Here is a 71,372-nt window from a genome sequence, read left to right on the forward strand (position 1 = left end):
TCATAATCAAAATCAAAAAATCTTTCTAAAGAAATTGTGGTTTAGATTACTACTTACACGCTGCGTCAGTGCTATCACGCAAACGGTTGAAGATCCTTCAGTTTGCAGCAAAGCGTGAGCCTTTTCGAGAACTCTTGCTGTATCGATACAACCCTTAGGCTCTTCTCGAATTGCAGCAACACATCGAAACATTACTTCTCGGGCAAATTCCCCAGAATCGACCCCAAAGTTCTCCCAGTCCTCGACTCCATCAGCTACACCGATGGCATGTTCGTCATGACAGATAAAGTGGGCATCGTCCCCACCTGTTTCCTCTTTATTAGGATTGGGTATGTAACACGAACCCGATACTATTTTGAGTTTCATAGGTGGGGAGGATGATACCGAAGAAGGAATGGAAAAAGGGTTTGTCTGAGAATTGTCGTATACAGGAATTGTCTCAGGCTGGGATGGGAAAATTGTCATTTCTGACAATAAACGGTTAAATGTTGGAATAGAAACTGTGGTGGGAATTGCTCCATCAAGGGTCATGTTCATCCAGAGAACATTTGATGGAGTAGCATAGAGGGTTTCAGGTGGTGATGGCATTGGTGATGGCAGCGATGATGGCAGCGGTGATGGCGGAGGTGATGGCGGAGGTGACGGTGGTGGTTGTTCAAAAATTTCGGGCACGACTTCTGCATCGAATAATTATATCAAAAATATGTAAGTGCTTTTTGTTTAAGGCGTTATATTTTTGTTTTTCAAATAATCATAGTTACCGGAGATAGAGTTACGTCTAGAGCGAAGAGCATAAGAAGTCTGCGGGTGCGGGTGCTGCTGCCTCTGCCTTTGCCTCCTTTGCGGCGGCGGTGGCTGCGGCTGCATTTGCGTCTGTCTCTGTCTCTGTCTCCTCTGCCTTTGCGGCGGCGGCGACGATGACGACGACGGAGGTAGCGACGGAGTGCGGGGAGAAGAAGAAGAAGATGATCCATTGCAGATCGTGATGTGGGCCTTTAAATCGGACTCCACTGCGTATTTCTTGAGGCATTTTGGACACTTCCATTTCTTCTCTAGGCCGTGTTTTCTGGCGTAATGCTTCTTTATTGCCGTGATATCGCCCAAAGCTTGTTTCGGGTCGTGATGTTTGCAACTGCGCTCAGGACAAACGTACACTTTTGCCTCACGTCCTCTCCCCCTGAACAACGTCTCCTGGAGCTCCGGCAACGGCACGTTATGTTTTCGCATGTGAAAGTGCAGATTCTGTATCCGTTTGTAATCTGTATTACACACACTGCAAACATAATTCTGAGCTTCTACCAGATCTTCAGGTAACAAAGCAATCACCTCAGCATCTGGATCATAAAAAAAAACACAAATCAAGAAACAAACTATAAAACTTTGAATCGTAAACAGCACTTAATTAGGAATTCTCACCATGCATACCAGGACGGTTTCTTCTCCTCCTTACTGGCGCATTACCCAGATCAGGCTGATCTTCCCCACCCATAGAATTCGACATCAATGGAAGAAATTTGAGAATCCCCTGTTTCAAACTGATATTGATGAATAGAGACGAAGAAGATATTGATGGTAAGAACTAAGAACTTGTATTTATTTATAGGAAGAAAAATGCTGAGGCTGGCATTAGTTTATTTGACTTCTTTACCATCTTTAAGGCCTTGTTTGATGTATATTATATTATTTGAGATTCATTTTTAGTAATAATTAATAAATAAATCTAAAATAAGAAAGAGATTTTATGTTATTACTTATTACAAATATATTTAATTATTATCAAATATAAAAAAGGTAATCTTATTTTAGATTCCCAATCTTTAAAAATTAATGCAAATCAATATTATATTTGTATAATAATGTGAAAATTTGTACATATCAATCTTTAAAGTTAAAAGGAAATATATTATAATGTGTAATCTATATTAGATTACAGTGACATATCTATACTTTTAATTATTTTAATATATATCTAAAATCAAAAGAAGAATAAAAAGTAAAATATAGTTGAAAAAAATATTCTAGTGACAAATTAAAGACAAAGATAAGACAAATATGATATTGATCAATTAAGATTTTTGATCCCCTTCATCAATTTATGGAGACATTTCTTTCATGTATATATAGGATGATCCTATATTATTTGGCTTATGGGAACAACAACGATATAGGATAAAATAGAGTTTTTTCATTACTTTTTTCAAATGACAAAAATGTCATTCCAAAGTCATAAGACAATTAAACTTCTTAAACCAGTAATTGACATACTTATCATCAAGTTAGACTCTCTTTCTCGAAAACATTTACGTTACATCATACTTAGAAATTAATTTTTTATTAAAAATGCTACAATTACAATATCCCAAAACTCATATTTTATATCTTTTTAATAAAAAAATATGTATTGACAACTATATCCACAAATATATATGAGTTCATTATTTATTATTTTTAACTGAGTGTGTTATTCTTGAAAATAAGAAAATTTAGGTGTAAGTTTTTATGAATTTTTTCTATTTTTTTCCATAATGATTAGTAGTATAGACAAAACAAATAATGTTTCATCTTTTTGTTTAAATAATATATAATTAACTTTTATTATAATTTAATATTTTAAAGTAAAATTTATTTTAAAAATAATAAGATTATAATAATAATAAAAAAAATAATATATTATTCAACATTCATATAAAATTTTATAATTACTTTAAAATTTAATTTTTGTGATATTTTAATATTTTCTAAAAGTATATATGAAAATTACAACCATTAAATCATTATAAATGGTTGAATTATATTTATAATTGTGTATATAAATAAATTTAATATATATATATATATGAAAGTGTTAAAAGTTTTAAAAATATATTATTTATCTTATAACCTAACAGTAATATCTAAATATATATTTATAATTTGTCGTTAACTTCTTTATTTATTTATAAATTTTGTCCTTAACTTCTTTATTTATTTATAAATTTTGTCGTTAACTTCTTTATTTATTTATAAATTTTGTCGTTAACTTATTTATTTAATTAAATATTTTTTGATAAATTATTTATTTATTTAAATATTTTGTTGTTTATTTATATATAACTATTTTAGTGTAATCTTAGGGAAAATGAATAAATTAAATATATAAATTTATATATTTTAAAATATATATCATATTAAATTTTGTTAGAATAATTATAGGGAGAATGAATAAATCAAATAAAACATTATTGAAACTTAATTGCATTTATTTTAGTTTATCCTTCAAATTATAATTATTAGACAATTTTAAAGTTTATATATATACTTAATTTTTATTTTAACAAGTTTATTGGAAAATAAAAGGTGAGGAGAGAGAAGAGAGGGAAATTTTATTATTTTTTTGGCTAATCAAATTGTGCCACATCATTCCCTCCCTCGTTCTCTCTCAAATTCAGTTCAAATTTAAAAAAGTAATTTAATAAAGTCTATAAATAAGATAATAAAAATAATTAAATATGCTAATAAAAATTAAAATGTGTCGGATTTATCCTTAGCTTTTTAAGATAATTTTGCATAATTTATTTCTCATATAAATTGTTATAATTTCTTTAAAATTTATTTTTTTGTGATATTTTAATCATTAAGTCTCTACAAATGGTTGAATTATATTTTAAATTGTGCATATAAATAAATTAAAAATTATATATATGAAAATGTTAAGATTTTAAAAATATAGACTATTATTTATCTTTTAACCTAATAGTAATCTGTAAATATATATTTATATTTTGTTGTATATTTTGTCGTTAGTTTATTTATTTATTAATTTAAATATTTTGTCGTATATTTATTTATACCTATTTTAAAATAATAAGAGGGAAAATGAATAAATCAAGTAATATATATATATATATATATATATATATTACTTTATAGTAGGGAGAATGAATAAATCAAATAAAATATCATTCAAATAATTTGTTCAAACAATATAATTATATTTTGAAGAGAAAAAATGAAATAAACAAGTTATTTGAATTTTATAATGCTATTAATAATTGATTATGGTATTCTATTAATATTAAGAGACAATTTAAAGTGTGTACGGTAACACTATATTGAAATTGTTGAAGACAAATTAAAATGGTTGATGTTTTGTAATGTTCCAATAATAAAAATAAAGGACAAAAAAATGTTTGTTTTTTCATGTTTCATTAGTAAAAAATAAAAGGACTATTTTGATTTGAAGTAGAAGAGATTATGTTTTAATCAATTATATTTAGTATTAAATTATATTATTTTTATTATAAATTATATTATCGTTTATAACTTGTCTTGTATGTAGATACAAAGTTTGCATGTCAAATGTCTTATCTATAAAAACTAATGAAAACTTCTATGAGATGATTAATAACAATTTGCCATTATATTATTTTATTTTATTTTATAAAAATAGTATTTAGATGATACATTTTTTTAATAATATTTGAATGTATAATTTTTTAGTAAATGTATAATTTATTTGTACTCTTTAATTAGATTCTATTAAACTAAAATAGAACATAAATGATTGAATGTTTTAATTAAGTATAATATAACTATTTATTATTTATTTTAATTTGAATCATTTTTATTATTAAAAATCATTTTTTTAATAAATAAGATAATAAATTATTGAGCACAATAAGAAATAAATAATTAAAAAATAATATTTTTCCATTTTTTTATATGGATATTAAATTAAAAATTTATATATATTCATTTAAAATTATAAAAAAGTTATATATATAAATAAAAAATTTAATATATAATAAAAAATTTATATATGTAACAAATATATATATATATATATATATATTTATAAATATATAAATATATCATTTTCAAAATATATTAATAATTTTCAAAAGTTATTTATAATAATTTAATAATAATAAATTGAAGAGAAATAAAATGATTTATTTATTAATAATAAAAATTAATAATAAAAATAATATATTATTCAACATTCATATAAAATTTTATAATTACTTTAAAATTTAATTTTTGTGATATTTTAATATTTTCTAAAAGTTTATATGACAAAAATTATAACCATTAAATCATTATAAATTGTTGAATTATATATATGAAAGTGTTAAAAGCTTTAAAAATAGATTATTCATCTTATAACCTAACATTAATATCTAAATACATATTTATATTTTGTCGTTAACTTCTTTATTTATTTATAAATTTTGTCGTTAACTTCTTTATTTAATTAAATATTTTTCTATAAATTATTTATTTATTTAAATATTTTGTTGTTTATTTATATATAACTATTTTAGTGTCATATTAGGGAAAATGAATAAATGAAATATATAAATTTATATATTTTAAAATATATATCATATTATATTTTGTTAGAATAATTATAGGGAGAATGAATAAATCAAATAAAAAATTATTGAAACTTAATTGCATTTATTTTAGTTTATCTTTCCAATTATAATTCTTAGACAATTTTAAAGTTTATATATATACTAACACTTTATTGAAATGGTTCATAACTTAATTTTCATTCTAACAAATTTATATATTTTCTCTCTTTATTAAATTTTGTATTTTTGTGATATTTTAATATTATTTAAAAGTATATATAAAAATTGCAACCTTTAATTTTCTATATACATGAAAGTGTTAAGATTTTAAAAATAAATTATTATTATCTTTTAACCTAATATTAATTTGAAAATATATATTTATATTTTGTCGTTAACTTATTTATTTAAGATGAAATAATAATGTTTTCTTTTTATTTTAGTCAACATATTTTATTTTAATAATATATAATTAACTTTTATTATAATTTAATAATTTTAAATAAATGTATTTAAACAAATAATACGATTATAATAACAAAAGAAATAATAATATATTATTCAAACCAAATATAAACTAACAACAACCTTTGTTTATTATAATTTGAGATTTAGTTCAAATTTAAAAAAGTAATCTAATAAAGTCTATAAATAAGATAGTAAAAATGATTAATGATAAAAGGAGCAAAAGATTTGCAACAAAACTGATGTGGAAGATGTTGACTCAACATTTTAAATTTTATTTATCTCTCCGGTTCATTAATAATTTCTCTCTCTTCTCTTTATTAATCATTTATTTTTATCTCTTCTTCCATCTTTATTAATAATTTATTTTAATAGTTAATTTGTAAATATATATTTATATATTTTATTATTTAACTTTTTATTTATAAGAAATTTAGAATAATTAATAATAGAGACAATAACCAATTAAATAAATATATATATATATATATTATATTTGATAAATTAAGATAATAAAAAATTAAATATAAAAATTCTTAATTTTTTAAATTAATTATTTATCTACTCTCCCTATATATAATTTATATATTTATTTGTTTTTAAAACGAGTTATAATAGGGAAAATAAATAAATTAAATGTATAAATATATAATTTTTAAAATTATATATATTTTTTTACTTAAACTTTTTAGTAGTTGTTTTTGCCTTTTTTTCTCTCTTTGATTTTTTTAATATTTTATTTTCTTGTAAATTGTATTATAAACTTAATTAATTAATTCAAAATGTTATATATTCTCTCTTTTTATATTATATCATAGTTTAAGTTATATTTATTTTGAATATTAGTATATTTGATTTAAGTTAGTTTATCTTGACAAATTTTTATTTTCTATTATAACTCATTTTAAAAACTAATAAATAAATTATTAATATATATATATATATATATATATATATATATATATATATATATATATATTAATAGAGAGAGAAATAATTAATTAAAAAATTAAGAATTTTTATATTTAATTTTTTATAATATTTATCAAATATAATATATATTTGAAAATATATATTTTGTTATTTTTTATTTAATTTTTATTGTCTCTATTATTATTTTAATTTTATAAATAAGTTAAATAATAAATGTATAAATATATATTTACAAATTAATAATATAAATTATTTATTAATAAAGATTAAAGAGATAAAAATAAATGATTAATAAAGAGAAGATAGAGAAATAAATTAAATATACGTAGAAAAAATTAAAATGGGTGGGATTTATCCCTAAAAATTATATCACTTCTTTTAGCCTTTATAAGATAATTTTGCATAATTTATCTCTCATATAAATTGTTGTAATTTCTTTTAATTTATTTTTTGTGATATTTTAATCATTAAATCTCTACGAATGGTTGAATTATAATTTAAATTGTGCATATAAATAAATTAAAAATTATATATATGAAAGTGTTAAGGTTTTAAAAATATAGACTATTATTTATCTTTTAACCTAATAGTAATATGTAAATTTATATTTATATTTTGTTGTTAACTTATTTATATATTTTGTCGTTAGTTTATTTATTTATTAAATAATTTATTTATTTAAATATTTTGTCTCGTATATTTATTTATACCTATTTTAAAATAATAGGAGGGAAAATGAATAAATCAAATCATATATATAATCAATTAATACTATTTTGAAGTAGAAGAGATTATGTCTTGTAATGTCTCACTAGGTTTTATTTATTATGTTTTAATCAATCATATTTAATATTAAATTATATTATTTTTATTATAAATTATATTATAGTTTATGAATTGTCTTGTAGATACAAAGTTTGGTATGTCAAATGTGTTATCTATAAAAACTAATGAAAAACTAGTATGAGTGATGATTAATATATAACAATTTGTCATTATATTATCTTATTTGATTTTATACAAATAGTATTTAGATGATATATTTTTTAATAATATTTGAATGTATGATTTTTTAGTAAATGTATAATTTATTTTTACTCTTTAATTAGATTCTATTAAACTAAGATAGAACATAAATGATTGAATGTTTTAATTAAGTATAATATAATTAACTATTATTTATTTTAATTTGAATCATTTTTATTATTAAAAATCATTTTTTTAATAAATAAGATAATAAATTATTGAGCACAATAAGAAATAAATAATTAAAAAATAATATTTTTCCATTTTTTATATGGATATTAAATTAAAAAATTATATATATTCATTTAAAATTATAAAAAAGTTATATATATAAATAAAAAACTTAATATATAATAATAAATTTATATATGTAACAAATATATATATATATATATAAATATATAATTTTCAAAATTTATTTATAATAATTTAATAATAATAAATTGAAGAGAAATAAAATGATTAAATATCAATCTAAAATTGAAGTTAGAAAAAAATGTTAAGTTGTGTATAATGTAACATCTTGACTCTATTATTAACATAAATATAAAAAAAAAATTGTGATATTTCCCATTTATTAGTTTTTGCTTAATTTGTATTTTATATTTTTAATTTTAATAATTTTTATAATAATAATTTTTAAGAGAAAACAACTATTCTATTAAAAAATATTAAGAAATGTTAATTCAAGAAGAAACCAAATAATATTTCTCATAGTTGATTAACATATATTATTTAAGAAAAAACATCTTAAAAAGAACGACAAGATAACCCTCCCCCACTAAGGTATAGGATTGCAACGGTTCGGTTTCTCTTTTCCGACCACTGGCGCCAAAATGTGGATTCTCGGGTGATATCGAAGGTTTTGTTCATGTTTGAAAAACACGTTGCACTCTCATAGCAAATGAAATTGGCTTAAAACAAATTTAAAAGTTAAAACGTGCAATGAAATTGAATCAATAAATTATGAAATCTCACCGGACCTTTCAAGAAGGTTTTTTTGGTTTTTTCTCCTCATTGATCTTTCCCACATCTAGTATTCGCTGTTAAATAAAGAAATAACCTATATTTAAAGGGTAAAATATGCCTAGTTTAATTTTGAGTAATAATTAAATAAATAAATCTCAAATGAAGACCGCTTTTGTCTTAAAAAATATATAGTTTATTAATATAAAATGTAATCTATAACTAGATTATCAATATTTAAAATTTAATGAGATTTGATTGATTTATCCTTACTATACCATAAAGGCATTAAATTAAAAGAAAAATATTTTTAAGTAATTTAAAAAATATTACAAGAACACTTCTAATAGTAATGTAAATGAATATTTTTAATTTATTCAATGTAATCTTACATAGTAAAGTGCTAAATTAAATAGAGAAAAATATCAATTAAATATAAGCCTATAACACATCAATGGGTTGTTTGATGAGAAGTTATTTGGAATATAATTTGTTTGATTGGGATAAATTTCTTATACGAAGATTTGTGAGATCATTTTTCCGGATTTTTTATTGTTATCTATCAGGTCTCGGTTAATAATTTTTTTACAACCTTTTAATATTGTATAAATTATTTCAACACCGTTTTATATTAATTTGTTTGACTTCCTTTATTTCAATACTTATCGTTTAGAAATTCAAATGAATTCATTTTTTAAATAACCTTCAACAAATTGTATAATCGTTGAATCTTATACATGTAAAATATTTACACAATTTAACATCTATATCGTCAATTATTTTGATTTTATAAATAATTTATTATTATTTAATAATTATGTATTTTTTTTATTGAGATGTGAAAATATGAGGCATTCCATTATTGGATAAAATGATTAAAAAAATCATTTTTAAATGTAATAAAAGTAGATGAGAGGTATTCTAGTATTTTATTAAATAAACTATTGAATGATTAAATTGAGAATGATAAGAAGAGGATTAAATATAAATAAACTATTAAATAAACTATTGAATGATTAAATTGAGAATGATAAGAAGAGGATTAAATATAAATAACCTCATATCAATCAAATAAGCTCTTAGGCCTTATTATTTCAACTATGGGCTATTTGGATATCTTGCCATTATTTTTTAATAATATTTTTTGGTTTAAGTTATTAATAAAATTGGTTGGGTTAGATAAAAATTATACTAGAGGTATAAATATCATATAGTTTATTAAAAAAATTGATTAATAAATAATATAGAATTTTATTTGAGAATAATCCCAAAGTAATATGATTTATCTAACAATAACCCAAAAGTAATATGTCCAAAGTAGTTTTAGGTATATACTTATATTGCAAACAGGCTAGTTATTGGATTGATTTATTTACTTTTTTTAGAACATTTTTTTTAAACTTATTATTAACAATTTTGTTTGAATATTTTAGACCTTCATATTTTACACTTTCCGAATTTATAACTTTTAAAAATCAATCATAAGTCTATTTTAAAAATATATTTTTTAAAATTTATAAACGGACTCATTTTACGGAATTGAGAAAATAAATAAATAAATAATTTGAAGAGCGGAGTTGTATCGACTAATTTTCAAATGAATTAAAATCCAAATATTTTATAAATAAATCAAATTGACCAAAATAATTACAATTGGCTAGAAGATGATCATTGTTGTATTTTATTTTTGTAATTGTTTGCTTAGGGTTCTAGTTTGGATTCTAGAGAATAGGGTTAGGAATTTGATCAATGATTTACATCTTTACAATAATACAATACCACTACCAAATATTTATTACAGATACTTATTTTTATTTGCAAATAAAAATATAAAAACAAAATTTACCACAATCAAGAATAAATAACAAAAGAATATTTGAAAAAAAGACAAGTAACTAAGTGTCAAAGAAAGAATCCTGAATTGATAGATTATCCAATTTCGAAGAATGACTTTGTGAAAAGATTTTACAATTGTTAACCAAATTTTTATAGATAAATGAATCAGAAATGAAACATGGCTTTTTTTTTTTTTTTTTTTACAATTGTTACGATATTTGAACGCTTAACCATGACTATATCAACTTGAAAGAAAAAATTATTAAACTTGTTATTTTAATAGTTTAATTTTTAATATGAAATTATATACATACATAAATAATCAAAACACTGCATTTCTTATATTTTAATAAATTAAATCTTATAATTATTTTTTCAAAAAAATTCAAATAATATTTTCTCATAAAAATATATATAAATATATGAGATAAACTATCAATCTAATTTATATCTCTTTTTCAATTTGAAATTATATACATAAATAATCAAAACGCTACATCTTTTGTTTTTAACAAGTTAAAACTTATAACTAATTTCTCAAACTTAATTTTGTTAAGAGTGTAAGAAGTAATGATAATTCGAGGGCAACTTTATTATTTTATCTAAAAAGTATCAATGTTAAACTAAAAAGTAACGATAGTTTGAGGGCTCTTACAATTAAAAGTCAATCACTGTTAAAACCAAACAAGGCCTAATCTCAAACCCTATGCGCAAAGAAGCAACGAAGACGACGAAGAGGGAGGCGATGGCTCGGATGATCACATATGTGACAAGTTCTCAGCTTCTCTCCGTTAAACCTCGTCCAAATGTTGCTATAATTGATGTCAGGTACTTGTATCGAATTTGTTTTTAGGTTTTTTAAGGATTTCATGTCTGATTTGATTGCGATCTGGAGCAGGGACGATGAGCGAAGTTACGATGGTCATATATGTGGTTCTCTTCACTTTGCTAGTGATACTTTCACCGATAAGATCCCTAATCTTATTCAGACTGTCAAAGGGAAAGACACCCTTGTTTTCCATTGTGCTCTCAGCCAGGTTCTCTGAACTCTTTTACTTTATAGCTATTGATGATAAATATTCTTGATTGATATTAGAATTCAATTATTACTTTTGCTTGATCATGAATTGAGTTGCGAGAATACATGTTAGTGATAGTTATCAATGGTGATATTCGATCAATTGCATTATTTTGAAGGTTTAACATCACAGAAGCTCTTATTTATGGAAGTGTGTATATGGGTTCACTGCAATTGTTATGAACTTGTTGGTTATAACCTAGTTGTCGCCTTCTTACTACTCGTCTGTAAAGAATTGCACTAAATATGGCATTTTGCTGTAAATCTTTCATGTTTTACCTTCTTGTTTATTCATATTAGCATTTGCACTAGTCAACCCAACCCAACCCAACCCGGATCTTGATATTTCCTAGTTGTTGTGTTGCTTGTTATACTTGTTGAAAATTGTAAACTAGCTGAATTTTGAGTGAAAAATACAAATCGATCATGATTCAAGAATGAAGAATGTTACCCATTGAAGCTACTCTTACTGCATTTGAATGAAAGATTTGTACTAGCATTTCTATTTGTCACGTTGAATTGAGAAGGTTTCAATCATCATTTTACGTTTGATGTTGTTCTTTCAAGCTCTACATGGATTTTTGATAAACTTGTTGTATTAGAGTAATGAGTTCTTTATATACTACAAATGATCTTATTAGTAAAAAAGGCAAACTAAATGTTGAATTTGTTGCATATGGGTTGTGTAGGTTCGTGGACCAAAATGTGCAAGAAGATTAGCAGATTATCTTGGTAATGTGAAGGATGATGCTGGAATAAAGAACATAATGGTTCTGGAACGCGGTTATAATGGGTGGGAGGCTTCAGGTAAACCTGTTTGTAAATGTTCAGACAATCCGTGCAAGACTGCTGAATGCACATAAAAGACTATTGAGAGGAAAAGTGTCGATTTAATGATTGATGATGATAATCAAAGTAATTTTATATGTATTACATTATATGTGTAAAGATCTGATATTTTTTATCAATAAAAAGTGACTATGTTCTTATTATCATCAGCCATGTTATGTTGATGTGTTTTTTATTTCTGTATAAATGAAGATTAGGTTTTTCATCACAACTCACAAGTTTCCTTTTAAACCTATAACGTTTAAGATCTTTATTATACTTTTGATTGTCATGTTTCCTTTGTTGATGAACTTTCACATCAAGTTGGAAATGTAGTTATCATTATTTTTACACAATTAATGTCGCTATTGCTTGGAAGAATTCCGAACCAAATTAGTACAGTCCAATTTTGTTGTTCTAATTGACTGGCACGTTGACTTTCGTGTCGTTCTAATTGACTGACAGGTTGTCTCTCGTGGTGCTATGGGATGACACGCCGACTTTCGAATCTTCAGTTTCGTTTTAAATTTGTGTCTTCAACAAAATTATACTTAGACATATTGAGTGTTTAAATTTGTGAAAAATGGTTAGAAATAAAATGATTTGTAGACTTTTTTGAAAATAAAAATCTTGTTATTATAACATTAATTTTAGTTTTAAATAAAATCTTTAATTAATTGATTAATAATAAATAAATATGTAACTAAAAAAATATTCTCTTTAACCAATATTAATGACAATTAATTGTCTCGCTTAATAGAATAAAATAAAATATAAATTAGTTTTTAGGCAATAAAAGTGAATATAATTTTTTAAATCACTTATTTTATCCAACTAATTTATTATAAGAAAAATATTATATTTTGATTTTTTTTTTCTATTTTAGAATTGATAAAGAGGAGAGCAGACCGTCCATTCGAATCAAACCGACAACTAATATAAGAAGAGTATATGAGATTTGAGAAATGAAAAAAAGGCAAGACTTTTAAGAATTCTAACCCCCAAATACATATATTTATACACTTTTATATATATAAATAAAGGTGAATTCATGTTTTATTTTAATTTTTAGTGTATAATAAAAATATAATATTTTAGAAAAACATGTTAATTTAAAAATAAGTTATTTAGATTGAAAATTATTAATACTTTAAAAACCAATTTATTATTTTATTCAAGTGTATAATTCAAAAATATAAAGAATTGATAAACACAACACAAACACAATACAAATGTCTTGTATGTGTCGTGTGATAACTAAACATATGTATCATGTGATAATTAAACACGACACAAATAACTAACGTCGTGTCATACCTGAGCATGACTTAAATAATAAGTATGTTTGTAACATATGCCCAATCTCGCCTAAAAAAACTTATAATAATGTTCATAATGTATTGTTTCTATAGTCTAAAAGCCCGATACAACATTTAAATTTTCTATTTTAAATTATTTTAAATTATTTTATGAAAAAAGACTAATAACATTATCAACAATTTTGTTTCCTCTATTATGTTTAGTATCATAAATTTTCTAATTTCTTATAATTTATAATTCAGTTTGTGTATATGATAAAAAAAAAATTCAAACATTAAAAATGAAGATTTTGGAAACATTAAATAAACTTTTATATATTTAGAAATAATTTTTTATTTTATTTTGGGGAATAACTAATATAAATTTATTCTTAAATTTCTTTTCTCATTCATATTAATTAATTTAAGTAACTTGTTATCTTTAATTCCAACACTCTCCTCTTAATGTCGAATTTAATTTTATTCTTAAGTTTTAAAAAAATTATAGCCTATATATGAGATTATTTACTATATAATATCATTAATATAACACTAAATCCATCCTTTAATGAGAATGAAATATGAAAAACTTTAATCTTTAAATCAATTTTTTTAAAGTTATAATAATAGTGTTAAAAATTAAACAATTGAAAAATTAGGTCGGTTCTCCATTTGGTGGTTAACATGGTTTAATAAAGAGTTTTATTGTGGTTTCGAAAAATACTTCAAAGTTAAAGACCTATTTTGTTATTTTGACATTTGCTTGAGAAATGATAAACCATTGAAAACCTAGATGAGTCTAATTGCAGATCATTCATCATCAATTGATTAAAACTGGGTCAACGATTTAAGAGAGATCTAGAGAGAAGACATCATCCCTAATCGGATTTTGATTTTGATTTGAAGACGACAACCAAAGATGGTACCTTGTAATCAGAGCTCTGTTAATCTGTGTAATTTCATCAAATCTGTTTGATTTTCACTCAATTTCTCAATCCATGTCTATCTGTATGCATTTAGGTTTGTTTGGTTTGCCTTGTGCCCCTTTTCCTCATCCCGATCGTGAACATACTCCCCCTGCTATTCGATTACTTGTTGGTAAGAACAATTTTTAGTCTTATTTCCCTTATTTAAATCTATGTTCTTGGATTTGTTCTGTTTCATTAGGTTAATCTTTCCAATTGACAGGCTAAAGTGTATGGAATTTTCGGTTGGGAATATCGAAAACCGAATAGGGTACCAGCAGCATGCCCATATAAGCCAGCAGCAGCAGCAAACAAGGTCATTAAGTTAGCTGCAGTGTTATTTAAAGATTAGGGTTCTAACTTTCAACCATTTTTAAAGCTTTGTTTGTTGTTGTGTGGATAGGTTGAAGCAGAATCTGATCAGAAAGGCCTAGAAACTAATACAGATGTTCTTGAACCTTTAATTCAGAAAGTCGCAGAATCTGATAAGGATGCTTGAAGAAGAACATTGGATTGAATTGGATTGTTCAAACAATATGGATCTTCTGTAATGGCAATAAAGTAAATCGACAACTATTATCTGTTTGTGAGACTTCTGAAATAGTATAGTTATAAGAACTGTAATACTTTGATTATGTCTTGTTTAAATTTTATCAAGTTACTTAATACATCATCTGTTTTTCTACCTTGAACAACATAATCTGAACATCTTTCAATTAGAAGATATCTGGAAATCTCTCAATTAGAAGATTGAATCTTTATTGAGATCTAATCAATGGGTTTTTATCCTTGCATTCAAAGATCTCAATATGAATCAGTTGTTGATTGTTTAGTTGTGTGATTGGCTTTGAAATTCTGAATTTATTATATGATATATCAAATTGAAGAACTAGTAGAGGTCTTAGAACTAGTAGAAAACGGCTTAAAGGAAAAAGTATAAATATGAGAATAATAAGGGTATCTATTATTACCATAATTGATCCTTTAGTTTTAGTTGTTTTGGAAAATTAAAATTCAGCTATATTAGATATTGAATTGTTTTTCTTTTTACCAAAGCTCGGTAGAAAATATTTGTATTTGGACCAAGGTGCTCGTGTCTTTTGATTGTTAGTGCGAGAGCCACCAAACAGCCCGGCTATAGGCAAGGTGCTCACCACCAAACAGCCCCGGCTATGAATTAGCACATCTGCCTGATTTTGAAGGGATAGGCATCAGATTTTGATTAAAAAAAAAAATTGGATATTTATGTTTTGAGTGTTTTGTAATTAATGTAAAAAAAAAATTAATACATGTCTAAGAGAGATTTAAATGCAGCTCATGACTATGAATACTATTAAATAAAATAAAATAAAAAACAAAGTTGTAGTTAAATTTTAACAAAATCTATATATATATATATAATAATGCTTAATTTTTTGAGTGTCCAGATTGTCGGGTCGAGAACTGTGGTTAATTTGAATATATATGTGAGAATAATGAATACTTGGGTCGGATTGTGGATTGACCCGCCCATAAATTTAAAACAGTTAAAAATAAAATTTAAAATGTTATAGGTATGATTTGAACTTGCAACCTAACAAAACATGTACAAATTTTTAACCAACTGGGCTAATAACACTTTATATTTTAAATTTAACACGAAATTTGATGAACGCGGGACATTTTAGTAATATAAGTTCAACTTCTAACTAATTAATTTATATATATAATAATGCTTAATTTTTAAAATTTCCGGATTGCCGGGTCGAGAGCTGTGGTTAATTTGGATACATGTGAGAGTAAATAGATATTTGGGTTGGATTGTGGGTTGACCCGCCCATAAACTTAAAACGGTTAAAAATAAAATTTAAAGTGCTATAGGTATGGTTCGAACATGCAACCTAACAAAATAAGTACAACATTTTAACCAACTAAACTAATAATACTTTATATTTTAAATTCAACATCAAATTTGATAAACGCGAGACATTTTAACAATATAAGTTCAATTTTTTAACTAATATATATGTATATATAATGATGCTTAATTTTTAAAATGTCCGGATTGCCGAATCAAGAGCTGTGGTTAATTTGGATATATATGTGAGAGTAAATGGATACTTGAGTCGAATTATGTGTTGACCCACCCATAAATTTAAAACGGTTAAAAATAAAATTAAAAATGCTATAGGTATGATTCGAACTTGCAATCAAACAAAACAAGTATAACATTTTAACAGACTAACTAATAACACTTTATATTTTAAATTTAACATCAAATTTGATAAACGCGGAACATTTTAAAAATATAAGTTCAACTTTTTAACTAATATATATATATAACTTGAAATCTAATTAAACAAGTACCATCTTTTAACCAATTAGGCTAATAACACTTTATATTTTAAATTCAACACAAAATTTGATGAACGCAGAACATTTGTAATAATATAAGTTCAACTTTTTAACTAATTAATCTATATATATATATATATAATTATGCTTAATTTTTAAAGTGTCTGGATTGAATTGCCGGGTCGAGTGCTATGGTTTATTTGGATATATGTGAAAGTAAATAAATATTTGGGTCGGATTTTGGGTTGACCCGCCCATAAACATTTTTACCGTAATATTTTTTTCACGGTTTTTTTATATTATTACTCGTGCATTTGCAAATGGACGAAATACATACTAGTTAATTATAAAAACACAACTCAATAACAATTTTACACATTTTTTTTTATTAAAGTTGAAACTTCTGGTCAAAATAATTTGTTGCAAGACCAAATAAAATAAAATGAAGTTAGTATATTTGTAAAATGTAATAATATATTTTTTAATTTATTGATTAAATTATTGAAATAGTCTAAATGAAATAGTCTAAATGAAATAGTCCATATAGTATAAAATATTTAATAGTTTATTTAAAATTTCAATTTTATGTAAAAGAAAAGAAAAAAAAGGAAATTAAAAAAAATAAATTTATAAATACTAGAAATTGGGATACAACGCCCTCATTTCTAAATTTAGGGTTTCTGTTTCAAGTTTCAACCCTGCGCAGTTGGCTAGGTTTGAGAAAAAAACTGTAAGCTTATCTTTTCTTTCCGTTTATTATCTTTCTTCTAAATCGTTCGTTTCATTAATGATCCTTCTTTGGATTCATAGATGTCTGGAAGAGATGATTATCGTATCTTTGTGGGAGGTCTTACTTGGAGTACCTCAGAGAGGATTCTTGAGGATGCTTTCAGCCGATACGGGAAGATCATTGAATCGTTGGTAATTATACATAACTAAACGATATCTGTTCATAGATTTCTTTTAATCTAGGGCTTTTTAACTGATGAATTTGTTATTTATGTTCTTATATTGTGTTTGAAACTTATGAATTTATTCATTTTTTTTTTTTTTAATATTTTGTTTCTTTGTTGGATATGAACTTTGATGAAAACTTGTGGGTTGTCTTTCTTTTCCTTCTTTTGGAATTATTTTGCTGTTTCTCATCTAATTAGACAGTAGTGGAGATGATTATTGGTTTTCTTTATATTAGATTCAGACTCTTAACTAGATGGGATATGTAAAATATGTTTTGGTTTATGTTTATTGTACATACTTGAAATTTCAATGACATGTTTTATCTACCGCTCTCTGTCCAGGAGTAGTTATTGAACAACTGATATGCAAATATATGAGACTCAAGAAAGCTACTGCATTCTGATGTGATGTTGTCTGATTACAGATTATATCAACTGGTTGAATCGAATAAGATATTGAAGTCTTATATTGTGTTTAGTCAATTTTCTTAAAGTTGTGAAGCTTTTAAGTCATCTCCTTTGGTTGAAGTTGTCACAGCAGCATGAGACAAAACTAAAATAGTTTGGAAAGTGAGTTCTTTAGTAAAGAGATAAGAGGGTCAGAACTTGCCAAATACATAAACCTAGCACCTTGAATTTCCATATAGTAAGACATGTTAACGAATATTACCTGAATAATTGAGGACAATTCAAAGAGCATACATGTTTGGGTACTTTTCACAGGCACTGATAGTGTTGAATGATATAAATCAATGAGAGTATGAATCAGATTGTACCACCTTCTATGCTTGTTCAAAGAGTTCACAGTCAGTGGTTTCATACACATGTCTCATCTTTGTTTTCTTCTAATCTTTTCAGTCCTTGAGTTCAGAAATTTAGTTATCATATTAGAGATCAGATCTCATTTTGAAGAGTTCTTTCCGACATGATTGATGAGGGCATTGGCCAGCACCTTATGACCCGTTGAGTATAGTTTGTGGCCCTTGCAAGCCTTGTGATACCAAAACATCCATAGCGCATCCTGTGTTTTTAGTTCAATGCCAAAGTTATGGAGTTCTAGATGATTAGATGTGATGTATTCTTGGTCAATTGCTGGGTGCCAAGATTCCAGTTATTTGAGACAGTAATTTGTTTCTTCCAGTTGAAACGTCTTGAGCTCTGATGGAGAAAGTTGAATCTTAAATTGATCGGTTATGTCTGTTGCTGTCAGCTTGAGGTCATTGAGGTTTCCTTTCTAGGAGTCATGATTATGTGGTTATGTCTACCAGGCTAACGGAGCATGCTTAATGACAAGGACAATCTGTAGTGTGGTAATTTGGATGAAGCCATTTGTTGTATGATATCTGTCCGCCCTCCTCAAAACTGGTCGCTATCCTTTCATTGTTTTCAATATTGAAACAATGTTTATTTAACATGTACTTCTAATTAGGCTTATTTTATGGTGTAGAATGTTTTATTTAATTCTTTTGCTAGCATATTGACCCCGAGTCCTTCAATTATATGCTTATGATTCTTATCATCTTGGGTCAGCTTGTTTTGCCCTCAATTTTTTTTCCTCCTAGGATTTTATTTGGTCAATAGATATCATTGATAACTATGTGCTCTTTTGTGGTTCTTAAAGCTTAGTTTACATATACTTGTTAGAAAACTTATTTATATGATTATACATCTTTTTTGAAAACTGAAATATTGTTTCTCCACATGAACTTCCTGTTTTCCTTAGCATTAAGCATCCATTTCTTAACTAATTTATCCCAAATAATTTGGGCAGTGTTTCTGATACAACAGCAATCAATTCCACTTCATGCAACCCTTACAGATAGTATTTGAACAATATTCCTGGGCCTTTTCCTAGTTCAAGTTGAGTTTATTAAGACCTCTGATTGTTTAAATGGAGATAGTAAATAACTGCTGCATGAATTATAGACTGGCAATCAGTTTGTCACTTGTTTTGTCCATAAACTAGGATGATGTTATTTTAATGTTTCCAATATATATATGTCAAAATCATTTTTAACTGGTTAGAGTTGGATAAATTTGTGGTTATTGTTTCTTGTTTAGAAGTTGCTGCTGGAGTTGGATTTAATGTATGCTATTAATACTAGTGTGCCAGGTCTGAGCAATTTGTGTTTGGTTTCTTTTGTCTGCATGCTTTCTGTGAAGCGCTACTTTGTAAGCATATCTTATATTGAATAAAGATTTCTGTGGTTGAGCAAGAATCACACATTTTGAGGTGTTAGTGTTCCTCTGCTAGTGTTGGGATTGCGGGAGCTGTTAAAAGGGCAGTTGCAGTTTGAGATAGTTATTGTTTTATTTACCACCTGATAGACATAGTTAATATCCTTTATAGTAAGAAAATGTCTAATCCTTGATGATATTAATGCATTATGTTCCTAATCGAGAAGAAAGTTTGGGGAACTGTGCAATTCATGCTGACTTATTCCCCTTCCTGCTAGTTGGCACCAAGTTTGTTATTGTGAATTACTGCTGTATCAATAGTTTCTGTTTGGAGAACAAAGTTTTTGAACTGAAAGAATGGTTAAACCTCGCCATCAAACAACATTTCTGCTCAGTGTGAAGTGGACTGATATGCCTTAGACAAAGGGGAAGACATGATCTAGCATCGACTCTTCTGATTAATGGCTCCTTGTTGAGCTTGATTTCTTATCTCTCCTCCTTGCTTCATCTGCTCTGAAGTAGTTAGTGTCTAAAGTATATCCGAGAACTATATACTTGCTCATGTGGTACCCAAGATTGATTATTTGGCTTTTTCTCCACTCTTCTTTAGTCTTGCATACACCTTTGAATTCTGGAACAATACGATGCTCTGTTTTGTGGAGATAGTGCAGTTTGATTGGGAAAAGATGGGCAGTTTAAGGATGTAGCTTGTGGGTACACCATTGGCTTCTTCCTATGCAGATGTTAATGTGTTATGGGGGGCAAATTTAAGAATGGTTTCTATAGAATAGTATGATTCTTTGTTTGTTATAAATGTTATTGCAGTAAGTTCAGAAATGGATAATTGGAGTTTGGACAAGGTTCACATGACATGACAAGGAGGATAATTGGAGTTTCCAATTCTTGAATCATTTTGGCTAATGTATTGTGAATTGGTTGTAGGTGATGGTGGAAAGAGATACAGGTCGTCCCCGTGGATTTGGGTTTATAACATTTGCAGATCGACGAGGAATGGATGATGCTATCAGGGAAATGCACGGCAGGGAATTAGACGGTCAAGTCATAACTGTCAACAGGGCTCAGCCGAAAAGGTCAGGCGACGACTCTAACTATGGGGGTTTTAACGGAAGCAGGGAAGATGGAAGAGATGGTCAGAGAGGAGGTGGCAGTTTCAGAGACAGTTACAGAGGTGGAGACAACAAACCTCTTTCTGGGAATACTGATTGTTTCAAGTGCGGACGCCCCGGTCATTTTGCTCGTGAATGCCCTACCGCAGGTGGAGGTGCGGGTGGTGGTAGAGATAGATTCTCGAGGTTTGGTGGGGACCGCTTTGAAGATCGGTTTGATGGAGGAGGAAGGTATGGCGATCGGGAGCGAGTTGATGTTAGGGAGAGTAGGTATGGAAGTCGGGACAGGTATGTGAATAACGATAGGTATCCTCTTCCAGCTGTTGGAGAGAGGTTTGGTGCTGGCGATCGTTATTTGGACAGGGAGACTTCAAATGGATATGGTAAGGAGAGGGAGTATGTTCGAGACTTGCCAAGAGGAGGAGGAGGCGGTGATCGGTATGGAAGTGGTGGTCCGGCTCGATATGAAAGGGGAAGTTATCGTGAAAGATCTGGGCCTTATGATCGTGCTGGAAGGGGAGGAGGAGGTGGAGGAAGAGGAGGCGGTAGGCCGGGTGCGTATGACCGATACTGATAGTGGTGGCATGGCTGCTTATTTATGTTTTGATCCTCTTAAACTAGATGTTTTTGTTTGTTTGTTTGCTTGTGTTTCATTTTAGATATAGAGATGCCCAAGTTATCTTTAAGATGATGATCTTTGTTTCATGCATATTTATGTTGTTTAACTGCAAACCCCGTCCCCAATGAAGCATGAACTTGTTATTTTTAGATATTTGCTATGGATTGTTTTATGTTTTGAATTCTACGTTTTCATGATTTGTTGCCCTATACCTGAATTTTATTTTGTTTGGTCTGTTCTTCATCTGGTTCTAAAAAATAAAGTGTGTATATTTCTTGAGGTTTGATTTCTTTATATGATTATAGGAAGAATATAGAGAATTTCAAATGGAAGTTGATTATGGATTATGACGTCATGGTAACAAATTAACAATGTCAATACATGATTCTTGTTTAATAATATCATAGATGGAAAGAATCACATGATTCTTGTTTGATAATCATAGATTGAAATGATTCACATGATTCTTGTTTGATAATCATGGATCAAAATGATTCACATGATTCTTGTTTGATAATCATACATCGAAATGTTTCTTGTTTGGATGAAGAGACTACTAGTGTTTGAAAACAAAAATAAAAAAATTTATTTATTTAAAAAATATTTTATTTTATATTTGATTGGGATATTAGTTTCAATGAAATAATGTTAAGAAATATAATATATTTATGTACATGTCAATGAACTTAATATTTTTAATATTTTTAATAAAATATTTATAAATATCATGAAGCATGATACCTCACCATTATTATCTTTAGTTAAGAGTAGTTGTTAATATTATGATATATTAATTTTATTTCAAATTATTTGTCACTTTTAAATTTGTAATTTATAAAATATTAATTATATATTATTATTAGTATTAAATTATGAAGAAAGTTCGTTTCCAAGCCTACCACTACAATACCAAGGTCGTCTAAAACCTCGTTTTCGGCTCATTTAGTAGACAACGAACAACCAGCAGAGGAAGCGAGCCTCAATCAAGGAAGCTATTGCACACCTCTTGTATAAGGTTCCATTTTAAAATGTCCGGGAGCAAAGCTCACTTCGACGTTTCTAATTTTCTACAGAATTTTTGGCCTTTGCAGCAATCTTTTGTCGTATCCTTTTATAATTAAAAATTATTATTAGTATTATTATTTATATATAATTAGGTCTAAATTAATTTAAAAACAATAGAAAAACAAATAATTATAAAAGAAAATTAATAATATAAATTTATTTATTTAAATAAATAATAACTTAATTTTGAATTTATAAATATAAATTTAAATAATCATGAACTTGTAAAATAGTACATTTTTAATTTTAATTGTTATATAGTAAAATTTTAAAAATAGACTTAAATTTTTAAAAACACTTTCATATAATGATACTTAAAATCAATAAGACGCCACAATAATTCACGTCATCAACTCTATTTTTAGTTAAAATGTTCAAATCTCATTCTTAAAAATATGATTTTAATCCTAAAACACGTAAATTTAAATTTTAAAAAATGCATTCACTATAAATATTTTATCTTATATTTTTTATTTTGCTAATTATATTCTCACTAATCATATAATATAATATAATATATATATATATATATTAAATATAATTACCTTATATATATTATATTATTTTTCATCATTAATTTTATATAAATACGTTTCATCTTTATATATATATATATAAAATATTTTCTTTATTAGTATAAATATATTTTTGGTTAATAAAAAATTAACTAATTGATAATAATAAATATTAAATACAATATATATATATATATATATAAATACACAAAATAATAAAATTATTTCAACAATCTCATGTTCTAATGGTTAAAATGTTCACATTTAATGCTTAACACTAAGGTTTGATTTCCAAAACATGCAAATTTAGATTTTTAAAATGTATTATTGATTATAATATATGGTGACGCAACTTTTAAAAAATAAATACAAGACATCTGAAAAAGTGAGGTCGGAAATAGTTGTTGGTTTGACGATTATTTGAAAGTGTGAGGTCACGAGATTGAGGTCGGGTGGTGGATGGTTTGTCGAGTGTGAGGTTGTAATTAGTGATTTGTTTAACAAGTATTTGAAAGTGTGAGGTCACTAGATGGAGGTCGGGTGATGAGTGGTTTGTCGAGTGTAAGGTCGGAATTAGTGGTTGGTTTGACAAGCATTTAAAAGTGTGAGGTCACGAGAGGAAAGTCGAGTGGTGGTTAGTGGTTGGTTTGACGTTGGATAAGATGTTTGTGATCAATTGAGATTGATTGTTGATTTGCTGAAGTGGGAGTAAAAGAGAAGCCGACTAACATTGGTGAGTATTTTGTCGAAGAATAAAGATACATATGAAAAAGTGTGAGTCACAAAATGATGGTCAATTGTGGAGTAGTGGTTAAGTTTTACGAGAGATAAGAGATATGTCTCAGCTGAGATCGATTAAGATTGGTTGATAGTTTGTCGAAGAGATAAGAAAAAACATATGAAAAAATGTAAGTTACAAGATGATGGTCAATTGAGTAGTAAAGTGGGGTGTCAAGAGAATAAAATATATGTTAAAATATTAAGTTTAAAATTAAACTTAATTTTTACAAATAAAAATTAATTTTAAATTAATTAAATTTAAATAATATTAATTTTATCTAAAATATTTATAAATAAATAATATATTTTTGCACGGGATTGTACTAGTTTTTTAATAGTTAAGAACATTTCATGAATAATTTATAAGATAGTATAAAAATTATTATATATTAAAAATAAAGACTTTTATTAGATAATACTGTGAGTTGAATAATTGATGACTAACAAATTGTAAATTGCAATTACGCGGTATCTCTCCGTCAATTTGTGGATATCATCATATCACTTCTTTCGCCGCCGGCGAAAATTCCCTAACCGACCGGCGACTTGCCGATCGAATTACTCCTTCATTAACAGTTAACTAGACGGTACACTTTCCTTTATGATCCTCGTACAGTAAAGATAGATAGATTGCTGCTGCTCAGATCTGTGTTGATCTTCGTTTTTAAGCTAGATAGAACTAGCATTTCTTTAATTGGAAAATTTCTGATGTTTTTTCAACTATTCTAAGTTCGAAATTCTGGTAAATTCTTTATTTTGGGTTTAGGGTTAGGGTTCATTCGTTTTACAGATGTTTAACAAGATCATCAAACGTGGGCAACGTAAAGTTACTAAATCAGATGGAAACGAATTGGGTTATGCACCGCCAGCTAGCGGGAATTCTGGGTCAATTTCGACTTCGACTGTTGTCCTAAACCCTGCCTCTGTAGCTGCTGCAGTTCCTATGGCTTCCATAGAGACCCTCCCCATGTTTAAGGACGTTCCAACCTCTGAGCGTCAGAACTTGTTTTTCAAGAAATTGCAAATATGTTGTTTTAAATTTGATTTCAGGGATGCATCAAAGATGATTAAAGAGAAGGAAATCAAAACACAGACTTTTGTAGAACTTATTGATTTTATGCAGTCGGGTTCTGGTAAAATTACAGAAAGTAACCAAGAAGAAATGGTTAAGATGATTTCTCTTAATATATTCAGATGCTTTCCACCTTCTCCAAATGGAAATACAGGTTCAGAAAATATGGATCCAGAAGAAGACGAACCGTATCTTGATCCCTCGTGGCAGCATTTGCATCTGGTGTATGAGTTACTGCTGAGATACGTCCTCTCGTCCGACACAGATGCGAAAATTGCTAAGCGATACATCAATCATTCGTTCGTTTTGAAACTACTTGATTTGTTTGATTCTGAAGATCCTAGAGAAAGGGAATATTTGAAAACCATCCTTCATCGGATTTATGGGAAGTTTATGGTGCATCGCCCGTTTATTAGAAAATCCATCAATAATATATTCTATCGCTTCATATATGAGACTGAAAGGTATAATGGCATCGCTGAGTTTTTGGAGATTCTTGGCAGCATAATTAACGGGTTTGCCTTGCCAATGAAAGAAGAGCATAAATTGTTCCTTGTTCGAGCACTCATTCCACTTCATAAGCCAAAGTCAGTTGCTTTGTATCATCAACAACTCTCATACTGCATTATTCAGTTTGTTGAGAAGGATTGCAAGCTAGCTGACACTGTTATTAGGGGTTTGTTGAAATATTGGCCTGTCACTAATTGCCCCAAAGAAGTCCTTTTTCTTGGAGAACTAGAGGAAGTATTGGAGGCTACACAATCAGCCGAATTCCAACGCTGCATGGTTCCACTTTCCAGACAGATTGCCCGCTGTCTAAATAGCTCTCATTTCCAGGTTCGAGATGAAAAAAAACTATTGTTATATTTAGAAAGAAAAAAAAAACAGAAATTGATTTCCCAATGCCCTTAAAAGTTTTGGCTCAATTCTGGCATGATTTCGTCGTAGGTTGCTGAACGGGCTCTCCTTATATGGAACAATGAGCATATAATTAGTTTGATGGCACAAAACAGAAGTGTGGTTTTTCCTATCATTTTCGAGGCAATGGAGAAGAATTTGAAATCACACTGGAATCAGGCAGTCCATGGACTGACTGCTAATGTTCGAAAAATGTTGTCAGAATTGGACATTGAGTTGTTTGAAGAGTGTCAGAGACAATATGAAGAAAAGGAGGCCAAAGCAAAGGAATTGGAAGAGCGACGCCAACTCACTTGGCAGAGATTGGCTGCAGCCGGTTCCAGAGTAGGAGGGTAAATGACACTCAGAAACATTCTTTACCTTTCTTGTATTGTATTTAAATTGTATTATTTTGTAATATGGTGCAGATTAAGTATTATTTATGATTGTATTATAACTTGTACCATAACCCTTTTGACATTGGAGATATGTTTATGTTACTTTGTCGGATTAGATAGTTCATGCATGCAAAGTTTTTCGTTTTGTTTTTGTTCTTGTTGTTGACCAGGATTTCCAGGCCAGCTTACTTCAGTCAATGTGTTTTCAATCATAGTCGAATTTCAAGATCGTAATCCCCTTAATCCAAGCCTAAGGTATGTATGCATTTTAGTCAATATGTTTTCAATCTGGATCGAACCTTACGCTAGTAAACCCTTTATTTATGCTAACTTCTAAATATCTAATCTTCCCCTTAAAAGCCTAAGGTACATATGCACTTTAGTCAATATGTTTTCAATTAGAATTGAATTTTAGGCGGGTAAACTCTTTGTTTGTGCTGACTTCCCAAGGTCTAATCTTCTTTCATTTGTTTTTTGTTTGTTTGAAAAATTAGTTTTTTCACTCGAAAAAGCTAACATACATGATTGATTTCCCACTTCAATCAGACCTTCCACTTCAATCATCAATCATGATGTTATTAGTGGGAATCCAAAGGTCTAATCTTCTCTCATTTTTTTTTTTTAAATTAGAGTTGTTCAACGAAGAAAACTAACATAATCTCCCACAATAATTGGAATCCAAAGGTCTAATCTTCTCTCATTTGTTTTGTTTTGTTTGAAAAATTAGAGAAAAAAAGTTTACATGATCTCTCACAACTATGATCCTCCACTTCAATCAGGAAGTTCTTAGTGTGAATTAAATTTGTGACATTTGTTTTTTTAAGTAGGATTTTTCCATTTAAGCTATCCGGTTGGGTTCTCTCCTTTGTGTTTGTTTAATATAGGATAAAATAAACATTTGTAAGTGGTACCAGAATTGATGATGATGTTAAAAGGGGACATGGAACTATATTTATCTTTATCCAATGTCCAATAAAAAACATTCTTATTGACCAATTAGATATCAAATATTAGCCATCAGCCCATCACCTTATTAGTGTTTTCCACCTATAATGCCTTCCTTCTTTAAAGGGCTTTGGTTTCCACTTCTCCGTACCTCCCTTTTTCATGTATAAAAAATGGTAGGCCTCTTTGAGATTTTTGATTATGCTGAAAGTGACTGACTGTTAACCAGCCATGCACGAAGAAGATAGATTACGGAAAGGGCCTTGGCTCGAGGAGGAAGATGAGCTTCTCATAACCATAGTCTCCCATATGGGAGAACGACGATGGGATTCCTTAGCCGAGGCATCAGGTACATTAATTCCTAAGTTATATATTATGAGGTTTTATGATCGATTTTAACAGTAAATGTTTTATTTATTCGTAGGGCTTAGGAGGAGCGGTAAGAGCTGCAGGATGAGGTGGCTGAACTATCTTCATCCAAATCTGAAACGAGGGCGGATAACTGCTGAAGAAGGGCAAACCATTATTCTGCTGCATGAGCAGTGGGGAAATAAGTAAATGCAAATTTGATTAATGGTAGTTAAGAAGCTTTTATTGAATAAATTTCTGAATTTAATTAAACTTGTTTAGATGGTCAAAGATTGCTCAAAGAATGCCTGGAAGAACAGATAACGAGATCAAGAATTACTGGAGATGTCATGTGAGGAAGAAGGGACAAGCAGAGGAAGAAGAAGAACACAAGGATCAGGGTTTATCTGCAAATTGTTCATCCTCCTCGGGTACAATAGAGCAATCAAACTATTCGTTTTCAACTCCTTCTCCTTATGAAACCCAACTGTCGGATTGGATATCGAGTTGGACCGATGATCAATCTTTCGCGAACAATGATAGGGTGTTTTCTGATCAATCTAAAGAAATTGATGAGGCTAGCTTATGGGGTTGGAATTCTTCTGTCTCTCTTTGGGTTTGGGATACAAATTAATTAATGATTTAATAATAATAAAAAACTTTAATTTTATTCTTAAGATGTGTTCATATAGTATTCTGGTTTCTTGAGACCATTTCTTGTTAAATATTTCTTTAATGGTCCCTTTAAATGTGTATAAATGAAAATAAGTGCAAGTTTTCATTTTTGTTTGTTTGAGAAATGATTATTTTTCATTTGAACCAAAACAAAAATTTATTTTGAAATCATGTATTAACCTAATTTTCTGTTAAATGTGAAAAAAAAACATATTCAAAACTCAAAATAACTAGAGTTCATAGAGCAAGTAATTATATAAGTTCTCATAAGTTTAATATATAGAAATACATTAATTTCTATTTGTGAGAATTGAATTTATAAAATAAAATTTCTCAATACTTATTGACTCGTGCACGGGTAGAAAAGGACAAAAATCTACCATCCCTAATTGGAAATACTTTTTAAATTTTGTTTGAGAGTGACACATAAATACAAATTTTAATCTATTTTTAGCTAATTAAGTTAAATTTATAACTATATTATATTTAAATAATTGAAAATATTTTACAAAACATAAATACAATTTTGAATCTATTTTTGGCTGTTATTTTTTTTTTTAAATTTAGCTAATCATAAATATAATTTTTTTATAATAACAAAACTTTTTTCAACTAATTATTTTAAATGAGAAGATTATTTATTTAAGAGATCAAAAGTTACCGTTGAATACCATTCAATGCTTATAATTTTATATTAGTTTTAAAATAAAAAATAAAAAATCCCATTTTACACACTATAAATGGACTATTTTCATTAGGATAGGTTAGAATAAAAATGAATGAAACTGTCCGGTCAAAGTTCGACTTGAGTTTGACTTTAAACAAATTGAGTTGAGCTCGACTCGACTCGTTTAATATTCGAGTCGAGCTCGAACTCATATAATATTTGCTCGACCCTCGATGACTTGTTGAACTTTTTTGAGCTTGATAATAACTAATACATTTTATTTATTTATTTTAATATTAAAACCTAAAATTTAAAACAAATATTTTTTTTCTTTACAAATATTTGAAAATTTAATTTTAGTTCAAGTTTTTCAAATCGAGCCGAGCGGTAAGTAATAGTTGAGTCGAGCTAAAAAATATTTAATCAAGAAGACGAGGTCAGCTTGACTCGTTTGCAGACAGGTCACAGTTCAATTTCCACTCAAAATCTGTTAAATGAAGTGAAAGTCGTGCCTACAAGATATCACGTTAGTTTTCCACATTAAAAAAATAATAATAAAAAATAAAATATCTCCATTATAAAAAGCCTATAATATTTAATAAAAAAAAATATCTTCATTTTGATAAGCCTATAATATTTTCCTTAGTCAAAACTCAAAAGTGTCACTAAGAGCCTAGGATAATATTTTCATTAATCAACTACTAAACAAACATTAAACAACAAATGTCTCTGTCTCCATAATCAAACATATCTGAAAATTATTATGGTTGATCCGGGTCGAGTTAATTTGTTATCTAGCTAAACATATATTTGTCCATATTCATTGATTTATGCTCTAAATCGAAAGATTTGATGAATCAATATATATTCAATTTATCATTTTTTATTATTATTTATAAACGGAATGAATTGATCAAAATGTAATCAACTTAAACACAAGCAATCTAAATTGCCAAAATTTTAAAATGTAAGTAACACCCACATTGAACAATAAGTCATCACTTCTAGGGAAATCTTGGGCTAAATTTTAATTGAACAAATATAACTATTTTAATAGACAACATAGTTATATAAAACTTCAAAATGAACGTGCTAATAAATAATAACTCAAATAACTAATTAAAGGGTTCTAATTGACCAAATATATGATTTCAATTAAACACAATAAAATCCTTTCCAAATAATAAAAAAGCAACAAATAAAATCTAGGCCTATATATAGTCTACACTAACAACAACAATTTTAAATAAAGTATTCGAAAATACAATATAAAACTATACTCAATTTTTATCATTTTAAAAGTTCATACAAATATATATATATATATATATATATATATATATATATATATATATATATATATATATATATATATATATATATATATAAATAAACTACTAATTAATGTTATATCAATTACGAGTTCAATTTTCAATAAAAACATTTTTAATGGATGTGAGAGACATTTCTGCGGAATGTCATATTAGTTCTGCTTAATTCAAAAAAAAATTATATCAATTCGATTTAATTCGATCCGTGCATTTTTCATATATAAAAACCAGCCCATTTTGAACACAAATAAAGAATTCAACAAATAGCTCTTTTTTTTCTTTTTTTTTCCCCACAATTTTGTCCCTTACTGTTAAAAGAATTAATAAAAAGCCAATGTGAGGCCTTTCCATTTTCTTCTATATAATTTTTAAAGGATGAACTTTTTCCTTTCTTCTATATATTGAGGTTTTCTTTGTCACATTTTTATTGGCTGTGGATTGCAGTCTCAATTTCTATTTGCTCCTAGGTTAATTAAGATTGAAATCAATAGATTTAAAACAAAGATTTTTAAAGATCCAAAATATCTTCAAACATATATTAACAAATATTTTTAAAGATCAAGGATGGACTCAAAGAGAAACAAATAAAACTTTGAGAATAACTCTATTAACAAGAATGATAATTCATTACCACATCCGAGGCGGGATCAGATGACCTAGGTTAGGGTCGACACTAGGGTAAGCCTAGATTGTCGAATCCTCCTAGCCGACATTGCCTTCATTAGATTTCCAAATCCCAACGGATATCCATGTCACTTAATGTGAAATTGAGCCTAAGGTTTTTGAAGTCCACATTGGTGTGCCTCAATGTTAGATACAAAAGGGAAAAGAAAATATGTGTGATTATTTGTTGGATTCAGAAAGACATGAAATCACATATTGGTGAAAATGTCAATTAAATCATATTATTATGGAAATGTCAACTAAATCGCCAAAAGATCATATTATGGTGGAGATGTCAAAAATATCACATGATCTTTACCCTAATTATGAATTCTAAAAGTATATATATATATATATTTATTGTAAACGAGAGAGAGTGTGAGACTAAAAATTAGAACAAACAGAGAGAGTTAATTTGAGTTTGTAATCCCTATTATAACCTTATTGAATCGATTCTCCGAAAGCAGAACATAGGAAATTGTTGGTCCGAACCTGTATAAGATTCTTGTGTCATTATTTTGTTATTTCTTACTTTTACGTTATTGTTCTGTATTCTATCACGGTTGCTATTATTCCGTTTTCATTTTTAGAGTGATAGTTTTCACCACACTTACTTATTGTCTTACCATTATTTTTGGGTATTTGTTTCTTTTCATGATGTGCTCTTTTTTTTTTTTTTTTTTTTTTTTTTTTTTTTTTGCTAAAACTATCTTTTATTAAATAATCTTTGTTATGAAATGGAAAAAAATAGGGCACCATGTTTTGTAAAGCCATCAGACCATTTTGAATACAAATAAAAAATTCAAGCATTTACACAACCAAACAAATCTAAAAGTTCACTCTAGTGTAAAAAAGGGATTAATAAAAAAATCAATGAGGCCTTTTCCTTTTTCTTCTAAATATATTGAGGCTTTGCTTTGTCAAATTTCTGTTGGCCTTGGATTTCAACCTCAATTTCTATTTGCTCCAAGGCTAAGATTGAAATCAATAAAGAGATAAAGCAAACGATATTTGTACATATCCTAATCAACTTTACAGCAAATATTTAATGAAATAAAGAACACTTAGATTACAACCCATGTTTAAAATTAACTTAATCTGTAATTAAGTACATATATAATTAGTGGTCGGTTAGAAAACAACAATATTTTTTTATATTTTGATGTAAATAATAATAAAATAGTCTATCTAATAGATTATTGAATTAAGGTAGTTGTGTAAGCATTAAAGATACAAGATAAAAACAAATAAACTAATGAGCAAGGTGAACCTCCTAAAAGTTAATAGAATTCCCAGTTGTATATCTAGGTTTCTTGTATTAGAACTCCGAAAACAGAATGATAATAGCATCGTGGATGATCTGCATCGGCCGACTGCAGTTATGAAAAATTCTACAGTTTCTCTCTAGCCTCTAGCCAAGAATATATCCGTGAAAAATTAATGTCCGCCAATCTAGTTGCCTCAGAACATACCTTCCAACATCCGTCAACAAATTTTGGCATAACCCACTAGATCCCAGTGAAGCCCTCAAACTAAAACGAGGTTCCAACCCATGATCCTATAACAACTCCTATAATAAGTTTATGGTCTTTATATTTATGTTTTTATATATATAGTTGTAAGAAAAATAATATTATCAAATTTGGTGGCCTAACTTGTAGGTCTTAATTGATAGACTAGACGTTGTTTGAGACATCATATTCGTTGTCTAATGTTTCGAGGACATTATTTTCATTAGAAATTCTGTTAATTTATTTTCATAATCCGAAATATTTTATATTTGATATGAAAATGCTATTATAAGAATTTTGTTTTTGTTTTTGATAATCTTATACAAAATTTATTTTGTATATAAGTTTTAATAAAAGTTCTGTTAAATTATTTTGATAATCTCATAATTTTTTATTTGATATATATGTGAAATATATTTTCTCGTTAAAATTATAATTATAAATTTATTTAAATGAATTAGTTATCATTAATTCAAATAAGAATTTACATATATAAAATTTTATTGTAAAATAATATAACACAATCAAAACAATTAAAAATTTATAGAAGAATGATACTGGAAGAGAATTTGAGATAGAGAACTAAAGTTTATGCAATATTTTTTCTTTTCAATATCATTTTTCATCTTTCACTATCTAGAATGAAGAAGAAGAACAGCTGGATCTTATTCATCTCTCTTATTTTCCTCTTTCTCTTCTCCCATGTCGCATCAAATACAGGTACAATGATGACCCATTTGATTTATATTATCAATCGAACAAGGTATTACATTGACCTATTTGAAGGATTGAATAATAGATCATATATTTGTGAAGTAATTTTAAAATATATAATTAAACAAATTAAATCAATTAGTTAAATACACTACCATACTAATAATTTCAAGCAAATTGTGTAATTAAAATAAATGGGTTGTTTGAATTCGAATTTTTTAAATAACTTGTTTTTTTTTAAATAATGATCGATAAGATTTTGAGGATTTTTGATTTTTTTTTATAAGAAGATTAAAATATATTAATATATAATGATAAATTAAATATAATAATTAAATTATATAATATTTTAATTAATAAATTGAATAATTTGATTATTACGAGGATGGTGAGATAATATTGAATTAAATTATTTAAATAACATCAACCCCCAAGTCTAAAAAAAAATAGTTACATATATCTTTATCATTTTCAATATATCATAACTTTAATTAATATATAGAGTGAATAAATTATCAATCCCAAAGATTGTTAAGTCCCATTTGATTGATTGGAGGTCTCTACCAGATTGGTCATGCAGATAATTTTCTCTTTCAGGCTTGTTAAATATTTTCATCAATTCTCTTAATTATATATTGTTTATTCTAACTAATTGAAATATGATATTGATATTTGTATGTGGTTGGTTTCAGTTGATGAAGAATATATCAAACATATCAGATAAGAAGGTGGAGAATTTCATTGGTTTAGTTAACCCAAAATGGATTCTTAAGCTTAAGAGGAATACCAAATTTTATAGATATATGGGTTCTTTAACTGTCCCACCTTGTACTGAATGTGTCATTTGGGCCATCACAAAAAATGTAATCATTCATTTTATTATAACTAATCATTATACAAAGTTTATCATTCAATTATTTAAATAACAGTGACAAATATTTGCAGGTGAGAAGTGTTTCGACAGTTCAAGTTCAATTATTGCGAGAAGTTGTTCAAGATGTAAGTATCATTTTAGATTTGAAAATGGTCTAAACATAACGTAACTAAGCATGACATTCATGAAAACCGCTAAACAATTTATGTATATGGTTTGCAGCATGCCGAGAGGAATGCAAGACCAGTTCAACCACTAAACAATAGAAACATTTATTCATCTTCAAATTTGCATAATTTGTACACAAAGAATTGATCAAATTGAATGATTCTTTGGAATATGCTTATTTATTTATTTTTGGTTAGAAACTATAAAGTAAAAATAATAATAAACGTGTATTTTCATTATTTAAGTATCTTTTGAAACTATCTCTGGTAAATAAAATTTTTCAAGTCTCTTATTTAATGTCTAAGTTTTGTTTATATATATATATATATATATATATATATATATATATATATATATATATATATATATATATATATATAAATATATATAAATATAAAAGTTGTAATTGTGTCATTATTTCGTAAGGAAGAATTTCATTCAAGTTTGATTCTCTCTTTAAAATCTTTATTCACTTTTTTCATATATTTTTTTTCATGGTTCGATCATTATCGATGTCTTGATTTTAATTTCGTTACACTTCTATCTCATTTTACGAGTTAAGATATTTCACCTAAAATTATCTATTAAATAATTATTTAAAGTGTAAACTAATCATGATCTATCTGAAATTCTTTCCTTCAAAAATCTGACCAAACTTCCAATTTTGAGGAACAATAGGCTAAGAAGTTAGTTTTCTGTCGTCGCTAGTATGGATCTGAAAGGTCAATGATTCTACGGACAACACGGCGTTAGTGACCTATTTTTGACCCAAGTTTCTATCTAAGGAAATCCATTTTAATTTATTGTTTCCCTTCATCTGAACTCCGGTTTCATCTTCGGCTCCTCCAACATTCCAAATCATCACTATATTTTTTTTTGGAAAATAACTTAGTGTCATTTCATTAAAAAAACCTCAAAATATGGAGAAAAAAAAATACAAAAATTTAAGATTAGATCTAGACAATTTCTAGATTTGACAGTGAAACAAGAACTGAATTACAAATATCAACAACAACAATCAATTAACGCTTATATCGTTTTTTATATTGATTTTATTTGTGACTTTCTCAAACAAAATATCTCATATCTGGCAGAATTTTCTATTCTCTTCATTACTTTCGATTCCTCTCAATAATTGAATGCGTGAATTTCCATATGAAGTTATATCTCCCCAAATATCTTCAACAATTCTACTTCTTCCACTGTGAGTTCTTGAATTTCATTATTTCCAGATATTGTAGATTACTGCTCCAAAGTAGCATTTTAACATACTTACATAAAAGGATCTTCCTTTTGCTTTATTCTTGATCAACTCTTGGATTTCTTCCCATGTTACTAGAAAGTTGATGATGTTCATGTTTACAACATACCTCCTTTAGATTTGTATTACAAAAGAGCATTCCCCAAATATATGGTTTATGTTTTCCTCAACTCCCGAACATAGGACATAGTTGATATCAAGAATGTTTATGTATTTTCGAATTATATTTTTTGTTGTCAACATTTTCCTGTATACCAGCCAAAGAATAAATTAGTGACGAGAAATAATCTTTGGTGATCATACCACATTATGTGAATCTACATCATGTCCTCTTGTTCTAACCATTTCTCATGCCTTCCTGTAATGAAATTTTCGTCGCTTTCTGTTTTCCAGCATATTTCATCATTTCTTTCATTGGGTTGTTTCTGTCTCATTAGGTTTAGGATTCTATCACCTTTTGGAATACACCTTAAAAGTGAATCACATTTACCTTCATAGACGCCTCTAAATGAGTACTTGATGTATTCTCTTCTAACTCTGATTTCTTGCATTTCTTCTTTGAACATAATGAGAATATTATCCAGGTAAGGATCTGTTATGGTCTACGCATCAAGGCCTCGGTCCTAGAATATTTCTAGCACCCTTTTCTCGGTCCTATGGTGCACATGGGCCAGTTTATGTCTTTTGTTTAATAATTCTGTTTTGTTTCCCTCTTCTTATATTTTTCTCAAACCGAATTCTATTATTTTTACAAGTTGTTGTAACAAGTTTGTAACTAATTACTCTTGGGTAATTCAGCCTCTATAAATGCTGATGCCCACCCCACATTTTGGGCTATGAATTGAAGCTTGTGAAAGTTGTTACTCTAAGTTATTCTCTCGGCATTGAACCTCTTTCTTGGACTACTAAGTGTATTCTAGTAGTATTCTCTTCTCACCCCGGTTTCTTCTCTCTTTAACCTCGAATTCTCTTATCACATTATATCCGATGCGCTTTATTAAAGAATTCTATACTCGGTCCCATCAATCAAGAACACGTTTCTTGAAATCAAGAACTCGGAAAGTTAAGTTATAGTTTCAAGCTTAACAGGATCATATCAAAATAGTACCCCTCTTCCATTTTTAATTGTAGTTTGCACCATTTGAAAGGCATATTTTCTTATTTTTTGATCTTCTTCAATGACCATGTCATTATTTCATTGATGCTTCATGTCTGAATACTCTACTCTTCTTTCATAAATCTTGTATGCACCCATTTGACTCACAGGGAGTCTGTTTTCTACTCCAACGCCCATAAGTTCCTGATGGTGAGGGCTTTGTTCCATTCAACACAACTTTTTATTCCTAATCTGCCTTCTTCTATGGGAGTGCAAACATCCTCCTATTTAACATTTTTGCCTCCACTACCTTGTGATCCCCAGACATAATCTCTCATAATTCTATCCAGTTGAACCATTATTTTCTTTGGGATGACTATATGTTGTGCCCAATAGCTAATAATTCCAAAGATGACTTTTTTAACGAGCGAGATTCTACCTGCATAAGATAGTTTTTTTGTAGCCCAACCCAAGATAGAAATTCTAACATTTTCTATCAGTTGTCTGAAGTGATTATATCGAAGTTGTTTTGATGATAAGGGTACTCCAAGATATTTCACTAGTAGTTCACATTCCTTGATTCCTATAATATTGAATATGTTTTCATTCCTTTCTTCATTAACTCCTCCATAGAAAGCTTGACTTTTGTCCTCAATGATGTATAAACCTGTAATACTCGAAAAGATTGTTAGAGCTTCTTTGATTATACCAACAGATTCAACATCCGCATAAACCACAAAAAATTAGATCATCTGCAAAATATATATGGGTAATTGTTTTTTCTTTACGGTACGAATGAAATTTAAAATGATAACTTTTTAGAAGCATTTTAAAATAAGGGTTGCCTGTCATTATAAACTTTATTCCTCCTTTCTTTTAATATGGAACCATGCAATAACACAAATAATGAATGGTTTGTCACAATATCACATTGGCTATAAATAGAGTTTTGGAGCTCATTGTATTTGGTTTTTTTGGAAGTTCTTTCCTTGTATAATAGTTAAAGTTTTGGAGCTCATTGTATGTAGTTTTTTTAGAAGTTCTTTCCCTATATAATAGTTTGAGTTTTGGAGCTCATTTTATGTGGTTTTTTAGAAGTTGTTTCCTATCACATCACATCACATTGGGGACCTAGGAATTTCAGTTGGGGGTGGGTTTGAAATATTTATTTTAAATAGATTTAATATATTTTTGATAGATTGAATAAAATAAAGAGAAAATTATGAATAAAACGAGCAGATGAAAATGTGTTCAGCCTTTTTTTTAAATTTATGTATGAAGTAGTTAATAATAATTAAAAAAGTTAAAGAATTGTGTGACTTTTCTATAGTAAAAAAAATATATTTTTTGAGTTTATGGCCAATCTCATCTCTAACCTAAATTTGTCTGAAAGAAAGCCATTCTTTTATATATATATATATATTATAAAATAGAAATAAATTTATTAAAATAAAATTAGAACTAAAGACTATATAATTAAATATAATAAAAAATTCAAATTTAATTGTGACCCGTAAAATAATTAATAGTCCAATCAAATAAGTGAGGACGGCTATCAAGATTTAAGAAAGAATTATAACTAGTCATTTATTATTAATAACAATTGATTTTTTCTTTATGTTTTACAAGTTTACTTTAATTATTATATATTTTTATGGAATGCCAATTATCAGGTGGGTTATACGTACATATAATAATTAAAGTAAACTTGTAAAACATAAAGAAAAAATTTGGAATGAATTCAACAAAATAAAAGATGAAATTATATATTATTTATAAAAATTGTGAATGTAGCACTAGATAAATAATAATAATAATATTTTAAAATATTGGAATTTACTATTTTAATGTTAATTATTTAAAATTATTTTTTATTATAAAATATTATTTAAACATAAAGAAAATAAATAAATTTAAAAGATAAAAAAATACTTATATATTTTTAAAACATTAAAATGATTTATAAAAATCTTACAAATTAATTAAATCCAAATAATCATTATAATAAAATAAGAAATAAAATAAATATATTTTAACATCTTTTTCTCAAACAAAGGTTTAAAATCAACATATCTAACATCTTTTTCTTTCTCTCTCAAACAAAGTTGAAAACCTACCAAATTCCATCGTCAACAAACTACAACCCATTCTTTCCCTTCTTGCCAGATTGTATAGGTATAAAAAAATTATGTATGAGCTAGGGGTGGACTTAAGCCCACTTCATCCCTGAGCTTCATCCCTCCCTGGCATCAGACTATAATTCTAATTATTAATTCATTCATTTTTATTAACTAAAATATTTTTACTTTAAAAACTCTTACTTTTTTTTTTTTATCTATATTCAGAAATACCAATATTAAACCAGATCTTCGTGATCCGAATGAGTTTTGGTAAAAAAAAATGATTTGTTTAGGAAATTGTGTGACCTTTAGGTCTTAACCAGGTTTTCTAAATATTTCTCTAGTACCTATTCTAACCTAATTTTCAAAAAATAAAATAATAGTTTCCCCTCTATTCATGATTTTCTCTCACCCCGTTATCGTTATCCGTAAGTTTAGTCAAACTCAAATGTTACTCATAAAGGTAAGTATAATTTATATTAACCTTCACATAAAATAGTTATAATCTATATTAATCTTGATCTTATAAAGAGATTATATTTACCGTAATTTCTTGATGTATGATATCACAATAATTTAATGGTATCAGGGTTGTTACAGATGGTATCAAAACCAACTAAGTTGAGGAGATTGTGTGTCTCACATTGAAAAATCACAATAAATATGAACTCCTTACAAATGTGAGATTAATAAACTATAGATATCTTCATAGATAAAATTTGATTTTAATTTGTTGTAGTCGAGTGGTTTGCTCGGAGAATTTTGTAGTTATTTCTTCACGATAATATTACTCGGGTTGAGGGCATAACCAACTTATAGGAGTTTTATTTTTATTATTTTCCAATATGAGCATCACCATCCCAACTTAGACACACGAGATTCCATCCTGATCATGACATTGAAATGACTCAATCTAACACTTTCTTTCCACGGGATTTAAAAAAAAAATGGAAGGTAACATAACTATGATACCAAACAGGAACAATCCCATCCTTATACTCCGCGATATGGAGAAAAGTTGGTTGAAAAAGATCAAAATGTTCATGAGGAGGATTACACCAACCACCATTATCCGAAGTAAGAGCATAATTTGGAGGGCAATTATTGGTGGCAGTGACATTTATCATCGTTAAAACACATGATCTCATAACAAGCATTAGGATGTGACATGATACTTTAACTTTTTTTTAAGAAGATGTGGCATTTTCTTATGACTGAAATTATGTAAGTAATTGATCATTTTTATCGATTTCATCATTTGGTAAGAGTTGTCACTCTACTTTGATATGTTTCATTCGTAAAACTCAAGAAACTATTGATGTAAAGAATTTTAGGTCAATTAGTCTTGTTTCGTCATTCTATAAGATTGTCGCAAAATGTTTGACAACAAATTGCGAAGAGTGTTAGACACGGTCATATCTAATAATCAGTTGACGTTCATCAAAGGTCGTCAAATTTATGATGCCGTATTAATAGCCAATGAGTGCATTAACTCAGATAATTCAAGAGATGAAAATGTGATTTTGTCAAGTTAGACATAAAAAAAGTTTATGATCATGTCAATTGAGAGTTTTATTTGATTTATTGGACAAAATGAGAATATGTGCAAAATGGATTAGTTGTATTAGATTTTGCCTCTCAGCAGTTAATTTTTTTGTCATTGTTAATGGGAGTTCTTAAGGTTTTTCGAAAGCTCTAGAGGGATCAGATATGGTGATTCACTCTCTCATTTTTTGTTCATCATTATTATTATGGAAGCTCTCTAAAAAATGATGGCTTTCGTAGAAAACTCGGAACTCATCCGTGGAGTGAGTTGTGGGTCAAGAAGATATCCTTTTACCATATCACATTTACTTTTTGATGATGACACGATTTGCATAGTTCAAGCTACTTATATAAATTTTAAACACATTCAGGATATTTTATGGTTATTTAGTGCATGTTCCGGTTTTCGAGTTAATCTTAATAAGTCAGGCATCTTTTTTCAAATTATGTTTCGAATAGAAGAATGATGAGGTTGACAAATGTGTTGGGGTTTAGAATTGGTGGTCTTCCATCAACATATCTTGGTATGTCATTAGGTGCTAAATTATGACCAAGGTCTCTCAGGACCCGATTATTACTAAAATAGAATATAAATAGTATAGAAGGAAATATAAAATAATCTCGAAAGGGGGTTGACTAATCCTTATTAAGAGTGTATTCTCATGTATACCAACATATACGATGTCATTATTTATTCTCCCTAAGAGTGTGGTGGTGAGAGAATAATGTGTAAATTTTTATAGAGATCTTCTAACTCATTGTTTTATCACCTAGTTAGTTGAGATAAGGTTAAATATTTTAAAGATCAAGAATGTCTAGATATTCGAGATCTTATTTCTTTTAATAATACTCTTATATTAAAATGGTGTACTAGATTTGTAATGGAGCTTGAACATCGATAATCAGATTTAAGTAGGGTAATGATTGGTTTCGTTGATTCACCAAAATGCCTAATTATCTAGTAGAGTGTAACATTTGGAGGGGAATTTATTCTATCTGGAAAAGTTTTCGTGAGTAGTCTAGATTCATTGTTGGGATGGTTATTCAATTAAATTTGGGACGACATTTGGTGTAGTGTCAAAAGTCTAGCTACGATGTATCTTGAGCTTGCTTCCATTGTTATATGTAAAAATGCCACAATTAAGGACATGTTTGATCCTCGGTCTAGTGGTTCTGCTAGCCGAATTAGATATAGAAGGAGATTAAACATTATGGAGACTTCGTCCCATAATAGAGTTTTACTTTTGGTAAGACGCAATCAAGTGCCACTATCTAATGCATTGGCAATATATGGATAGTTTCCATGTGGGGCATTGCTATAATTTATTCGCTAAGATGATTTCATATAATTTTTATTTGGAAAAACTTTGGAAGTCTTTCATTCAAGATCTCATTCTTTGAATAGAGAAAAATGTGGGGCATGGTTGAATTCTAACGGATGATATGTGCATGAAAAAAATGTTGTATTATGGTTAGTCATATGTCACGAAGAAGTTGAATCGACAACTCACTTACTTTAGCATTGTCAATGGGTGACTAATATTTGAATTTTTTTGTGCAGTATTACTGATATTCATTGGGTGATGACCGAGTTTTTAGGTAGTTGCTGATAAGTTTTAATTGATGCGGCTAATATGGCAAACCTACATACTTGGGTTACCATCTCAATTATTTTTTGGTGGACTATCTAGTTGAAGAGAAATCGTCGAACTTTCAATGATCGTAGTCGTCCGATGCATATCATTCATAATATTATTATTATGACTCTTTCTAAGATTCGTTCAAGAAAGACAATAGAGTCTGTCGGGGAATTAATCGTTCTTCTCGAGGATTTTCGAGTTAGATAACTTATTTAGTACCATTTTTTCTTTATTTTTTTTTTATTTTTTTCATGTCATGCTTTGTCGTTGTTCTTAAACGATTTTTTTTTTATTTTTAACATATATAGACATTTTTTAAAAAACAAATTGAAAACTCAAGTGATGTGATTGTAACCCTCGAAAATACCCTTGTCCCGAAAAAAGCTCGAGGTTCGAGAAATTTCAACATTAAATTGCGTGTCAAGAATCTTTTTAATAATATATTATTTTTTAAAATTTTATGAAATATATCCTGACATTTGAAATTAATTATAATAATAATTAATTCTGATTAAATTTTAGATAATTTACTAGATTTAAAATAATCAAATTATTTATTTGATAAGAGTCGTTAATTGATTTTTTTAAATCAATAAATTATACATTTACAAACGTATTTTTGACCAGATTCTCTTTTTGGTTCGATGTTTGGTGATACTCGGAAAAAGGCTTTCGCGTTATATCATTTGTACCATTTAAAATAATCTATACTTTATAAAGTCTTGACTTTTGAAAAAATAGTTTTTTTACGTTTTATTTAACCAATTATTATTCAGGTTCTAGACATGCACAAATTTTGAGCATTTAAAATTGTAAAAACAATATTTAAATGTTGGTATCTCATGCTGATGTCGACGTTTACTGAGGAAAATACCTGAAAAATATCAAATTTAAAGTTTTAGGATCTAAAATTAAATCATAAACAAGTCCTTGTCAAATATTTTTTATGAAAATATTCTAAAACTATTTTTAAATCATTTTTTTATTTTTTTTCTAGATTTTAGAAAATGGTTTGGGATCCAAAATTATAAAAATAATTTTAAAATTTTAAAATCCAAACCAAACAGGCCCACTGGTCCTCTCGGTCCTAGGTCGAGGTCCCTCGGTCAAGGTGCGGGAACTCTCAGTCGAAGTGCTAGAGTTCTCGATTGAGGTGTGGGAATCCTCGGCTGGGGTGCTGGAGTCCTCAGTCGGGTGTAAGGATCCTCAGTCGAGTGTGAAATTCTTCTATCGGGGGTCAATGAATTCTTCGGTTTTGGGTTATCCCTGGATTAACCTTTCTCGGTCCTAGGTGCAAGATGTTGTCGATCTAGGGTTAGCCTTGGACTAACTTTCCTCGGTCCCAGGTACAAAGGACTCTCGTTCCCAAGTTAGACTTGGGCTAGAGTCCTTAAGAATATCAAGCTATAGGTTTGATGATTTTGATTGAGGCTTTGATCCTTTGACCCAAGAGTATGAGAAGCTTCATATGGTCCCAAAGATCATTTATAACATTATCCCGATGTGTCATTCGATCGGGATGATGTCTCATTCAACTCAAACTATTTTGAGGTAAAAAATGGGTTTTTGGTTTTTAGGCTTTATTGAAGCGTGAGAAGCTTGACAATAGCTTCCTTATGCTTTATATTATTGAATGAAGCTAAAACATGAACACTGACTATTCGTTTTAATCAATTCAAGAACTGAAATTTGTATTCTGAATTATAAAAAATATAGTTTTTGATTAAGCATCTAAATTGGCCTATCCTAAATTGGGTTTATTGGTTTATTTTGGTTAAAGTGACAAAAAAATCTGTATGAAATATGGATAAGATTATTTGGGTAGAATGGGTTTTGGGACATTTAAGTCCCCACTGTTGTTAAAAATTACGGAACGTGTCATTGGGTAATAGGGTTTAATAATTTAAAATTTAAAAAAATTTGGTAAGGGTAAAATGGTATTTTAAATAGAGGAATGAAGTGATTGAAAAGATTGAAATGATGGAAAAGAAGGGAGAGAAAAAACCAATTTAATCTAAAATAAATCAAATAGGACTGATCTAGATGGCTTAGAATCGGTTCAAATATGTTCCCAACATCCTTAGAAACATGTTGGGTAGTTTTCTGAGTTGCTATTCTTGAGCAATAAATCAATAACAGAAACCCGATATTGAAAATTTTTAAAATTAAATTTGGGGGTTTCTGATTTAAGTTGATAGATTCGGTTTTGTTTCAACAGAAAGCTTATAAATGATGATATGATCGTTCTCCAATCAAGAAATCAGATAATCATACAATATATGAAAGTAGCAAAACTGAGATTTAAAATTTTCAATTCCAACTAATAATTTGAATTATAGTGTGATTGGAAGTTTACTTGGAATTGGAGAATACTTCTTAACTCTTATGAAAACTTCCTGAATGCCTGAATTAGAACATTACATCCTTATGAAGTTTTCAAATTTTCAGAAAAGCTTGATGAACTTTAATGGAGGAGTTATGTTCAGGCTTAATTGAGAAGGGGAGAGTGGATCTTTTGCCTTCGGTTTGCGTGGTGGAGGCTATTTATAGCCTCCCAAGGTCGGTTCATCAACCAAGTGGATAGAATTAAGTCAAAAGGCCATTGATGGTCTTTTGTTTGATCTCCAATCAGTTACTGGTATAAGCCGCGATGATGCCTCAAGGGGTAGGGGAAATGATCACTAGAGTAGGGTGATCATTTTACCTTTTGATTGAAGTCAAAAGGTTGAGAAACGACAAAGTGTCATCTTTGAAAAATCAAAGATTGAAGCTTGTTTTTATCTGGTTCTTCATCGCGAGGAAGAAGACAAGCCAAGCGAAATGATGTTGTTTTGGGCAAAAAATTGAATGATTGATGCTCCATCCGCGTTTCGTTGGTGTTTGGGCGTTCCGTTGCATCCGGGCTAACGACGTTGAGGCATGCGTTAGTTGATTCGGTGCTTCGCGAGCGCGCATCATCTTGTTGTAGTGGGAGACGCGGATGTCTCTTGTGTGTTGGGCTTCCAACGCGCATCTAAGGGTTGTAGGGTCAGCTGCAATTAATCCTCATAATTTCGGTTGTAACATATCACACTCCATTTTTAGCCTAAGAGCTTATTTGAAATTGATTTTTCTTTATCTTTTTGGCTTTATTTTTTACCTACAAAATATTTTTAATAAATATGACATTTGTTTTGTCAATTTATTTTATTTATTTTTTATATTTTGGGGGTTTAATAAATAATTTATTTTGGATAAAATGGAAACAACATTTATCCTAAATTATTTATTTTAATGCCCTTTGATTTTTTTTAAAATTAATTTAGGATAGAATAAGTACAACATTTTTTCAATTTTTTTTTATTTTCGTTGACCATTTTTTTAATTAATTGGGATTTTAATTATTACAATAATTAATCTCACTTAATTATTTAATCATGTTTTGGCCTTCTTTTAATTATTTTGATTTTATTTATTCAAAATAATTATTTTAAAATTCTATAAATTGGGTAATTAAAATTTTAGTGCTCATAGAGTGCCTTTCTTGAATCGAGTTTGATTATAATAAACTGGTTTTTGAAAACGTTGATTCGAGTATGACATCTAACACTAAGTTTACTTGTTCAATTTATATCGTTGTGAGAAGGTATAGAAAAGATAGAACCTGGAGTGAGTATATGTTGGAGTGACCTTTGTAGCATTCGTAGAGGCTTTCCAAGCATCAGATTAGAGATTTCTTCTTGGTAACTATCCTAACAAGGATTATTTCTTGGATCATGTTTACAGATCTTAACAAAGTATTTGTAAAGTCTATGAGATGATGGTGTAGAGACGACCATAAGTATTTGAAAAATCAACTTTTATTAGACATGAATATCAACAGATTGTTCATGTTATATGCATTTTTTAACTATCGACTAATACTATTTGTTTAATGTTTGTTGAGATAGTCATATATGACTAGGGTTAATGTCATTTGATGAGACACAAAGGGGACATGAAAAGTTTCATAAAATTTTCATGTGGGTTACTAACAAGTAATATTTTAAAAGCGATCATATACAAATGATCGTGAGACTATCAACATATAAGTTTTCGTGAGAGTTGAAGAACTTACTCACGGGAGTTACTAAAAAGTAACATGTTAAAACGATCATGTATGAATGATCGTAGTACTATCAACAAATAGGTTTACATGAGAGTTTATAAATTTTCTCACGAGGGTTACTAACAGGTAACAAGTAACATGTTTAGAATGATCATGGTAAAAATGATCAATGCACTATTAACAAGTAGGTTTACGTGGGAGTTTATAACCTTTCTCACGAGGTTACTAACAAGTAACATGTTGAGAATGATCATGGTAAAAATGATCAATACATTATCAACGGATAAGTTTACATGAGAATTTATAGATTTTCTCACGAGGTTTACTAACAACTAACATGTTTAGAACAATTATGTATGAATGATCGTAAGTACCTATTGGCCAATAGGGTTTATTTTGTTGATTAAAAGTTTATCGTGGAAGTTGATAAACTTGTCATGGAAGTTACTAATAAGTATAATGCTGGGTCAATCATATTTAAATGATTGTGGTACTATCAATCAGATAGGTTTATCGTGGGAGTTGATAAACTTGTCACGGAAGTTATTTAACAAATAACACATTGGAGCGATCATATATAAATGATCGTGGAACTATTAATTAGATAGGTTTATCATGGGAGTTGATAAACTTGTCACGGAAGTTACTAACAAGTAACACATTGGAGCAATCATATATAAATGATCGTGGTACTTTCATCAGATAAGTTTATTGTGAGAGCTGATAAACTTGCCACAGAATTTACTACCAAGTAACATATTGGAGCAATCATATATATATATATATATAAAAATTACCGTGGTACTATCAATATACAAGTTTATCGTGGGAATTAATAAACTTGTCACAGAAGTTACTATTAAGTAACATATTGAAATGATCATATATAAATGATCGTGTTACCATAAAATATATATATATATATATATAAGTTTACCGTGAGAGATGAAAACATTTCATGTTTTTATAAGAATATGATCCAATCTAAATGAATAAAAATTAAGAGTACTGAAATAAACAGAAAAAAAAATTGGGAATAAAATATAAAAACAAAAAAACTTAAAAAAATAATTCTTTGTGGCTTGTAGCTGTTGGTGTGAACATATTAGCAACATATATTATAGATTATGTTATATTAAAAAATATATGTATGTTAGCAGTTGGCACGATTTGATTCTGGCTTGGCCCAGCCTGAGGCATGCAATTTTGGTTCCTAATTTATGCAATTTCTTTCTTTTCAATATCATTTCATCTTTCTCTATCTAGAATGAAGAACAGTTGGATCTTGTTCATCTCTCTAATTTTCCTGTTTCTCTTCTCCCGTGTCGCATCAAATACAGGTAGATTGATGACCCATTTGATTTAAATTATTATTATCATTGAGAAAGTGGGTGTTCAATTAGTTAATTGATAATTGATACAGAAGAAGGAGGAGGTTTAGAAGAAGAAGATGAAAAAGAATTTGATTATGATTGGAGGAGTAAGAAGGGTCCGAGCAGATGGGGTTTGTTGAAAAGAGAATGGAAAGCTTGCAACAATGGAGAAATGCAATCTCCTATTGATATGTCTGATCGTAAAGTCAAATTACTTCAAAAAGGAAGCACAGATTTCATTAGTAGAATTGATTATAAATCTGCTAATGCTACTCTCAAGAACAGAGGCCATGATATTTCTGTAATTCATTCATTCTAATTTCTTAAATTGTTCTTCATCTTCATCTTGATCTTCTTCTTAATGTTAATGGATTATTATTAATACTGTAGCTGCAATGGGTTATTGGAGAAGCAGGATCAATTGAAATCAATGGCACAAAATTCTTTCTTCATCAAGCTCATTGGCATTCTCCATCTGAGCACTCTATCAATGGCAGAAGGTGATCTTCATCTCAAATATATATCTATAATTTTTTTAGTTCACCTTATTATTAATTACCCTGTAGAAAGTATTGAGAATTGGATTTTTAAAGCATACAAATCTATTTCTATTTAATTTTATGAAGACTTACCCTATTTTTGAAGGATTGAATTAGATCATATATTTTTTTAAGTAATTTTAAAATAATTAAATAAATAAAATCAATTAGATAAATATAAAACCATAATAATTATTTCAAATAAATTGGTTTATTGAAAGAAAAAAAAATAGTTATATTACACTTTTTGTTTTTAATGGTGAAAACTATCATTTCCTTTACAATGATTATGATTTCAATTTAAGTAAAACGTTTTAAGTGAAGAATCATTATTACTTATTAATACATTATAACTTTAATTAATATAATTCAATTGCGGATTCAATTTGTTCGGTTATTTAAGTATAACCAATCTTATGCAATTGATAATAATCTAACTAGTATAGTGATTTTTAAAATAGGCGGATTCATCCTTCTAAAGTATTTTTTTTTCTTTTCTTGAATTATGTTCAATTTCTTTTAACCCACTAAAGTCAAAAGTTAAAAATGTTTCTTAAGAGATAAATATTACGAGTTCAATTCTCACTTAAACGTCTTATTAAAATTGAGGTAATGACTCTAAGACTTTAGAGTCATGAACATTAAAAAAAATATATATATCTTGAAACCCTTTTAACTCTAGTTTTCTAGTTTTCTGCTATGTTAATGTTATTATATGTTCTAATTGGTTACTCACCCCTAAATTATCATTCCCAAAGATTGTTGAGTCCGGTTTGATTCAGTTTATTCGCAATAGCTTAATGATTATTAATTACCCTGTAGAAAGTATTGAGAATTGGATTTTTAAAGCATACAAATCTATTTCTATTTAATTTTATGAAGACTTACCCTATTTTTGAAGGATTGAATTAGATCATATATTTTTTTAAGTAATTTTAAAATAATTAAATAAATAAAATCAATTAGATAAATATAAAACCATAATAATTATTTCAAATAAATTGGTTTATTGAAAGAAAAAAAAATAGTTATATTACACTTTTTGTTTTTAATGGTGAAAACTATCATTTCCTTTACAATGATTATGATTTCAATTTAAGTAAAACGTTTTAAGTGAAGAATCATTATTACTTATTAATACATTATAACTTTAATTAATATAATTCAATTGCGGATTCAATTTGTTCGGTTATTTAAGTATAACCAATCTTATGCAATTGATAATAATCTAACTAGTATAGTGATTTTTAAAATAGGCGGATTCATCCTTCTAAAGTATTTTTTTTTCTTTTCTTGAATTATGTTCAATTTCTTTTAACCCACTAAAGTCAAAAGTTAAAAATGTTTCTTAAGAGATAAATATTACGAGTTCAATTCTCACTTAAACGTCTTATTAAAATTGAGGTAATGACTCTAAGACTTTAGAGTCATGAACATTAAAAAAAAATATATATATCTTGAAACCCTTTTAACTCTAGTTTTCTAGTTTTCTGCTATGTTAATGTTATTATATGTTCTAATTGGTTACTCACCCCTAAATTATCATTCCCAAAGATTGTTGAGTCCGGTTTGATTCAGTTTATTCGCAATAGCTTAATGATTATTAATTACCCTGTAGAAAGTATTGAGAATTGGATTTTTAAAGCATACAAATCTATTTCTATTTAATTTTATGAAGACTTACCCTATTTTTGAAGGATTGAATTAGATCATATATTTTTTTAAGTAATTTTAAAATAATTAAATAAATAAAATCAATTAGATAAATATAAAACCATAATAATTATTTCAAATAAATTGGTTTATTGAAAGAAAAAAAAATAGTTATATTACACTTTTTGTTTTTAATGGTGAAAACTATCATTTCCTTTACAATGATTATGATTTCAATTTAAGTAAAACGTTTTAAGTGAAGAATCATTATTACTTATTAATACATTATAACTTTAATTAATATAATTCAATTGCGGATTCAATTTGTTCGGTTATTTAAGTATAACCAATCTTATGCAATTGATAATAATCTAACTAGTATAGTGATTTTTAAAATAGGCGGATTCATCCTTCTAAAGTATTTTTTTTTCTTTTCTTGAATTATGTTCAATTTCTTTTAACCCACTAAAGTCAAAAGTTAAAAATGTTTCTTAAGAGATAAATATTACGAGTTCAATTCTCACTTAAACGTCTTATTAAAATTGAGGTAATGACTCTAAGACTTTAGAGTCATGAACATTAAAAAAAAATATATATATCTTGAAACCCTTTTAACTCTAGTTTTCTAGTTTTCTGCTATGTTAATGTTATTATATGTTCTAATTGGTTACTCACCCCTAAATTATCATTCCCAAAGATTGTTGAGTCCGGTTTGATTCAGTTTATTCGCAATAGCTTAATGATTATTAATTACCCTGTAGAAAGTATTGAGAATTGGATTTTTAAAGCATACAAATCTATTTCTATTTAATTTTATGAAGACTTACATTGACCTATTTTTGATGGATTGAATAGATCATATATTTTTTTGAAGTAATTTTAAAATAATTAAATAAATAAAATCAATTAGTTAAATATAAAACCATAATAGTAATTTCAAATAAATTGGTTTATTGAAACAAAGAAAAAAATAGTTATATACACTTTCTTGTTTTTGAATGTCGAAAACTATCCCGATTCCTAATTATTATGATTTTCACCCAAATGTATGAAATTTTAAGTGAGAATTAAACATGTAACATTTGATCTCTTAGGAAACATTATTACTTATTAATACATCGTAACTTTAATTAATATATTTCGAGTGCAGATTCAATTTGCTCAATTATTTCATTAGAACAATATCAACTATGATTTTTAGTTTTGAATGGGTAACTATATGACTGAATTGAATGGGCTTAAGCATAGCCAAAAAGAAATATTATCTATTAAAATTTTGTGTATCCAAATCTTACACAATTGATAATAAACTGACTAGTATAGGGATTTTTAAAATAAGCATAATCCTTCTAAAGTATTTTTTTAAAACATTTCTTACATTAAGTTCTTTTTATTCTTACATCATGTTCAAATCCTTTTAACCCACTCAAGTAGTTCAAAAGTTAAAAAATATTTCTAAAAAATTAAATATCACAAATTTTCGCTCAAACGTTTTAAAATTAAAATGGGGATCATGATTATTGAGTTATGCTAGCTTCTAATATTAAAAAAAAAACTTCTAACCTTAACTCTAATTTTTTTTTTTGTTAATTAATGTTATTATATGTTCTAATAGGTTGCTCACCCATAAATTATCATTTCCAAAGATTGTAGAGTCCCATTTGATTAATTCAGCTTATTCGCAATAGCTTATTAATGATATAAGACTCGGCTTATTCGCAATAGCTTATTGATTATATAAGACGATGACAGGTACGATATGGAATTGCACATGGTTCATGTAAATACTAACATAACCTTCAACAAGAATAACCATATAGCTGTCATTGGAGTTCTCTACCAGATTGGTCATGCAGATCATTTTCTCTTTCAGGCTTGTTAAATAATTCCATCAATTCTCTTAATTATATATTGTTTGTTCTAACTAATTGAAATATAATATTGATATTTGTATGTGGTTGGTTTCAGTTGATGAAGAATATATCAAAAATATCAGATAAGAAGGTGGAGAATTTCATTGGTTTAGTTAACCCAAAAAGGATTCTTAAGCTTAAGAGGAATACCAAATTTTATAGATATATGGGTTCTTTAACTGTCCCACCTTGTACTGAAGGTGTCATTTGGACCATCACAAAAAATGTAATCATTCATTTTATTATAATTAATCATTATACAAACTTTATCATTCAATTATTTAAATAACAATGACAAATATTTGCAGGTGAGAAGTGTTTCGACAGCTCAAGTTCAATTATTGCGAGAAGCTGTTCAAGATGTAAGTATCATTTTAGATTTGAAAATGGTCTAAACATAACGTAACTAAGCATGACATTCATGAAAACCGCTAAACAATTTATGTATATTGTTTGCAGCATGCCGAGAGGAATGCAAGACCAGTTCAACCGTTAAACAATAGAAACATTTATTCATCTTCAAATTTGCATAATTTGTACACAAAGAATTGATCAAATTGAATGATTTGTGGGATTAATATACTATGTTTCTTTTGTATCATTTTCACAAGTTAAGATATATATCTGACTTTTACCTAAAATTATCTCTTAAATCATTATTTAAAGTGTAAGCTAATCATGATCACCTGAAATTCTTTCCTTCAAAAGTCTGACCAAACTGCCAATTTTGAGGAACAATATGCCAAGAAGTTAGTTTTCTACCATCGCTGGTTTGGATCCGAAAGGTCAAGGATTCGCCGGACAACATGGCGTTGGTGACCCATTTTTGGCCCCAGTTTCTATCCAAGGTAGTCCATTTCAATTTTTTGTTTCCCTTCACTTGTACACCGGTTACATCTCCGGCTCCTCCAACATTCCAAATCATAACCATGTTGAAATAAGGGTTGCCTGTTATTGTAAACTTTATTCCTCCCTTCTTTTGACATGGAACCCTACAATAGCACAAATTAATGAATGTTTTGTCACAATTACACATTGGCTATAGATAGAAAACCTTAGAACAAACAATTGAGTTACATTAACTAAGTCCCTTAAAGTTTGTATAGAAATAAATAATAGTTAGAGGTTTGGAGCTCATTTGATGTGGGTTTTTTATTATTCAGTTTTTTAAGGTTTTTTCAGTTTGATATCACATCAGCCTTTCTTGGGTTGAGTTATTTCAATAATTCAAATCAAAAACATCATTTCATTCTTTTTATCTCTTCACATCACTCAGTTCATTAACTAAAATAATAAAATATCATTTATTTTAAATTATTATATTTATTTTATTATTATATATTAATACTTTTTAAATCTTTAATTTTATCCAAGTATATTAACACCTTCTCAAAATCACCGCTAATAATTATTTTTTTAATAACTCTATATTTTTTTAAACTCTAATCTGAACCAAGCCTATAATTCTAATCATCAACTAAATACTTACTTTAAAAACTCAAATGAACCTTTTTATAAGAAACTTTTTTTGACAAAATTAAAATAATAATAATAATAATAATAATAATAATAATAATAAATCAAGATCAAACCAGCTCTTGGTGATCCAAATGGGTTTTGGCCAATGCCAGGTTCAATGCAACAACAAAAAACCATGATTTATTTAGGAAATTGTGTGACCCTTTAGGCCTTAATAATTAGGTTTTCTAAGTATTTCTCTAATACCTGTTTTTCATCAAATAAAATGATATTTTTCCCTCTTTTCATGATTTTCTCCAGTCCTAAATAAGAATGTTTCTTGTAGGTGGTTTTATTTATTTTACTTGTTATCGATTTATATAGGTAACTATATATTTTATACTTATACTAAAGGAGTTCGATTATGTGATTTCCTAATATGAATATCATCATCCCAAACTTAGACACACGACATTCCACCACTTTGAAATGATTTGTGACACTTTTTTTTACGAGATTTAAAAGGTAACCAATATTACACTTTGTTCTTATCAATGAGTAAAAATGAAGGTAACATACCTACGATACCGAACAGGAATAATCCCAGCCTTATACTCCGCAATCTGAAGAAAAGCAGGTTGAGAAAGATCAAAATGTTCGCGAGGAGGATTACACCAACCGCCATTATCCGAAGCAAGAGCATAATTTGGAGGGCAGTTATTAGTGGCGGTGACATGTAAAGATGGAGCACCTTTCTTACACCATTTATCATCATTGAAACACATGATCTCATAACAAGCACCACAAGTCCCTCCTTTGGTAAACAAGGTTTCGCTCAAAGCCGCAGTCTTTATCCCATAACCTTGTTTTACTACATCCTCATATCCACATGCTCCTTCTGCACAACCAAAATCAATTAACACACTTTTCATGTCAAATAATCATACAAAGGACCGGGCTATAATTACTTACGGAGAGTCTGAGAACCGTCAGGGCCACCATAGAAGGTGGCATGAGCGTTCTTCCATGGACCTGGTTTGAATCTAAGCTGTTTAGACGGCGCCTTACGTTTTCTTTTAGCTGTAATCTGATGATTGGCGTTTGAATAGATGAAGAATAAGTTGAGAAGAAGAAGGATGAGGAGTAGTGATGATGAAGATGAGTTCATGGTTTTCATTTTGAGGAAACTATAACATAAAACACATTATTGAGGATAATGTATTGCATTAAATTGTGTTTTTTCTTGACTGTTGGGAAAGATTTGTAAATTTCTCTGGCTGAATCTTTATATTGTTTGTGGGTGAAATTTGTCAGCCATGGATTTGGAAGGTTTGCAATGAATTGTTCTGTTAATATTAGCTATATTCATGCCATTTATCTCTCTATGATCACTAAAAACAAGGCGAAGATCTTGCACCTCTATGGTTGTAAAGGAAAAACGAATTATTTGAAAATTCGGGATTGATGCTCATAAACTTTTAACGACGGAAAATTTCTATTAGTAGATACATTTCTCAGAATCTTTAGCGGCGGAAGAACTTTCGTCAGTAAATCTTATAGACTAGATAAAATATATTATGTTTTTTTTTCACATAAGAGTGTTTAGGATAAACCCATTTATATGATAACATTCTTAATGGAAACTGAACATGAAAATTTTAATTTTATTTGACCGTGTTTAGGAGAATGAAAACCGTAAATGAAACTTTTAATAACAGTATAGTAACGCTTTCTTTGGTAGAAAAATTAATTTTCTTGATTATACGGTAAAACTTTGTTTGTCGAACTTAAGCCCAACTAGGTATTTTTACTAAAGAATTCATTCATCCATCCATCCATCCATCCGTCATAAAACAATTTAATTATTGAAAAATTAACAAATATATAATACAATAAACTAAAAATGAAAAATTAATTGATAACCATTCTAATTTATTTATGTAACATTGTTAATGAAAACCAAACATCATAAACCAATTTAATTATTGAAAAATTAACAAATATATAATACAATAAACTAAAAATGAAAAATTAATTGATAACCATTCTAATTTATGTAACATTGTTAATGAAAACCAAACATGAAACTTTTAATTTTCTTTAACCGTGTGTAGGAGAATAAAAACCGTACATTAAACTTTTAATAGGAGAATGAAAACCGTACATTAAACTTTTAATAACAGTATAGTAACAGAAGAATTCATTCATCCATCCATCAATTATAGATCAATTTAAAATTAAAAATTAATTAATAACCATTCTAATTTATGTAAGTTTAATTTTAAATCACTAAAATATAAAACAACTATTTAACTAAAATTAAATAAAAGTTAGAATATTAATTTAATCAAAATGAGTTCAAGCACAAAAACTATAACCAAACATTAAAGAAAAAGCATTCAATGATACATAAACAGGTGAAACAAAACATACAAATAGAGTTAAGGTTATACACATGAAACAAAACATACAATAAGTTTTCGAAAACAACTCATAAATGAAAGTCTATAAAAGTCTCAAGGTCGAGTTTCATTATCTTGACAGCCAAATCCTGCTAACTATGAAGATGACATAAGAACACACCATGAAATAAAACAAACTAGTACCGATGAATGAGTTGTTTGTAGGTATCACAATTTTGAGAATAATGTGCAATCTCTGCCTGCAAACCAAAGAATTTTTCTCAAAAACAACAATTACCAGCCACACATTATAATAACCTCTCAAAAAATTTCAAATTTGGATTAACATTCATTTCAGCTCTCAAAATTGATGTTAAACTCTTTGGTTTACTTTGTTTAACCTGTAACAAACTTATGTCATTCCTTGTATTGTATTGAGTTTCTCGTTATCATCGTGGATCAACAAAGAAGAGTCACTTTTTCAAAATAAATGATCAAATTAAGAGTATACCTTGCGTATTGCTTTGATCACAACCAAAAGCTTTGAACCGATCAAATCTTCCATGACAGCATCCTTATTAAGAGCTTCCAACGATTCTTCAAGTGACTCTGGTAACCTCTTCAGTTTCCCAACAAGGTTGTAAGGGTTTTCTTCTGCCATTAAAGAGAAAAAGTTCAATTTTTTAAACTAACTACAAGGTCTAGAAAGGAAATAGTGAATGAAGAAAGAATCTTACCAACGGGTTCAGGCAACAAAAGATGATTCCGCAAGCCATCAATTCCAGCAGCAATTATAGATGCTAATCCAAAGTATGGATTTGCACAACCATCAAAACATTTAATCTCGAAGTTGCTCACAAGGCCATGTTCAATTCCAGGTGGGCACGCGGTTCTTATTGGAGATTCTCTGTTTTCTTTACCCCAGCACTGGTATGCTCCGCTCCATGTATTTGGCTGTATGCGATCATAACTGAGCAATAACAATCAAAACAGAAAATTGATTACTTGAAGTGAATTTGTTTTTTCAAAAGTGATGAATGTAACTCGAAACCTGTTTGGAACTGGTGCTGTAAATGCCAAAATAGAAGGAAGGTGATGAAGAACCCCTGCCATGAACTCCTCGCCAATTTTCGACATTCCATTCTTAGAGTGTTTGTCAGATGCCTTGAACACATTTTTACCATTCTCCCACAAACTTAAGTGTACATGTGATCCAGACCCAATATCACCCAAATCATATCTGTAATGCAACCAACCGCAGGAAGGATATTCATCCATTAAAAATACCAAAAATAAGTATATTTGTTTTTAGAAAAGCATAAAAATCATACTTTGGAACAAAAGTAGCCAGCAATCCGTGTTTCCTTGCAATCGACCGAATTGCTTCACGAGTATAAATTAGATTATCTGCAGCCTTGGTGCAAGCAATGTAGCCAAGTGCCACCTCAAATTGACCTTTCCCAGCTTCAGCATGCAGCTTCAATAAATATTATATGTATAAAAGAGAGAACATACAACAAAGTCACATTGTGCAATAAGTGAGAATAATCTAGACGATTATCGAAATCATCATTTTACTGTCATAGGGAAAAAAGAATCTGATTGTTTTTCCTACCTGCTCAACTGGAATGTTTAAAGTCTGAAGAACAGTTATAACTTCATGTAATATAGGAGAAGCAGCATCAAATGACGAGGATGAGGAGTAGGGCGAAACATCAAATGGTACCCAATCCTCTTTCCCGTCCCTGTAGTTGGTTTACTCAATAAGGTCATAATAAAATAAAACACTAACATGATCTTGAAAAAAATGCGTAAAAAATAAGATAAAGGAAGAATGTGAAGATCCCGTTACCTTTTGACATTTTTCAATAAATAGAATTCATTCTCAAAACCTGCAATCATTTCCTGCACGAATACATTTTCATTAGACAATTATACAGAAAGAGAAATACGTATCCCTACAGCTACAAGTCTTACCAAGTTAAATTCATCCTTCAGAATTTTTGACACTTTACGAAGTGTCTCTCTTGGGCAGTATTCCCAAGGTTCCCCAGGAATCACATGCATGTCACCTAAAACCATTTCTTGGTCCTTTATCCTGTATGCAAATGTTTAATTTTAGTAAATATGCAAGGAAATAGAGCCAATTAAAACAAAACACAGAAACAATTTTATCAATACCATGAAGCTGAGATAGGTAAAAGATGTCATTCATAATTGGCCCATTTGGAAACTTTTTTCTTCGGTCAGATATCTCATATGGATGTACATTTAGATGGGATCACTTTTGAAAACAAAACTTAGTTTTACACAAATTCATAAATTTGTTAGTGGCTTCTAATCTGGACCAGAATCAGATCCATAAACAAGATTCACAAACAAAAAGTGTTTCCAAATGGGTCATATGAATAAAAGAACATGCATGTGAATCATTAACATTCCTTATAATTCAGACAGTACCATGGAATGGTCTGCCTGGTTGATAAATCAGGCATTAGTCTGACCTCGCCCACTCCACTTAAATTAGTCCCATCAGCAGGGCAATCAAGCAGTGAAGATATGGCCATACAAGCAACTGGTAACCCTACCCCGTTGATTTTAATAACATCATCAAACCGCTTTTCCGGAACCACCTGAAACGATATTATGGCGAGTAAAAATTGCAATCCTACACAACATACGTGGAGCATGACAAAACACATTTGATTGTAATTCTGTAACTTCATCTATTAATGTTTTTCACAAAAAATGTCTTGCATAGAATTTAAGTATTGAAAAACGTAAAGGTACTCACTCGGCATCTGTGCTGTCCAGAAGCATCTACCCAATATATGCGAACAAGTTTGACACCTTGTTGTGAGGTGTCAATTCCCCAACCAGGCGAGTTGTAAGATATGGCCCCATTTGAATAAGAGGAATTTACAGGTATGTGAAGTTTATAGAGTTTTATTGCATTTTCAGCAAGGATATCTTGAACTGCTTCAATAGCTTCGGGAATTGAAAGATCCCCATACATGCAAGTATCACGTAGGACAGAAAATAAAACTTCCCGCGCTCTCTTTGCACCTGAACAAAACAAGAACCAACAGGAACATTAAGAAACTTCATTTCAGCCACTTTTGTATTTATTTTGATTAATATTCTTTGGTTACTAGTCTCCATATATCATGTTCAAATTTAACAACTTATCTTACACAGATATATTATGAACCAAGACCACTTTTATCTCAATCAACTTTCTAAAAGATGTTTAAAGCCCATAATAACTATAACTCCTGTGTAAGCCATGTGTTCTTTGGGTTAGCCCATATGGAAGCATTGAAAGGTCTATCATTAAATGAAATCACAATGAAATGTCAGGACTTGGAAAATTTTCATTCTATTAATATCGTTAGTTTAAAGGGGAAAATGTACCAACAACCATACAAACCTAAGTAATATGTCTCAGGAAATGCATAGCCGTCAGTGCTGAACATGACCTGCATAATTATATTCAGCAACAAAATAAGAACTTAAAATCTTTGTCTATAATCATTGATAATGGAGTGTGCATTTTAGACAATAAAGCAACAAATGTAAGCCTTACAATTTCTTTTCTGGTTCCTACCGTAAAAGCCACACAATATTTAAAGTAGGTATAAATGCAATAACCATCATCAAAATATATATACCCTGCATATAGGCTGATATAGAATGATCTACAAGCCAAGGATTTATATAGCCTAAAGTCCATAGAAGAACACACTCATCTATGCTAGATTAGAGCTTACAGATCTTCATTTAAGTACACAGATTTTCACCTTCTTTAAGGGAGCTAGCTCCAGAAGTTCTTTCAATGAGGATATCATCCCATGGATACTGAGCTTAGGAACTGCCAATCCGAAATCTAGGTAGACCTTCATGCAAAAGTATGGCAATTATCAGGAGAGGTGAAATTAATAAAATATTTACACCAAATTATATTGTCTGACCTGAGGAAAAACAGAGGCCATGTATGATGCCTCTCTTGAAAAAGGATAGGATGCATGTAAAAGTACTATGTGACAGTTGGCAAATCTCTCTTCCTTAAGCAACGGAAACAAATGCAGGGGATTGGACAGCCTCAAATCCAAGTCTGTATCTCCAAAACTATAATAAGGAAACGAATTTGGAGGAATAAGTAAATAACAGAAAAACAGAAACAGAATAGACCCCTGGGTGAATGTGAAATCTTAAATGGGGTTGTATATTTTCTACATCCAGTACTTAATTCTCATCGTAAAAATTGAAAAACCATAAGCGTAGACTATTAGTAACTGTTAAATTCCCATCTCATTCTTACCCTGTGAGAATCTGCATGGGCAGGTCAAAGGACACCGCAAATTCCAAACTAAGCACAAAGAGATAGTCGATGAAAGTCTTGTTTGTAATCTGCACTGAAAGTCCATCTGCACAATATGTGAATAATGATTTCTGTGAATTTGTATACATGGAATCCGATTTGGAAACATGAGAGTTACCATGTAAAATATCATTAAGAGCATCCTCCGTTTTTGTCCTGCTAAAATGTGTATTAATTTGAAGACCACCTCGGAATGCAGCAATGCTTTTTAAGCCCACAATTTCATTGGAAGCTGTACCAACTACCAATAGCTTAGGAAACAACAGAAATGGATACAGCATGTTTTTACCTAGTTAAAGAGACATTGTAAATTAGAAAATACAGAAAGATGTTGATAAATTTGAAAGTGGATCTTTAAAAGACAGGGACAAAAGGGGAAATGAACTCAGAAGGAATCCTTTCTTTCTGGCCTTTTTTTTTGCTTGCATTATATTCCAATTAAGTGCATGAGAGAAAGAAGAGAGTTGCCTATTAGAAATGATCTAGATGTAACTTTCTTTAAGCTTCCACCAAACAAACAACAGATGACACATCAAAATAGAACATTAAGAGGGGAAAAGCATAGAAACAGAGCAATATCAGAAATCATAATTTAGACAAGGATATGACTTTAATTCACTCAAAAAAGTTTCAGTGAATATATCCAGTGTCCATTTATCATGATTCCCCTGAAAATTTGGAAAAGAATAAACAAGTCAGTAATGATTAATTAATAATACATCAAGAACAAAAGGAAGCTCAAAAGAGTAAGCCATATAAACAGATACTTATAAAAAATAAACAACTTAAAAGAAGAAGTATGTGTACCGAGTCCTCTTTCATGTATTCAACAAACTAGGATATGCATGCAACTTTGAACATCAATAACAACACTGATATGTTGGATATGCAAACATATGTAATAATGAAAAGTGAGCTATCTCACCTGATTTAGAATCGTCTCAGCCAGATGCTCTATTCTCAATATGCGCCCCACACATGGTACCAAGTTATTGTGCCACTTAATATCATGTTTCTTGTCAAGTTCAATGCCATCGTCAAGAAGTATGGCTGAAAGTTTTGCTGCTTTGAAGCATTTTGAACTGATTGACTGCAATCCCTGTTTGGTTCTATATGTTTGAATGCCATCCATGGTAGCTTCTGAACCATAGAGCTCAGCAATATCCCTTAGACTTCTCTGCAATTACAGTATCAACAAGCAGATAGATTAGCAATTTCCCAGCAGAACATAATATAACTGGCATTTTTTTTTCTAAAAATTGTCAATTTTATTAAAAATAAAACAATAAATAAAAAAACAAAGTAATAATTTTAAATTTCAATAATATCGAAAAATTATCATCCCCGTATGAGCCCATTTTTTCGGATTGAAGTGAACACGTATAACAAGAAAACTTGTGGTCCGGTCAATCGAAACATGGGTAAGATCGTCTATGAGTTTCAAAGTAAGGTGAAGATCGGTTGAGTAGTAAATGGAGCAACATATAATACCTTGAAGCTGAGAGTGTGAGGCGCGAATGATAAAGCATCTCCGTGGGCATCGGAGAAACATTTGATGAAAGGAAAATCGGAATCAATTTCAACGAGATTGTGTGCATGTGCATCAACTAGCTCCACAGATTCCACAGCTGCTCTCAGCTCTGCAAAATTCTCCATATGATCTTACACTCTTTCTCTCTGTTCTTCAGCTCTTTTTCTCCAGGCCGGTCGGTGTGATCTTTGACTTCATAAATGGGAATAAATTTCGTGTGATTTGGTGGCGCTAAACAAACTATATGACTGTAACTATATTGTCGTCGAGGACAAATTGTTCTTTATTTTTGTCTTATTCTTAGAGTTATTATTAATTTAATACTTTATTGAAAGAAAGAAAAAAAATAAGACTTTTATCAGATTTATTATTCTCTCACCAAATCAACGTGTCCCCACAAGTCATTTTAGTTACCTACTTAGGTTTGACAAAGGAACTAGGATACCCTTTTTTTTTCATTTTTCAGAGTTATGGATATTAGAAAAAAGAAAAAAAAAAAATCAATTTGAACTTATTTTTTTATATATATATTTTATATTTTTTAAAGATCATTTTTTTTTTTATTAAAGTAGTGCAAAATGAGAGAGGAAAAACAAAAAAACAAAAATATAATAATAATTTAAATGTCAATAAAATCAAAATTATCTGTATACCTCTTTTCGAATTGAAATGAACCACAATGCTAATATCATTTTTTTTAAACACATGTTAAAATAATAACTAACTTAATTAGTTAGTAACTGATTAGTTAGTTTCGTTAATTAGTTAGTATTGAACTCTTATATAAGGGAGATATGTAATTGTTTGAAACCAACTTTTCAATAATATAATTTCATTTTACCCTTCTTATGTTAGAATTATCCTAATTAGATCCTAATTTAATGTGTGAGAAATTAAAATCTGAATGCAGCGGAAGCGTACCTTAATTAATCGCATGAATAGTGAATCTTCTGTTTCCTTAAACTTTGCATGGATTGAATGATTCTTTCCTTAAACTTTCTTTATATGGAATGGTTCTTCCATTTGATGAGTAAATCAATAGATTTCTCTCTCTGTTGATGGGGACGCAAAGGAGAATTGACGTTACTTCAAATAGGGACCATTACCGTTACATATAACCAACAATAAGTTAGTTATTATAGTTAGGTAATTTCTAATTTAGCCCCTTCATAAAATTAGAAATCTCACTTAGGTATCCTCACTTTATATTAATGACAAATACAACCATAAGCCATAAACTTAATCACATTAGATCACATTATTTTGGCTTATATTATATATGACATTTGCACAATTATTTATTATACTAGTGACCCTAAAAATTCCAACATCTTATTCTTCAAGATTTTAACACATGTAATATTAATTTTTTTTACCACCCGGTCAATGACATTTATTGAAGTATTCCATGTTGCACCTGACTAGCAGTTGAAATTCCTTCATTTTCAAAATTCTTCCATATATAGTTTTCTAGAAAAATAACAAGATTTTTGTATTTTCTATTCCTTCTTTCAATTATTATAATATAACTGGTCTTGAAATTGGAATAATTTAGTAAAAAAACTTATAGTCGGTCTCCTGATAAATCAAAACTTAAAGAGCATCTACGAGGTGAGTCGTCTCCTATCTTCTCTGAAAAAAAGTTGTATGTTTAAGAGAATTCTCTAACGAATGTGATTATATATGAGATAAATTAAGAGGATTGATAGAGAGAAGGAATTTGGTAAGAGAATTTGGTGAGAGAATGACTTGGCATCACCTTCATTGGTTGGAAAATGTAAAAGTGGGAGGAAAAAGAGAAAATAGAGAAATTATTTGATTTTTTTAACGAATAAGATTATGCCAAGTCATTCTCTCACCAAATTCCCTCACCTAATCATTTCTCATAAATTAATCCGTCATTTTAACCTTCTTTTTACGAAAAATCTCAAAAAGCTCCCTAAAAGAGTATGACAATTTTCTGTTTGGGTGGCTCGAATAATTCCAGATAAATATATGGGAGGGTCTCTTGATTCGTGGATCGACCCACAAGTGTTTATACTATATAGCACGAGGCTGTTGAGCCTTTATGACAGCATTGCGTTGGAATTCAACTATGGAAATGACATAATTATATACTGCTTATAAGTCTTGCATGATCCAGATTACAGAACAGAGTAACTCATGTTGCATCTGATAAAAAATTTATAATTTCTTTGATTATCATTCAGATTAGAGCTTAAGAGTTAAAACTTCGCTTCATTTTTTATGCAGAAACGATTATCATTATATCATAGTGGTTGCGCAAAAACTATGACAAAACATTCAGGCATAAAACATTGAGAATAAATAATGATATAATCTATCATGACAGATTAGTTAAAGTTAAACACTTGAAACAAAATATACAAAAAGAAAAAGCCATGAGTTAAATTTATACACTTTGAAAAAAAAACAATGAGAATAATTATTGATATGATCCATCATGAATTAAAGTTTTTTTTTTCCGAAAACAACTCATAATTTAAGTCTATAAAAAATCTCAATTTTGAAGTTCATTGTTTTGAATAACAGATCATGAAAGCTTGAGAATAAGATAAAAACGCGCCATAAGATAAAACAAACTAGTACCGATGAATGAGTTGCTTATACGCTTCACGGTTTTGAGAATAATATGCAATCTCTGCCTGCAAACCAAAGATTTTTCTCATAAACAACAATTACAAACCACCCATTATAATAAACTCTCAAAATTTATCAAATTAGGATTAACAATGCTTTAAGCTCTCAAAATTTGTATTAGACTTGGGTGATGTTACTTTTGTTCCTTCTTTTCGGTTAACTTTGTTTAACTTGTCACAACTCATTTCATGTATACTTTTTTTTATCAACGGTAACAAAGAAGAGTCACTTTTTTCAAAATAAAATAAATTATCACATTAAGAGTATACCTTGCGTATTCCTTTGATCGCAACCAAAAGCTTTGAACCGATCAAATCTTCCATGACAGCATCCTTCTTGAGAGCTTCTAATGATTCCGCAAGTGACTCTGGTAATCTCTTCAGTTTCCCAGCAAGGTTGTAAGGGTTTTCATCTGCCATTAAAGAGAAAAAGTTCAGTTTTTTTCCTAATTACAGTGTCTAAAAAGCGAATAACAAGTGAAGAAATAATCTTACCAACGGGTTCGGGCAACAACAGATGATTCCGCAAGCCGTCAATGCCAGCAGCAATTATAGATGCTAATCCCAAATGTGGATTTGCACAACCATCAAAACATTTAATCTCGAAGTTGCTCACAAGGCCATGTTCAATTCCAGGTGGGCACGCGGTTCTTATTGGAGATTCTCTGTTTTCTTTACCCCAGCACTGGTAAGCTCCGCTCCATGTATTTGGCTGTATGCGATCATAACTGAGCAATAAAAATCAAAACAGGTAATTGATTAATTGAGATGAATTTTTATTTTTATTTTCAAAGTGATGAATGAAATTTGAAACCTGTTTGGAATTGGTGCTGTAAATGCCAAAATAGAAGGAAGGTGATGAAGAACCCCTGCCATGAACTCCTCGCCAATTTTCGACATTCCATGCTTAGAGTGTTTGTCGGATGCCTTGAACACATTTTTACCATTCTCCCACAAGCTTATGTGTACATGTGAGCCAGACCCAATATCACCCAAATCATATCTGTAATGCAACCTCAGGCAGGATACTCATCAATGAAAATGTCAAAATTAAATATGTTACATAAAAGTACAAAATCCATACTTTGGAAGAAAAGTAGCCAGCAATCCGTGTTTCCTTGCAACCGACCGAATTGCTTCACGGGTATAAATTAAATTATCTGCTGCCTTGGTGCAAGTTGTGTAGCCAAGTGCCACCTCAAATTGACCTTTCCCAGCTTCAGCATGCAGCTTCAATAAATATTATATATAAAAAAGAGAGAACACGCAACAAAGTCACATTGTGCAATAAGTGAGAATAATCTTTTATCAAAATCATCGTTTTACTGTCATAGGGAAAAAAGGATCTGATTGTTTTTCCTACCTGCTCAACTGGAATGTTTAAAGTCTGAAGGACAGTTATAACTTCATGTAATATAGGAGAAGCAGCATCAAATGATGAGGATGAGGAGTAGGGTGCAAGATCAAATGGTACCCAATCCTCTTTCCCATCCCTGAAGTTTTTAATATTTACTAAATAAGATCATAATAATGAAATAAAACCCTTACATACTCCTGAGAAAAACATGCGTCCATAATAAAGACAAACACGGCAAAAAATAAGATAAAGGAAGAACGTGAAGATCTCATCAAATCAATTACCTTATGACATTTTTCAACAGATAGAATTCATTCTCAAAACCTGCAATCATTTCCTGCACAATACATTTTCTTTAGACAATTATAGAGAACTATTTTCTAGAAAAATAGGTATCCCTACAAGGCTACAAGTCTTACCAAGTTAAATTCATCCTTCAGGATTTTTGACACTTTACGAAGTGTCTCTCTTGGGCAGTATTCCCAAGGTTCCCCAGGAATCACATGCATGTCACCTAAAACCATTTCTTGTCCCTTTATCCTGTATGCAAATTTTTTATATTTAAGAATATGCAACAACGAAATGGAGCCAATTAAAACAAAACACAAGGAAACAATTTTATCAAAACCATGCAGCTGAGACAGGTAAAAGATGTCATTCATGTAGGAAGATCATTCATAAATGGCCCATTGGAAACGTTTTTTTTTTTGTCAGATATCTCATATGGATGTCGATTAAGATGAGACCACGTTTGAAACAGATCTAAGTTTCACACAAATTCATAAATTTGTTTAGTGGCTTCTCATCTGGACCGGATTCAGATCCATAAACAAGATTCATAAACAAAAAAGTGTTTCCACGCTTCTTGCGCTCTTTTTTTCTAAGGAAGTTGACCTTTTTTCAAAAAAAAATAATAGAAAGTGTTTCCATATGGGTCGTATGAATAAAAAAAACATGCATATGAATAGTTGATATTCCTTGCAATTCAGATAGTACCATGGAATGGTCTTCCTGGTTAATAAATCAGGCACTAGTCTGATCTCGCCCACTCCACTTAAATTAGTCTCATCAGCAGGGCCATCAACCATTGAAGTCATGGCCATACAAGCAACTGTTAATCCTACCCCGTTGGTTATAACAACATCATCAAACCGCTTTTCCGGAACCACCTGAAATGATAATATGGGGATGTTAGAATTGAAACTGCAATCCTACACAACATATGTGGAGCATAACAATAGCACATTGGATTGTAATTCTGTAACTTCGTCTATCAATGTTTTTCACAAAAAAAATGTTTTGCATAAAATATTAAATATTGAAAAGCGTAAAGATACTCACTCGGCATCTGTGCTGTCCAGAAGCATCTACCCAAAATATGCGAACAAGTTTGACACTTTGTTGCGGGGTGTCAATCCCCCAACCAGGTGGGTTGCAAGATATTACACTTTTTGAATAAGAAGACTTTACAGGTATGTGAAGTTTATAGAATTTTATAGCATTTTCAGCAAAGATATCTTGAACTGCTTCAATAGCTTCGGGAATTGAAAGATCCCCATCCATGCAAGTATCACGTAGGACAGAAAATATAACTTCCCGCGCTCTCTTTGCACCTGAACAAAACAAGAACCAACAGAAACATTAAGAAACTTCATTTAGCCTCTTTCGTCTTAGTTTAGATTTTTACTGTTTGGTTAATAATCTCCATATATTATGGTTCAAATTGAACAACATATCTTACACAAATATATTATGAACCAAGACCACTTTTATCTCCATCAACTTTTTTAAAAATGTTTAAAGCCCATAATAACTATAACTCGCTGCGTAAGCCATGTGTGCGTTGGGTTAGCCCATATGGAAGCATTGAAAGGTCTATTATTAAATGAAATCACAATAAAATGTCTAGAGTTGGAAAATTTTCATTTTATTAATGTTGTGTGTTTAAGGGGGAAAATGTACCAAGAACCATACAAACCTAAGTAATATGTCTCAGGAAATGCATACCCATCGGTGCTGAACATGACCTGCATAATTATATTCAGCAACAAAATAAGAACATAAAATCTTTGTCTGTAATCATTGATAATGGAGTGTGCATTTAAGATAATAAAGCAACAAATGTCATCCTTACAATTTCTTTTCTGGTTCCTACCGTAAAAATCACACAATATTTAAAGTAGGTCCTAAATGCAATAATCATCATCAAATATCTATACCTGCATATAGGCTGATATAGAATGATCTACAAGCCAAGTATTTATATAGCCTAAAGTCCATAGAAGAACACACTCATCTATGCTAGATTAGAGCATACAGATCTTACTTAAGTAAATAGATTTTCACCTTGTTTAAGGGAGCTAGCTCCAGAAGTTCTTTCACTGAGGATATCATCCCATGGACACTGAGCTTAGGAACTGCCAATCCGAAATCTAGGTAGACCTTCAAGCAAAAGTATGGCATTTGTCAGGAGAGGTGCTATTAATAAAATGTTTACACCAAATTATATTGTCTGACCTGAGGAAAAACAGAGGCCAGGTATGATGCCTCTCTTGAAAAAGGATAGGATGCATGTAAAAGTACTATACGACAGTTAGCGAATCTCTCTTCCTTAAGCAACGGTAACAAATGCAGGGGATTGGACAGCCTCAAATCCAAGTCTGTATCTCCAAAACTAGAATAAAGAGAGGCATTTGGAGGAAAAGGTAAATAACAGAAAAACAGAAATAGAATATGACCCCTTGGGTGAAAGTGAAATCTTAAATGGGGTTGTATATTTTCTATATCCAGTACTTAATTCTCATCCTAAAAAATGAAAAATCATAAACCTAGAATATATATTAAAATCCCATTTCACTCTTACCCTGTGTGTATCTGCATGGGCAGGTCAAAGGACACCGCAAATTCCAAACTAAGCTCAAAGAGATAGTCGATGAAAATCTTGTTTGTAATCTGCACAGGAAGTCCCGCTGCACAATGCATGAATAATGATTCCTGTGAATTTGTATACATGGAATCCGATTTGGAAACTTGAGTTACCATGTAAAATATCATTAAGAGCATCCTCAGCCTTTCTCCTATTGAAATGTGTATTAATTTGAAGACCACCTCGGTATGCAGCAATGCTTTTTAAGCCCACAATTTCATTGGAAACTGTACCAACTACCAATAGCTTAGGAAACAACAGGAATAGATACAGTATGTTTTTACCTAGGTAAAGAGACATTGTAAAGAGGGAAACCCACAAGTGAGGAAAATAAATGCATATGAAAACTTGACAAGAAAATTATTTCCTTAAGAAGGGAGTCCACCTTCAAGAAATAAAAAGGAAGATTAAATGTGTAAATTAGAAAATGCAGAGGTTTGATAAATCAGAAAGTGGATCTTGTTTTGTTTATTCCCTCCCCTTTGTAACATTTGAAAACATTTTGCATTCTTTCTAATGAAAGGTTCACCTTTTTCAAAAAAAAAAAAAAATAAGAAAGTGGATCTGTAAAAGAAATGAACAAAATAGGAAATGAACTCAGAAGAAATCATTTCTTCTGGCCTTTTGCTTGCATTACATTCCAATTAAGTGCATGAGAGAAAGAAGAGAGTTGCCTATTAGAAATGATCTAGATGTAACTTTCTTTAAGCTCCCACCAAGCAAACAACAGATGACACATCAAAATAGAACATTAAGAGGAAAACCCATAGAAACAGATCAATATCATAATTTAGACAAGGATATGACTTTAATTGACTCAAAAAAGTTTCAGTGAATATATCCAGTGTCCATTTATCACGATTCCCCTGAAAATTTGGAAATGAATAAACAAGTCAGTAAGGACTACATGAACATTGATTAATTAATAATACATCAAGAACAAAAGGAAGCTCAAAAGAGTAAGCATGCTAAACAGGTACTTACAAAAATAAATACTAATAAACAACTTAAAAGAAGAAGAAGAAGAAACAGATGCTCGAGTATGTGTACCGAGTCCTCTTTCATGTATTCAACAAACAAGGGTATACATGCAACTTTGAACATCAATAACAACAATGAGCTGTTGGATATGCAAACATATGTAATAATGAAAACTCATAATATTCAAACAAATTCATTTAGAACTAACGTAAAGTGAGCTATCTCACCTGATTTAGAATCGTCTCAGCCAGATGCTCTATTCTCAATATGCGCCCCACACATGGTACCAAATTACTGTGCCACTTAATATCATGTTTCTTATCAAGTTCAAGTCCATCATCAATAAGTAAGGCTGAAAGTTTTGCTGCTTTGAAGCATTTTGAACTGATTGACTGCAATCCGTGTTTGGTTCTATATGTTTGAATGTCATCCATGGTAGCCTCTGAACCATAGAGCTCAGCAATATCCCTCAGACTTCTCTGCAATTACGAAGTCTATTATCATCTATTATGAAGTTGATTCCTACAGAATCATCCGATTTCATCTCAAACAGATAATGCAATAAATAAATAAATTAAGTCAAAGTAAGGTGAAGATCGGTTGAGTAGTAAATGGAGCAGCATATAATACCTTGAAACTGAGAGTGTGAGGCGCGAATGATAAGGCATCGCCGTCGGCTTCGGAGAAACATTTGAGGAAAGGAAAATCGGAATCAATTGCAACGAGATTGTGTGCGTGTGCATCAACTAGCTCCACAGATTCCACAGCTGCTCTCAGTTCTGCAAACTTCTCCATTTCTTACTTACACTCTTTCTTCAGGTTTTCCGAGTTCGTATTGTTAGCGGTGCTCGATCTTCACTTGATAAACAAACTATGACTGTGAATGACTATAATTTCTTCGTCTTCTTCAATGCAAGAGTTGAATATACAGAAGGAGGAATATAAAGTCAATGGTTTTTCTATTTTTATCTATTAGTTTAATGACAAAAAGGATTTTTACATCAGATTTATTATATTCCGTCTCATTCATTTAAAATAAATGCAACTTTTTAAAGTATCTTTTAATTCATCTATTAATAACGCATCACATTAATACCTAAAAAGTATATGGTGTGTCCTCCAAAATTTATGAAATTACCTAATAATGGCTTTAATTGGGGAGATAATTGGCGCCTGACAATAATTATGTAAATGAGCACTTCCTAGTTTTCGGACGAAAATACTCTTTCGCGTCGCAGCGTCGAAACCCCAATTTTTCGAGTGTGCCGTCGCATGACGCGATCGTCATCGCGACGAATTAGGATTCTGTCGCGTTACCCGATGAGATATTTTCGTCATAACATAAGGAAAGTGGTTCTCAGCAAGTTTGATTGGGAGCTGATTATTTCCCCAAATAAAACTTTATTATAGTCATTTCATCAAATTTCTCACAATTTTAATAACAAATAAAATAAGTAATTGAATCTTGAGTTATTTTTATTTTTTCAATAAAAAATTATTAAAACTATTTTTTTTTTACCTTCTTATAATATAAATTAATATTTTAATAATACTAAATAATTGAAAATTAAATAGTACAAAATTTATAGATTATATATTTAAATAAGTTAGTACTACAATTACATATTTTATTCCTTAAAAAATTGGTAACTTTTGCACATATTTTATTAGGAAAAGTTCAATCATAGTAATTTAGAAATTTTCAAATGTAATTATATTGAATAAATTTTTAAACCTATATTATGAAAATAAATTAATATTAGTTATTTTTTAAATAATTAATACATAATTGAAATGTCAAGAGAAAAAAAATCAAGAAGGCATTGTCTCTTATAAAAGCTACAAAATAATTTATAATATTTAAGGACTTAGGAACAACAA

General features: G+C 29.1%; 9 protein-coding genes across 10 annotated transcripts; 6 read left to right on the top strand and 3 right to left on the bottom strand.

Annotated features, from left to right (window-relative positions):
- Positions 1–11,231: 11,231 nt before the first annotated feature.
- LOC124915312 (dual specificity phosphatase Cdc25) lies at positions 11,232–12,632 on the top strand. The gene is made up of 3 exons (XM_047456009.1): positions 11,232–11,390; positions 11,461–11,599; positions 12,330–12,632. Exons 1-3 carry the CDS (start codon positions 11,269–11,271, stop codon positions 12,501–12,503), a joined length of 435 nt encoding a protein of 144 aa, XP_047311965.1. The 5' UTR covers positions 11,232–11,268; the 3' UTR covers positions 12,504–12,632.
- Positions 12,633–14,554: 1,922 nt separating this feature from the next.
- Positions 14,555–15,413, top strand: LOC124915323. Its single transcript, XM_047456020.1, has 4 exons — positions 14,555–14,688; positions 14,787–14,864; positions 14,955–15,047; positions 15,135–15,413. The coding sequence occupies exons 1-4, from the start codon at positions 14,686–14,688 to the stop codon at positions 15,228–15,230; spliced, it is 270 nt and encodes an 89-aa protein (XP_047311976.1). The 5' UTR covers positions 14,555–14,685; the 3' UTR covers positions 15,231–15,413.
- A 2,311-nt stretch (positions 15,414–17,724) lies between these two features.
- LOC124920159 (glycine-rich RNA-binding protein RZ1C) lies at positions 17,725–22,154 on the top strand. 2 transcript variants are annotated; one of them, XM_047460579.1, is made up of 3 exons: positions 17,725–17,795; positions 17,876–17,986; positions 21,142–22,154. In XM_047460579.1, the coding sequence occupies exons 2-3, from the start codon at positions 17,876–17,878 to the stop codon at positions 21,898–21,900; spliced, it is 870 nt and encodes a 289-aa protein (XP_047316535.1). In that variant the 5' UTR covers positions 17,725–17,795; the 3' UTR covers positions 21,901–22,154. The 2 variants fall into 2 exon arrangements, with proteins under 2 accessions (XP_047316535.1, XP_047316536.1); XM_047460580.1 differs by lacking the exon at positions 17,725–17,795 and having other exon boundaries at positions 18,364–22,154.
- Positions 22,155–24,742: 2,588 nt separating this feature from the next.
- Positions 24,743–26,791, top strand: LOC124920160 (serine/threonine protein phosphatase 2A 57 kDa regulatory subunit B' beta isoform). Its single transcript, XM_047460581.1, has 2 exons — positions 24,743–26,214; positions 26,326–26,791. Exons 1-2 carry the CDS (start codon positions 25,096–25,098, stop codon positions 26,629–26,631), a joined length of 1,425 nt encoding a protein of 474 aa, XP_047316537.1. The 5' UTR covers positions 24,743–25,095; the 3' UTR covers positions 26,632–26,791.
- Positions 26,790–28,746, top strand: LOC124920161 (transcription factor MYB27-like). The gene is made up of 4 exons (XM_047460582.1): positions 26,790–26,927; positions 27,847–27,966; positions 28,042–28,171; positions 28,248–28,746. The coding sequence occupies exons 2-4, from the start codon at positions 27,849–27,851 to the stop codon at positions 28,597–28,599; spliced, it is 600 nt and encodes a 199-aa protein (XP_047316538.1). The 5' UTR covers positions 26,790–26,927; positions 27,847–27,848; the 3' UTR covers positions 28,600–28,746.
- An 18,838-nt stretch (positions 28,747–47,584) lies between these two features.
- Positions 47,585–52,347, top strand: LOC124911099 (alpha carbonic anhydrase 7-like). Its single transcript, XM_047451546.1, has 7 exons — positions 47,585–47,657; positions 47,741–47,991; positions 48,081–48,190; positions 51,635–51,755; positions 51,851–52,021; positions 52,104–52,157; positions 52,255–52,347. Exons 1-7 carry the CDS (start codon positions 47,585–47,587, stop codon positions 52,345–52,347), a joined length of 873 nt encoding a protein of 290 aa, XP_047307502.1.
- A 130-nt stretch (positions 52,348–52,477) lies between these two features.
- On the bottom strand, positions 52,478–54,485 carry LOC124915333 (expansin-A4-like). The gene is made up of 3 exons (XM_047456031.1): positions 54,226–54,485; positions 53,833–54,151; positions 52,478–52,787 (listed from the first exon to the last, which is right to left on the bottom strand). Exons 1-3 carry the CDS (start codon positions 54,428–54,430, stop codon positions 52,478–52,480), a joined length of 834 nt encoding a protein of 277 aa, XP_047311987.1. The 5' UTR covers positions 54,431–54,485.
- Positions 54,486–55,683: 1,198 nt separating this feature from the next.
- Positions 55,684–60,081, bottom strand: LOC124920164 (protein fluG-like). The gene is made up of 14 exons (XM_047460584.1): positions 59,977–60,081; positions 59,627–59,783; positions 59,456–59,551; positions 59,086–59,134; positions 58,450–58,721; positions 58,116–58,288; positions 57,633–57,753; positions 57,508–57,560; positions 57,271–57,400; positions 56,987–57,132; positions 56,707–56,895; positions 56,393–56,625; positions 56,167–56,309; positions 55,684–55,915 (listed from the first exon to the last, which is right to left on the bottom strand). The coding sequence occupies exons 1-14, from the start codon at positions 59,991–59,993 to the stop codon at positions 55,853–55,855; spliced, it is 1,842 nt and encodes a 613-aa protein (XP_047316540.1). The 5' UTR covers positions 59,994–60,081; the 3' UTR covers positions 55,684–55,852.
- Positions 60,082–63,885: 3,804 nt separating this feature from the next.
- LOC124920163 (protein fluG) lies at positions 63,886–70,408 on the bottom strand. The gene is made up of 18 exons (XM_047460583.1): positions 70,122–70,408; positions 69,719–69,970; positions 69,315–69,376; positions 68,624–68,739; positions 68,448–68,553; positions 68,102–68,258; positions 67,931–68,026; positions 67,563–67,611; positions 66,926–67,197; positions 66,581–66,753; positions 66,004–66,124; positions 65,869–65,921; positions 65,591–65,720; positions 65,312–65,457; positions 65,042–65,230; positions 64,723–64,955; positions 64,498–64,640; positions 63,886–64,233 (listed from the first exon to the last, which is right to left on the bottom strand). The coding sequence occupies exons 1-18, from the start codon at positions 70,284–70,286 to the stop codon at positions 64,171–64,173; spliced, it is 2,526 nt and encodes an 841-aa protein (XP_047316539.1). The 5' UTR covers positions 70,287–70,408; the 3' UTR covers positions 63,886–64,170.
- Between the last annotated feature and the right edge of the window lie 964 nt (positions 70,409–71,372).

Source organism: Impatiens glandulifera, chromosome 1, assembly GCF_907164915.1.
Source record: "Impatiens glandulifera chromosome 1, dImpGla2.1, whole genome shotgun sequence".
Taxonomy (NCBI): Eukaryota; Viridiplantae; Streptophyta; class Magnoliopsida; order Ericales; family Balsaminaceae; genus Impatiens; species Impatiens glandulifera.

Excerpts from the sequence above, each read along its gene's own strand:
- LOC124915312 (XM_047456009.1), top strand. The coding sequence starts at position 11,269 with ATGCGCAAAGAAGCAACGAAGACGACGAAGAGGGAGGCGATGGCTCGG. Across the intron at positions 11,391-11,460 it reads GTTGCTATAATTGATGTCAG|GGACGATGAGCGAAGTTACG; the intron begins GTACTTGTATCG and ends GATCTGGAGCAG. Across the intron at positions 11,600-12,329 it reads TCCATTGTGCTCTCAGCCAG|GTTCGTGGACCAAAATGTGC; the intron begins GTTCTCTGAACT and ends TGGGTTGTGTAG.
- LOC124915323 (XM_047456020.1), top strand. Across the intron at positions 14,865-14,954 it reads TGCTATTCGATTACTTGTTG|GCTAAAGTGTATGGAATTTT; the intron begins GTAAGAACAATT and ends TCCAATTGACAG. Across the intron at positions 15,048-15,134 it reads CAGCAGCAGCAGCAAACAAG|GTTGAAGCAGAATCTGATCA; the intron begins GTCATTAAGTTA and ends TTGTGTGGATAG.
- LOC124920159 (XM_047460579.1), top strand. The coding sequence starts at position 17,876 with ATGTCTGGAAGAGATGATTATCGTATCTTTGTGGGAGGTCTTACTTGG. Across the intron at positions 17,987-21,141 it reads GGAAGATCATTGAATCGTTG|GTGATGGTGGAAAGAGATAC; the intron begins GTAATTATACAT and ends AATTGGTTGTAG.
- LOC124920160 (XM_047460581.1), top strand. The coding sequence starts at position 25,096 with ATGTTTAACAAGATCATCAAACGTGGGCAACGTAAAGTTACTAAATCA. Across the intron at positions 26,215-26,325 it reads TAAATAGCTCTCATTTCCAG|GTTGCTGAACGGGCTCTCCT; the intron begins GTTCGAGATGAA and ends ATTTCGTCGTAG.
- LOC124920161 (XM_047460582.1), top strand. The coding sequence starts at position 27,849 with ATGCACGAAGAAGATAGATTACGGAAAGGGCCTTGGCTCGAGGAGGAA. Across the intron at positions 27,967-28,041 it reads TTCCTTAGCCGAGGCATCAG|GGCTTAGGAGGAGCGGTAAG; the intron begins GTACATTAATTC and ends ATTTATTCGTAG. Across the intron at positions 28,172-28,247 it reads CATGAGCAGTGGGGAAATAA|ATGGTCAAAGATTGCTCAAA; the intron begins GTAAATGCAAAT and ends AAACTTGTTTAG.
- LOC124911099 (XM_047451546.1), top strand. The coding sequence starts at position 47,585 with ATGAAGAACAGTTGGATCTTGTTCATCTCTCTAATTTTCCTGTTTCTC. Across the intron at positions 52,022-52,103 it reads TTTGGACCATCACAAAAAAT|GTGAGAAGTGTTTCGACAGC; the intron begins GTAATCATTCAT and ends AAATATTTGCAG. Across the intron at positions 52,158-52,254 it reads TGCGAGAAGCTGTTCAAGAT|CATGCCGAGAGGAATGCAAG; the intron begins GTAAGTATCATT and ends TATTGTTTGCAG.
- LOC124915333 (XM_047456031.1), bottom strand. The coding sequence starts at position 54,430 with ATGAAAACCATGAACTCATCTTCATCATCACTACTCCTCATCCTTCTT. Across the intron at positions 54,152-54,225 it reads TGACGGTTCTCAGACTCTCC|AAGGAGCATGTGGATATGAG; the intron begins GTAAGTAATTAT and ends TTGGTTGTGCAG. Across the intron at positions 52,788-53,832 it reads ATTCCTGTTCGGTATCGTAG|GGTTCCATGTCAAAAGAAGG; the intron begins GTATGTTACCTT and ends GTGCTATTGTAG.
- LOC124920164 (XM_047460584.1), bottom strand. Across the intron at positions 57,133-57,270 it reads TAAACATTCCAGTTGAGCAG|CTGCATGCTGAAGCTGGGAA; the intron begins GTAGGAAAAACA and ends TATTTATTGAAG. Across the intron at positions 56,310-56,392 it reads TTTGTTGCCTGAACCCGTTG|AAGAAAACCCTTACAACCTT; the intron begins GTAAGATTCTTT and ends CTTTAATGGCAG.
- LOC124920163 (XM_047460583.1), bottom strand. The coding sequence starts at position 70,286 with ATGGAGAAGTTTGCAGAACTGAGAGCAGCTGTGGAATCTGTGGAGCTA. Across the intron at positions 67,612-67,930 it reads AGCTAGCTCCCTTAAACAAG|GTCATGTTCAGCACCGATGG; the intron begins GTGAAAATCTAT and ends ATAATTATGCAG. Across the intron at positions 65,922-66,003 it reads TGAAGGATGAATTTAACTTG|GAAATGATTGCAGGTTTTGA; the intron begins GTAAGACTTGTA and ends TGTATTGTGCAG.